Genomic DNA, 70,130 nt, shown 5'->3' with positions numbered 1-70,130 from the left:
TTGAATTAATGTCTGAACTAATTTGAATTAATGTCTGAACTATTTATTTGGTGAGGGTCTCAAAGATGGTGAATTTGTTAGAGTGAGGACCGTCCATTTGAATGGAAAGCCTCGTGTACTTACTCTGAAACAGGACCTTCACTACTGGCTGACCTGGGAGCTTAGCTTTGAACCAGAAACTGCTATGACTTAGGAGAATAATAAAAGCATTGTAATCAACTAAGGCAATGAGAGGTTCATGCCTTTGTTTGGTAAGCTCAAACCTACATTATGTAGGCTTATGTTTGCCTGCAGGATTTTCCTTTTGTATATAATCTATTCCTATATTATTTTGGTAGAAAAAGAAATGATTTTTTTTGCCTTTCTAGTGGTCGTTTCACTACTCTGCATTAAGAATTTGTGTTAGCTATCAAGTTAACAGCTCCACAAATTTAGTACGTTGTTGTTTATTATCACTGCTATCAGCTTGATTGCATAATTACTGTAATGCCTATCGATAGTTTGGTCAGTTTTGTATTTTACTGTAGTGTTAGCACGGGCACACTTTTCATTTTAGAAGTAAGAAAATTTTATTTTTATTGCCTCTGTCAGTCAAATCACTTCCCTTTGCTATCTATATTTGCAATCTGGGTTTGGACAGTGTGGTGGCCTTTTGATCTTTGAACTTTGCCTCTTTAGCTATTGTGGTTGTCGTTGCAGACGGGTGAGATAGTTTGGTGGTACTCCAGACTAATTTAGCTTTTGCTTCAATGTGTTTTTGACTAAATGTAAGGTCCAGTTGGCCAGCTCACTTTAATAGCTGTGTTTGGATGTTAACAAATAGGAACACTCCAAATTACTTGTAACATGCATTAATAGTGCCTTTGCATTAACTTATCTTTTTGGTTCCATGATGCTTTTGATCAAAACAAAGGACACATTCTGCTCCTTAAAATGTTGCTCAATTGTTATTTCTCGGCCATAATAAATTATTCCTACCGCTTCAAAACATTTCACATGATCCGAGTGCCTAAAATTTCATCACTATGTGTCTAGACAATTAGATATTGTTTTAACAATTAATATGTGCACTTATGCGGTGAAGTTAGTAAAGAATTGTCCTAACAATATGCAATTTCCCCTCATTTTATGAATTATAACTTATATCTAGCACAGGTTGGTTTCTAAGTCCTGTCTTCTTGCGTAGGTGGGTTCCTGACTTCTTGCGTAGGTGGCTAGAGCTCGGCTAGGGCGGTGATGGTCTGGGGGCAATCAAAGCGCAGTGCCATGGAGAAACAGAAGCTGCTGCATGCTCGAGTCTAACAGCTCGTAAGTTCTTTTTTTCTTTTATTGACAGGTGCAAGTACAACCTGTTCGCTCTTTGGTGGCACCAATCGTCCATGAGCTCGACAGAAAGTCTGGTAGCTGCAAAGCTCAAGAGTTGAGAAGTTTGGAGTGGAGCGAAATAAAGTTGTGCATGAACATGCATGTTTTGCCAATATGTCATGATAAAGACTGAGTATTATTTTCAGTTCTGTGTCAAGAGTTTTGTTTTGTAATGATATTGTTGAATCCGTGATAATAAAGTTCTCTTTGGCAAAGAGGTGGGTGTTCCCATAGTAATATTGGATCCAGATCTTTTGAAACTAAGTATTGTGCAGGTAGATCATTTTTTGTTGTTTGATTTGCATTACCAAATGTTACCGTAGCGTTAGCACGGGCATTATACTATTATTTAAAATTTTCTAATCTTTCTTTATCTTATAGTAAATGAGTTGTTGCCTTTAACATGTTTCCTCGATCACTCGCTGGCTGTAATAGAAAAACAAACATGACGCTCAGTCAAGCATATACTTGTTACACAAAGTGCCATAGGCCCATAGCTAAAGCGAGAACATGTAGAATCCTGAGAATTACACCCCGTGCGTGCGCCTCTCCAGGATGGATCCTGCTCAAGTGCTCATAGGGCGCGTTTGGTTCCTTGTATCTGCCCTGGCCTGGCTCTCAGGATACAGTTTCCATTGTTTGGATGCCTGCATGGGGTTCTGGGCCTAGCCTTAGGCGTGCAACGCGCTCCTCCGAGCCTGGCTGCCGGGAAACGAAAATGGATTCCGTTTCTTGGCGGCCTGGCTCTCGCGGGACGAGAGCGAGCGTTCAGCGGCCAGAAAAATTGGCTCTCCAGATGCAGGCGAGAGATGCGGGCACGCATAGGAAGCTAGGGTTACCGCCACCCCTTTCGCGCTATCCTTCCGTGTTATAATCCTCACTGCCACCTCCCCTCTCCCCATTCTCTCCCTCGCACTCACCCTTTGCCTCTCCGCTCTGAGCTCTCTCGCTTCCTTGTCTTCCTCTTCCTGCTCATCCAAATCCTACTGGTGCTAGCAGGTGATGCATCCTCCCTTCCTCTTGCTTCAGATCCACTGTGTTTGAGGCTTGATTCAATCTATGTTGACCTTTCTCTTCGCCCTCTCTTCATTTTTCGCAGGTTTGAGGTTCGATTCATCGGGGTTTCATGGCAAAGAGAGTAGGTAACCTATAATCCCTCACAGATCTGGTGTTGCTTCCTTTCCCCATCAGTTTTGTTGGGTTCCTAATGTATTTGAGCATTTGTAGGGTTCGATTTGTGCTGGTGACTTCGTTGGAGATAAAAAGGCAAGTTTTCCCCCTAAGGTTTTGATCTGTGATTGGATCTGCCTACTTGTCATACTAATTTCTTTCCCTCATATGCAGATGAAAGGTCCTTGTGTGGTTTTGGTAATTGAGTGACAACCTATGTGGACTAATTGTATTTATATGAGATACATAGGTAATTAGTCCACAGGTACATGTGTGTGAGCAACATATGTCATAAAGGTGAAAATGGCTTGGAGATGTTGCAAAGCTCACACATGTGAAGATGAAGGAGCTCATTGCACATGAGACATGACATTGAGTCATATGATCAAGGTGGAGAAGATCAAGACAAGACTTGGCTTGATGGATCGGTTGCAAGCGTGAAGGCAAGTCGGAGGCTTTGGAGCGATGGACCGCGTGGCGGTGAAGCTTGAGCAAGACTTGGCGCCGATGGACGAAGGCAACGGTGAAAAGCAAGTGACGTCAAGATCGATGAACCAATATGATCATGTGATGATATGAAGTGGATCATATCATTGTTGATCATGTTGGTGCATGTGTTGCATCAACATTGGAGGAGATGGAATGGAATACGTAAGGCAAAGGTATAACCTAGGGCATTTTATTTCACCGGTCATAGGTGTGTAGAGAAGGTGATGATCGAGTTTAGGATAGATGGCCGTACTATCAAGAGGGGCAAGCTTGTTTGCATACCGGTCATCTAGTACCACTCGAGTGATCTAACTTTGCATCATCGCTAGGATCGAGTGGCATGGCAAGTTGAGTGGCTAACACCCTTGAAAATGTTTGTGAAAATATGCTAACACATGTGCACAAGGTGATACACTTGGTGGTTGGCACATTTGAGCAAGGGTAAAGAAGATAGAGTTGAAAACAAGTTAGTCGCGCTGGTTACTGAGTGACTGGACGCGTCCGGTATGGTGACCGGACACGTCTGGTATTTGGCGACGTACTCAGCGATCGGACGCGTCCGGTCGCCACCCGTGCGTCTGGTGTGAATCAGCAAATCGGTATTCGGTGGAACAGTTGATCGGACGTTGGCAGCGTCCGGTCCAGTGTGACCAGATGTGTCCGGTCATCCGCTGGTGCTTACTGTACTCGACCGGATGCTGAGGCTCAGCGTCCGGTCAGCTTCTAACAGACATGTCCGGTCGACCCTAGAGGCTTACTGGACTCAATCGGACACAGCGGCTGAGCGTCCGGTCATTTTAGTACTGTGCATCCGGTTGTCTTATCAGAGAGCCGTTGGAGGCAACGGTTGGACACGTGGCGGTTAGGGTAGCTACCGAACACGTCCGGTATAGCGACCGGACACGTCTGGTATTCGTGATCGGTGCGTCCGGTGCTGTGTCCGATCGACCCAAAAAACGCCCAGTGAAGGGGTAACGGCTAGTTTAGCCCTTGGGGCTATAAATAGAAGTGGCCTTTGGCCATGGCTGGTGCTGAGCACCTTGGGGGACTTTGTGTCCATGCTTGAGAGTGCTTAGGAGCCCTCCATCTCACACATACTTGATAGTGATCATCCGATTGTGTGAGTGAGCGATTCTAGTGTGATTGTATCATGAGGTTGCATCGAGTGGCACTAGGTGACCGAGTTGCAATCCGGTGGTGCTTGTTACTCTTGGAGGTTGCCACCTCCTAGACGGCTTGGTGGTGGTCTCTGTCGAAGCCCGCAAGAAGTTTGTGCGGCGCTTCGGAGAAGAGCTTGTGAGGGGCATTGTGCTTGCCCCGCGGGAGTCGCGAAGAGCAACTTTAGTAAAGCATGTCATTGAGCTACCCTCACCTTCGGGGTAGGTTCTTGCGGTGCCCGACGTGCGGGCTTGGCGGGTGATGCCAATTAGCCGCCGAACCACCAAGTGAGCGGTCGACACAACGGGGATTAGCGTGGTGGCAAACACGTGAACCTCGGGAGAAAAATCATCATGTCAACCTTGTTCTTCCCGTTGGTTTGCATCCCCGTTACACAAGCTTGCTATTATTTTCATATACATTAAGCTTGTGTTGTTGCTCTTGTAATTAGTTAGCTTGTGTAGCTTACTAGTTACCTTCTTGCTTGTGTAGCATAGAAGTAGCTCCCTTGTATGGCTAATTTGGTTTGTGTAACCTTGTTAGTCACATTGCTTAGTTTGTGTAGCTAAGTAATTGCACTCTCTAATTTGGCATTGGTTGCCTTGTTATTGAGCATTGCTAGTGAGCTTAGTTGGCTTTGTGTTTTTGCTTACTAGCATGTGTAGGAGCTCCCTTGTTGCTTAAAGTACTAGTGGCATAGGTTTGTGTGACCTTGCTCCTAGAATTGGTTAGGTGAGCTCTAGCTAGCCCGGCACCTTTGTTGCTTGATTAGTATCTTTGGAAGGTGCTAGAGAACATAGATAGAGAGGTGTAGTCTTGGCTAGACCGATCGTCTTAATTCCGCACTTGTTTCGGTTAGCCGACATGATTAATTTTAGAAAAGACTATTCACCCCCCCTCTAGTCCACCATCATGACCCTTTCAAGTGGTATCAGAGACTGGTCTCTCATTTGTGGTCTTTACCGACCCGAGAGGATGGTGAACTTTGGGCTAGAAGTTGTTTGTGACACACACATTTTTGATGGCACACATTATGAACGGTGGAAACGTCATATGCTTGATCACTTCCGTGATTTGGGTCCCAAGGCATGGTGGATCATTGTTGTTGGTTTTTCTCGTAATGCTTTGGATGAGGACAACCTAACCCAAGCACAAGAGGATTGCTTACAACTTGATCATCGTGCTCTTTATTATTTAACGTGTGCCTTGCATGATGATGTTTTTAGATGTGTGTGGGACTTGGAGAATGCTCATGATATGTGGATGGCACTTCAAGCCTTTTACGGTGACTCCTCCACATGGGATGATGGTAAATTCAAGGAGGATGAACCAAAGAAGGAGGCGCATGAGTGTGTTGAGCATAACCATAATTTGGTGATTGTGGAAGATTGCTCCACCTCATGGTTAAGTGATGATGATGATGATTGATCAACTACAAGTTCACTTGACAAGGTTGATGATGATGCCACAAGTGTTGCAAGTGATGATGCTACCCATTGCACACTTGATGGTAATGATGGTTTATGCTCAAGCCATGATGAAGACGCTACTACATGCTCTCCAACCACACCACATTGTCTCATGTCACAAGGTGACACTAAGGTATCAAATGATAATGTGGTTGATCATATTGATTCATACGATGAGCTTGTTAGTAGACTTGCTAGCATGACCATGTCTTTAGAAAATGAGAAAGCTAAAACATTGAAATTAGAAAATGAAAACTCATTTCTAAAGAACTCTTGTGAAGAACATAAAAACTTACTTGATGCTTATAAATCTTCACATGATGAGCTTAAATTGAATCATGAGACACTACTTGCATCTCATGATGAATTATTAGAACAACATGCTTCTCTCATTAAAATGTTTACCAAGAAACTTAAAAATAATGAGAGTTCATCACATAGGTCAATTGATCAATCACATTTTATTGCTCACCCTTGTGATGTAGGCAAAAAACATTTATCCACCTCTTGTGATGATTTATTAGATATGCCATGCTCTTCACATATAGATGCTTGTTCTACTTCTATATCTTGTGAGACTAACATTTTAAAGGAGAACAATGAGCTAAATGGGCAAGTGAAGAATTTGAGCAACAAGTTAGAGAGGTGCTACAACTCTCATGTCACCTTTGAGCATATGTTGAAGACTCAAAGAAACTTTGGTGACAAGAGTGGAGTCGGCTTCAAGACTAGCAAAGTCAATCATCAAGAAAGCCACAATGACACAAGTGGCATTAGCTTCAACAAGAGCAAGATCAAGGGCAAAAGATGGGGCAAGAGAAGATATGAAAGAGAGATGAAGAAGCAAGAACAAGAGAAGCTCTCTCATTTCATGTGCTTCAAGTGCCATGGAGTGGGACATCTTGCAAATGGTTGCCCCAATGAAGAAAAGCTCAAGTTGAAGAAAGAAGAAGAGAGGCTAAGGCATGTGAAGTGCTTCAAGTGACGCACTTGGGGTCATCTTACCTCAATGTTCCCAACCAAGCAATTGGTGAAGCAACAAGTGAAGCCTCAACCAAAGCCACAAGTTGAGCAAGAGAAGACACCCCAAGAGCAAATCAAGATCAACCATGAAGATGGTGGTGATTTGATGATAAAGAAGAAGAAAACAAGAAGGGGTGGAAAGGCAAGGCATCCATTGCAAACTCAAGATGCCAAGATGATGAGCAAGAATGAAGATGAGAAGAAAGATTATGCTCACATCAAGTGCTTCAAGTGTGGAAATATGGGACATTTTGCCTCTAAGTGTCCTACCAAGCTTGAGAAGAAGGCTCAAGCAATCCATGAGAGGCAAGGTAATGAGAAGCACCACATGAGCCAAGAAGAGAAGGCTCAAGCAAAGAGAAAGTGCTACTCATGCCGGGAAAGGGGACACATGGCATATTCATGTCCCCTGGGTGACATTTCTAAGCCTATTTCAATTGTTGATAATAATGTGCTTAGAAAGGATGACAATGGTACCTCATTGGTTGCAATTGCAAAATATCCCGCTATTCATACTAAGGCTATGCCTAAGTATGTCGCTCCTAACTTGAGAGGACCCAAAGTTGTTTGGGTACCATCAAAAAGTGGATGATTGTTTATAGGTACCATCGGCATTGGAGACTTGATTTAATTGATCTCACATTGTTCATCATATGTTGAATCAAGTTATGAAGCTTAGTGCACATCATTATCCCAAAGCCATGACAAATTGAGTGAAGTCCAAGTGTGCTACAACATACAAGTGTCAATTTCAAGTTATTGGTAATTCATTGGATATATTTGATGACTTGCAAATAATTGAGTTGAAGCTTGCTAGTTGGATGATCATGAGCTAACCAAGGTATATCTCTTGTTGATCATTTCATTTGGGTGCATATGAGTTGATTGAATTGGATAAATATACAATGTTGCTTGCTATGAGATGATTGAATGGATAATTGATTAGTAGTCAAGTTTGAATTGATTTGTGTTGGATAAATTCATGAGATGACTTTTAGTAAGTGGTTTGAATGGATTTATGTCTTGTGAAAGTATTCAAATGAGTTAGTTTCAAGTTTGATTCATATTTGATGAAGTATAGCTCAATTGTTGAAATCTGTCCTATATTGAAAATCTGAGTGAGCTGTGATCTTAGCCATGTTTGAGTAATGAAAACTTATTGGATTGGCATGAAAATTGGTGTACATGCTCTAGACTTATGGTATAAGATGCTGTAAAATTTTCATAAGAATTGGATAAGAAATGCTTCAGTTTTGGAGTGGATCTTGTCAGCTATAGTGCAGCAGTTTTCAGCATATAGCAGTGGTGGAAGAATTGAAATATGGCAGCAATATAGAAGTCAAATGAAGCTCAAATTTTTACAGCTGCTAGATAACTTAGTATTGCACACCTCTACCAAATTTAGTGGTATTTTGATTTGTACTTTGGGAGATATACTTATTTCTTTGAAGGGTACAAAATCTGTCAGAAAAGTGACAAATGTTGGATTGATCAAGAGTCACTTTGATTGAAAGGTCCTCAAGTTGGAAACATGTTTATAAGTGTTTGAGGTACCTAAGTTTGGTTTTGAGATGATCTATAAGCATGACAAGCAAAGAGTACAAGGCCATTTGATTGTGGAGTGTACTTTGTACACCTTTAGTACTCAAGATGAAGATCAAGATCAAACTCAAGTTGAAGATGAAATTTAAGTTCTAGATATGAATGGAAATCATTTGGTAGAAAGAAAAGGACTTAAACAAGAAGAAAGAAAAGGACTTAAAGAAGGAATCAAGGTTACTCATCAAGTTAAGTCCATCACTTGGATCAATCAATCAAGTCATTTCAAGTGAGTATCAAGAATGATTCTTGGAGAGAGGTCACTTCTACCTAGTGTAGGGGCTTGCCGCCTATGTGTAGGTGAACCAAGTGTGGTACTTGGAAGGCTAACATGGAAGTGGTGATCTGTGGAACATTTGAGATGCTTAGTTGAAGCAATCAAAAGAGTTGATTAAGAAAAACAAGCAACACCCAAAAGAGAGCTAGTCATAATATTTCAAGTGATATTCTTATGTTGATGCTCTCATGCAAGCAAAGATCAAAAGATAATGCAAGCCAACCAAAACAAGAAAGTGCACCTGATCATAAGTGGTATTCATTTCATATGGGTGAAGAATAAAATTCAACATGGTATCTATTGGTCTTCACCAAGCTTATAATTGGACTTCACATTGCTATTGGAATAATGAATTGGAATCTATGTGACGATCCTCTACTCCAACATAGCAAAGGTATCATTGTAATGTGCATGGTCATTTCATCCCTTACTAGTATACGGTTAGTGCATATAGTACATGCTTTATAGGATCATGCATAACAAATGAAATGTTTAAATTCATAGCCTACCACTATTGTTTGAATGATTACTTGATCTAGTGGTTAGTATATGAATTTGTTCATGAGCTAGTGATCCCAAGTACTTGATCTAATTTGGATTGCTAACAAGTGACAAGTACAACATTGGCAAGATAACCCTTGCAAGAGGTGTGAAGAAGCTTGTCATTGGTTCAAACTGGACTTGAAAGCTTAGGGAAATCAATTTAGTTCAAGTCAATCATAGAAGCTCATGATAGTGATAAGAGTACAAGCACAAGACAACAATGCAAATGGATATCTAGTTTGTTTGTTTCAAATGGTATCTAGACTCAAGTATTTTATCAAGAATCTACAAATAATGTCTAGATCAACTCACAAGTGATATCCTATAAGTGGTACTCATGAAGATAGCAAATGTTCAAGAAATGGTCTTTATTGATAAATCAAACAAGTGGTTCCATACTAGAAGATTTTTTCAAATGGTATTCACTTCATACAAGTGGTATCGTATCTACATATAGTATCAATCATGCAAGACGATGGTTCCACAAGTGATCCTCAACTTTAAGTGATCATCAAATGAAGAATGCATCCATCAACTACAAGAGCTCAAGTGTATCAAATGGATGACCCATGCTATCACATAGGGGGAGGTGTCCCACAAATTGATATCAAGATCAAAGATCCTATGTGTGGTATCTCAAGAAGCCCTACACAAGATACAAGGGGTATAAGTTACAAGTGGTATATACAAGTGGTGTCATTCCAACAAACAAGAGATGTCCATAAAAAATGCAAGATTCAAGCCTCAACCATCTACCCCAAACGTATACCTTTGCATCAATAAGAAGCTCACATTTTATGGAAATTAATGACAAAGGGGGAGAGATTGTACAAAGATATGAAAGCTTTGAGATTGAGATTATACAAGGGGGAGAGATAAGATATAAAAGCTCAAAGAAGAAGTAGAGGTTAGACATGGACATGGACAAAGAGGGAGCAACATTGAAGAAAAGAGATGGATCAAAGTTCTTGGACAAGAGAAGCACACAAGTAGGGGGAGCAAGCTCATGAACTTTGATTGATTGCATTTGATATGTGCATATTCATGTGCTTGCTTGCATTGCATAAGCTTTCAAATTCAATATGCATGCTTGTGTGGTGTATGCTAGTTGTAGAACTTGAATGATGATTTGATAACTAGCATGCATAGGATGATAGCTAGACACTTGGTATGTTTTTCAAGTAATGCTAGTACCTTGCTTTTAATGTTGATCTCACAAAGGTATCTAGTGTTTTTATTTCCAAGTGATATCTAGCTAACCATGGTGCTAAGGATGAACTTAAAGGTGCAACTCCGATTGGTACACGCTTCAAAGGTTTATTCTATACACCTTAGCATCATTTTGTAGTAATTACTCTCCCACAATTTTAATCTATGCATATGTGCGACCTTCAAATCAAACACTGTAGCACATATGCAGGGGGAGCTAATACTACCATTTCGGGTTTGTGGTACTTGTCCAAAATCATTTTCACATGGTAAAATTGCTTGGGCAAGCAACATGAATCCAAAAGAGCTTAATTTCCATATCTTTGTAGAGTTGTCATCAATTACCAAAAAGGGGGAGATTGAAAGGTCCTTGTGTGGTTTTGGTAATTGAGTGACAACCTAGGTGGACTAATTATGTTTATGTGAGATACACAAGTAATTAGTCCATAGGTACATGTGTGTGAGCAACATATGTCATGAAGGTGAAAATGGCTTGGAGATGTTGCAAAGCTCACACATGAAGATGAAGGAGCTCATTGCACATGAGACATGACATTGAGTCATGTGATCAAGGTGGAGAAGATCAAGACAAGACTTGGCTTGATGGATCGGTTGCAAGCGTGAAGGGCAAGTCGGAGGCTTTGGAGCGATGGACCGCGTGGTGGTGAAGCTTGAGCAAGACTTGGCGCCGATGGACAAAGGCAATGGTGAAAACCAAGTGATGTCAAGATCGATAAACCAATATGATCACGTGATGATATGAAGTGGATCATATCATTGTTGATAATGTTGGTGCATGTGTTGCATCAACATTGGAGGAGATGGAATGGAATGCGTAAGGCAAAGGTATAACCTAGGGCATTTCATTTCACCGGTCATAGGTGTGTAGAGAAGGTGATGACCGGGTTTAGGATAGATGACAGTACTATCAAGAGGGGCAAACTTGTTTGCATATCGGTCATCTAGTGCCACTCACGTGATCTAACTTTGCATCATCGCTAGGATCGAGTGGCGTGGCAAGTTGAGTGGCTAACACCCTTGAAAATGTTTGTGAAAATATGTGTCGGTGTTTTGGGTCCGGCGAGTCCTCAACCGACTAGTGAAAGTGTACTACATGCCCCTAATCCTGGATGGTGATGCAAAGAGACACAAGGTTTATACTGGTTCAGGCAATAGGTGCCCTATGTCCAGTCTAAGAGAGCGATCTTGTATTCCTTGCACCGAGGTGCCTGTAGTAGGGGTTTACAAGCTGAGCGAGAGAGGGAGCTAGTCCCAGGTCTCCGCGTAGAGTGGCATGGGTTGCTTGAGATGTTGATCTCTTGCAGTGAGGAAGCGTGTGTGTTACAGAGTGTTGTGCGTTGCTTCCACGTGTGAGTCTCTTCCCCCCTAGAAGCGGCCCTGGTTACTCCCTTTTATAGTCGAAGGGAGGCACAGGGGTGGTACATGTATTTGCTACGTGGCATTTTGTGAGCGGAGGCGGTATGTCTGAGCCCTACAGCTTGTTGCTGTGGTGGCATGGTCGGTGGAGCGGCCTTGTCCTCGGTGCACTGAAGCGACGCGCTGGTCACACCTGATCCTGTGGTGGCATGCGTGCCTTCTTCTATTGGAGGCGTGCTGGTCACTGTATGTTTGACTAGTGTGGAGAGCCGAGGCTGGGTAGATGCGATGGCATGGGTGTGCTAACTCCACGGATATAGGAGCTTGGCCCTGTACACGATGTGGGAGCTCCTACGGCTTGACACAGGGCATGGCGCGTACTGTGGATGACGTGTCGGTCCTAGAGTGCTGATAACATGGAGAGCCGAGGCCCAGTCGGTGCAGAGGCTGAACCATTGTGGGGGGGCTTGGCGAGTGCGAGTCCCAAGGCTACAGGAGCCTAGAAGCGGATAGCCGAGGCTCGAAGGGAGCAGTTAGTCTTGTACACTGATTCCGAGGCTATAGGGACCCGGACTTGACTTTCCACGCCATGCTGTCCTTGGAGCAGGGGTTAGGCAGCACAGCGCAGCATGGGTGTCAGCTGTGGGCACAGTGCTGAGCACAGCGGCTGATAACCCCTGCCCCGTCCTATCCCGGATGGCATAGCGTTGATGTGACTCCCGTCTCGTTGGCCACTCTGCTGTATTGTGCCGCCGTTCGGCTGACGTCGTGGGAGTGGTTGGACGCGTTGGTTGGACATGACGTCCTGTCAGAGAAGTCGGTCAAGGCGGCGGTGATGGGGTTGATGTCGAGCCAGCCTCGAGCGAGTCGGTAACTGAGTGCTCGTCCGAGGCCTCGTGACACGGGGCCTCGGGCGAATCAGAGAATCGGTACCTCATCCGAGGCCTTGTGGCGCGGGGCCTTGGGTGAGGCGGAGAATCGGTACCTCATCCGAGGCCTTGTGGCGCGGGACCTCGGGCGAGGCGGAGAATCGGTACCTCGTTCGAGGCCTTGTGGCGTGGGGCCTCGGGCGAGGTGGAGAATTGGTACCTCCTCTGAGGCCTCGTGGTTTCATTCTGGGCCGAGCCCGCTTCGGGTGAGCCAGGATATTGTTCGAGGTGGGCCGGGTGGTCCAGCCGGGCCTCGGATAAGGTGGGGTTTCGTGGGTGGTTGTCTCTTGGCTTTGATATTTAAAAGGTCTAAGTGATTTTTTGGTTCTTGTTTAGGGGACCCCTTTTTATGGTACCCGACAGTAGCCCCCGAGCCTCGGGGAGAGTGTGAGCGCTCTGCCTGAGGTTTTGATGAGACTTGGCTCGCAGCAGCTCCTGGCGGGATGATGTTTCATACTTGAGGCTTCGGTGGGTGCGCACAAGCGCACTCGCTGGGTGTAGCCCCGAGGCCCTAGAGGAGTGGATTTATTCCTCTAGGGGCTTTTCTCATATTGAGTGAGGGGTTTTATCACATTTGTCGAGCCCCCGAGTGCAAGTTCGGGTCGCTGGGCCTCGGCTTGGTTGCAGGAAGAGCCCCCGAGCCTCTACTCAGAGCAAGTGGGCGATCAGGAGTTTCCCCTATCTTTTTTGTGTGGCCCTCACGCATCCTTTTCGTTTGGAAGGAGGGGTGTTTATCGTGTTTTGCCGAGCCCCCGAGTGCGTGTTCAGTTCGTTGGGCCTCGGCTTGGTTGTAGGAAGAGCCCCCGAGCCTCTGCTCAGAGCAAGAGGGCGATCAGGAGTTTTCCTGTCTTTTTTGTGTGGCCCTTGTGCATCCTTTTTGTTTGGAAGGAAGGGTGGAGTATGCTAGGCTACCCTCGATGGGCGAGCAGTGACACCTCCGGTGAGCTGCTACCGGGTAAGTCTAAGTGGAGGCCCGTGCCCCATTCGATAGGGGTCATCTAGCAGTCTAGAGACGCACTCCAAAAGTACTAGAGGGCTTCTCTAGTGGGTCCTAGGGCCATTCTATTGGCCCCGGGGGCTCGGTGCCTCCCTACGGTGGGATCCCATTCAGAGACCTCCCTGCTGGTCTTGGACACGACTTAGGGCATCCCAAGCAATTACTTGCTTGGGCCTCGGCCATGTACGGGCTCGCCCATAGTCATCCCTGACTTTGTTTGTCTTGGGGCGGCTGTCGAGACCCTCAGGGGCCCAGCCTTTGAACCCCTGGACCGTAACAGGCTCGGTGCCCAGTTCCTTAGTCTGAAAGGAATCGGGGGATATTCCCTTCCCATCGGTTGAGGACGGCGGGTGCGCCTTTTGAGACAGTTCCTCGAGGAGACAGAACGGCGCCTACCGTTGTTGTGGTTGAATGCGACGCAACGTCTACGGATGGGATGTTACTGTGTGCGCGTGGTTAATAAGAAGAAGGTGGACGCGTGGGTGGTTTGGTCAGATCCGGATTAACTGCGCTAGATCTGAGGGAAACTTCTCCAGTTTCGTTGTCCATCCGTTTTGCCCTCTTTTCTCCCTCATAAATATGTGACAAGCCGTGCCCCACCCCTCCTTACCTTTTCTACCTGCGTCTGCCCTTTCTGCCCTCGAGCGGTTGTTAAGAATAGAGGAAGAGAGTGCCAGAGAGAAGAAGGGAGAAGGGGAGGAAAGGAGAGAGAGAGAGAGGGATAGCGAGAGCACGCCTTACCGCCGTAGCCACATTCTCCACCGCACTCATGGCCGGCGGCGCTATTGTCCTCCAGGCGGATCCTTGGGGTTCGTCTGACATGTCCACGGTGACGCTGTAGTCGCTCGTCGACGATGGTCTCCTCCGCCCGGTCACCGACCCCAATAGACCAGAGTGGATTGCTCTGGGGAACGAGCCAGAGCCGAGGCCATGTGATGGCTACATCGTGAGCTTCGTGGCCTTCCACGAGCGTGGCCTCGGCTTGCCGGTGGACCGGTTCATGCGGGCGCTCCTGCATTATTACGGCGTGGAGCTCCACAACTTCAACCCCAACTCCATCGCACAGGCGGCCATCTTCATCGCCGTCTACGAGGGGTACCTAGGCATTGCCCCCCACTAGGAGCTGTGGCTCCACTTCTTCTAGGCGGTGCTCAACACCAAGCCGGTGGGCACGACAGGCATGCGGAAGGCATTGAGGGCCGGCGGCTGCACTCTCCAAGTGCGCTAAGACAGGTAGCCCTTCTACATCCCAGCCTAGCTCACGTCGTCCAACTACCACTGGTACAACAGCTGGTTCTACCTCTGCAATGATGACGATGGGCTTCCCCCTATACCGGGCAGGTTGTGGAGAGCCAGTCGGGGAGGTGGAGGTACGGTGTCCCATTGGCTGATCAGCCCAAGCTGTAGCCACTCCTAAAGGTGCTGGAGAGGCTGTGCAGCCGCGGCCTTATGGCGGCCGTGGTTGTGGTGGCCTTCCACCGCCGGAGGGTGCTGCCGCTGATGGCTCGGTGACAACACCTGTTCGAGATGACATCGGGTGAGCCGATCGACGGCATCCGGTTGTTCGCCGTCGCCCTTTCCGATAAGGAGATTCTACGTCGAGTGAGAGAGACGGTGGAGGGGTGGCAGAGGAGCAGTGATCTGACCCCATTCCCAATGTGCCTATTGTGGGGGTACATCTCTCTGGTGAGTCACGCGTCGCTGCGGCCCCCGAGGCCTCCTTGCTCCTTACGTTTTCAATTTGTTCCCTTATTTGTGTTTGCCGTTCCTGCAGGGGATGAGGGATGTGTGAGCCTCCCCGCCACCCTTTCTCGAGGACACAGAGCGACGAGCGGAGAACATGGCACACGCCGAGGTGTACAAGGAGTAGAAGGACGCCAAGGAGGCAAGGCGTAAGAGGAAGAGCCTCAAGCGCGATGAGCTAGAGAAACGTCGCCGGCAACAGAGGCACGACGGTCTCCCGGAGGAGCCGTCTCCATCATCGTCATCGATGGATTCTTCGAGCGATGATGACAAGAGCGAGGCAGTGCAGGGTCCCCTAGACCATCTCCCTAACGTTAGATAGACGGCACCCAGGGCGTCGGTGAGTGGCCTGGCATCTCCAGGAGGAGGAGGAGAGGGTGCCTCGGGGCTGGCGATCGCCCGCCTCAGGGCCGAGGCCGACACGCCCAAGGCACGGGCGTCGGGGAAGCGCGCCATCAGCCCAATGGGCTCAACGGTGGAGGTGGAGCGGGCGACGGCGGGGGCAACCCAACTGACGGAGGTGGAGCAGGCGACAGCGGGGGCGACTCAACTGGTGGACACGGGGGCCGTGCCACTACCGCCGCCACCGCCATTGCTGAGGGTGAGGGACGCGGTGCGGAAGCTATTGTGTCCCCATTCAAGGTAAGTGTTTTGTCAGTGGAGTTTGCAACATCTCCCACTCGTTCTTTGGTCGTATGCTGACCTCGTGAGTGTTTTGTGTTCAGCCAGAACCATCAGGCGAAAGCGCCTGCCTTGGCGCCACGTAAGGCACTCAAGGTGAGCACCAGCTCCACCGCCTGATGGGTGGTGGACGCACAGGCCGCCCTACGGCATGGCGCGGCGTCGGCCAAGGCCGACCTGAAGGAGCCGGTCGCCCAAGGAGAGGCTACCGAGGCAGCCACGAAGCAAGTGGGGGAGGAGGCGCCTATGCTCCGTGAGGCCAGGGCCCTTGAGTCAGGTGAAGCCGAGGCGCCTTCAATCGCTGAGGCCACCGAGGGCGAGGTCAAGGCCCCTAGGACCTCTGAGGCCAAGGTGGCGGAGGCTAGGGCTTCTAGGGCTTCTAAAGCCGAGGTGGCGAACGCCGAGGCTCCTAGGACCACCGAGGCCGAGGTGGCAAAGGCTGGAGCTCCTAGGACCACCGAGGCCGAGGTGGTGGACGCTGGCTTGGCTACGGCGGAGGCCGGCTTGGGTGCGGCGAAGCCGGCGGCCCAGGATGCAGAGATGGAGGCAGGGCAAGCTTTGGTACCGCCCCTGGTCCAAGACCCGCCGCCATCGCAGGAGAACACCTGGGAGGTGGAGGTTCATTCAATCTCCTCCGATGATACTTCCTAGGGGAAGGAGGTGGCGGACGCTGAGGCGGCCAGCACCGTGGAGCAGCCAGCTCTGACTTCTGGCGAGTGGAGCTCGGTCCTCGTCCGGGTGCAACCTGAGCCCCACGGGTGGGATAGCCCGCGCGTCTTGTGGTGGAGCCAGGATGACCCTGAGGGGGAGCCTCTGTTCACCCTTGAGGATGTGGACATGGGGGGCACTAGGGCTCCTTCGAGCAATTCTGCCGGCTAGCAGAGCGGTCACTACGGATAGCGCTGTCTGTCGTGGCTGACAACCTACCCAGTGTTGCCTAGGTATGCGCTTTCTTTTCTTGTGCTATGTAATCTTTTTCCCGAGTTTTCTCGTAGTGCTTGACGTTTGTTCTGCCTATCTAGGAGCTCGAGGCCCGGTCCCTCAAGAAGTCGATGTTCCTCCGGCGGGAGAGGGATGTCTAGGACCAGCTCCGGCAGCAGAAGGACTTGCTCGCCAATGCTAATGAGCTTCTATCGGCACAGAGCGCGGAGGTGGAGGACATCCGCCTTCGCTGTGCTGACATGAAGGCCAAGGCGGCCACGGCTCGGGAGCAGGCCACCCCTTTGGCAGCGTGGATCTAGGAGCTAGAGGAGGAGCTGACCCGGGTGGCCGGCGAGTGGGACTCCTCCATGTCCCGGGCCAAACAAGAGGTGGCCTCTACCAAGGCCATCGCCAAGCAGCTAGAGGTAGAATAGGGCGCGCACCTGCTGACGAAAGGTGCCCTAGCAGAGGCTGTCAAGGTGGCCGAGGCCTCCTGGGTCGAGGCCTTAGCCTAGAAGGAAAAGGCCGAGGGTGAGTCCTGATGAGCCACGCCCCTTGTTTTATTTGTTTTTCTTGTGCTCGACCCCTAACTCCCTGATGTGGCACAGAGCTAGAGAGGGAGGCTTCCAGGGTGGCCGAGGCTTCTTGGGTCGAGGTCCAAAACTAGAGGGAGAAAGCCGAGGGTGAGTCTCATAGGCTTGCTCCCCTGTTTGGCTTGTTTTCTTTCGTGCTTAACCCCAGCCCGCTTGTCTTGGCGCAGGGTTGAATAAGGAGGTCTCCCATGTAGCTGAGGCCTCCGTCATAGTGCAGGCGGTGCTCGAGGCCGAGATCCAAGAGCGTAAGCAGCGCGCCGCCCATACCGCCTGTGAGGCCCTGGAGGTCAGGGGGGTCGAGTCGGGCAGCTCCCTCGGGAGCCGCTTGATCGCGTTGAGTGGCCGAGTCAACGAGTGGCTCCGAGGGGCGCTACATATGGGCATCAAGCGCACCCTAGCCGTCGTCTCCTCGCACTATGCCGGCATTGACCTTGAGGCCGTCAGCGATGGTTACGTCATGGCTAAGGATGACGAGAAGGCCGAGGAGGAGGTCATGAAGCTGGTGGAGGTGGCTAAGGCCCCTAGCACGGTAGTGGCTAGGTTGTTCGAAGAGGAGGTGGTTCCTCCTACACCTACCGCCGACGCTGGCGACCCTGAGTTTTGACCTGGGCCAAAGGGGCCATGTAAATAGATTAGGACTTACATCATTGTACTATGACGCTTGTGGCCGTCGAGGCCTTTTAAAGTACTTGTGTATATGCTTTTTAATCGTTTTTATTGTGTTTCCGAGCCTCTGCCCTCTATCTCGTCTTTGAACATATCTCTTGCAAAAAACTTCCTCGGAGCCTAAGCTGCCCTTCGGGCAAAAGGTGGTGAGGGAGTTGCCATAGCCTAGAGGCATAGGCCGTCTCACAGCTCAGCTAGCCTTTTGGCCCTGAGACAGACTTTCGGTCCTTAGGTTTTTTACAATCGATTTGTCAGAGTACGCGAGAGAGTTTAGCGTAGAAATTTTTTCGAAAAACAACTAAAAACGATGTCTGGGACTTAGGGGGGGTCCCCCTTCTAGCCCTCGAGGGAGGCTCAGTTCTATAGAGGCAGAGCCGAGTCTTGTTCGAGCCCCGCGGTGGGCACCTCTGTAGAGGTAGAGCTGAGTCTCCCTTATAGCGTTATCGTAATGCCGATCCCTCATCGATGGGCTCGGGGGGTTTCTCAAAAAATTAGAACAACTGAAGAACGCTTCTTTATTGTATTTCGAGAAACAATGTATACAATTCTTGGGAATTTAAGGGTAGAAGCGACGTAGCTGTTCTATGTTCCAAGCGTTGGTGAGGATTTCACCCTTCTCGTTGGCTAGCATGTAGGTCCCGGGCTTTATCACTTGGGCGATGATGTACGGCCCTTCCCATGGCGGGGTCAGCTTGTGGTGGCCCTTATTGCTCTGTCTCAGTCTCAGCACCAGGTCGCCCACTTTTAGGTCTTGGCTTCGAACACACTGGTCTTGATAGCGTCGTAGGGCTTGCTGGTACTTGGCCGAGTGTAGCGGCACAACGTCTCGGGCTTCCTCTAGTTGGTCGAGGGCGTCCTCACGAGCAGTGCGGTTGCTTTGCTCGTTGTAGGTCTGTAGCCTCGGGGAACCGTACTCTAAGTCTGTGGGGAGGATGGCCTCGGCTCCATAGACCAGGAAGAACGGTGTGAACCCTGTGGCTCGGCTCGGAGTGTTCCTCAGGCTCCAGATGACCGACGGTAGTTCGGCGAGCCATTTCTTGCTAAATTTCTTCAACCGGTTGTATATTCTTGGCTTGAGACCCTATAGGATCATGCCGTTGGCACGTTCTACTTGGCCATTTGTCCTAGGGTGTCCTACAGCCAACCAGGCCACATGGATGTGGTGGTCATCGTAGAACGTCAAGAACTTGTGGCCAGTGAATTGTGTCCCATTGTTAGTGATGATGGTGTTTGGAACCCTAAACCTATGGATGATATCAGTGAAGAACAGCACCGCTTGCTCGAATTTGATTCGAGTGATCGAACGAGCCTTGATCCACTTGGAGAACTTGTCAATAGCTACCAGCAAATGGGTATAGCCCCCGGGGGCCTTCTGTAGAGTCCCAACCATGTCCAGCCCCCACACGATGAATGGCCATGTAATGGGGATGGTTTGGAGGGCTTAGGCCAGGAGGTGCGTCTGCCGCGCATAGTACTAGCATCCCTCGTAGGAGCGTACCAGCTTGGTGGCATCAGCAACCGCCATTGGCCAGTAGAACCCTTGGCGGAAGGCGTTTCTGACGAGCATCCGAGGCGCTGCATGGTGCTCGTAGGCTCCCGCGTGTAAGTCCCAAAGTAAGGCTTGGCCTGCCTCGGTGGTGATGCACCATTGGAGGACGCCAGATGGGCTTCGCCTATACAACTCGCCATTGCTGAGGACATAAGTTTTGGCTCATCACGCAAGCCATCGGGCTTCGGTCCTGTCTGTAGGAAGCTCTCCTCGAATGAGGCAATCAAGGAACAGAACTCGCCAGTCCATGCCCTGGTCGGCCTCGGGAGGCTTCGCATTGATTTCCATGGCCTCGGGCTCGGCCACAGGGGTCTCGGTGATAGAGGGGGCCTTGGGCCCTACGGTGGGCTCGACTAGTGGGCCCTCTTCTACCACCAAGGCATAGTTGATGGAAGGCTTGTGGAGGTCTCTAGCGAAGATGTTCGGGGGGACCAGGGCCTGTGCCGATGTCATCTTTGCCAGTTCGTCCGCGGCCTCATTGAATTTTCACGCAATGTGGTTGAGTTCGAGGCCGTCGAACTTGTCTTCTAGGCAACGTACCAACTTGCAGTACACCTCCATTTTGGGGTCATGGCAGTTCAACTCCTTCATCACTTGATCGACGATGAGCTACGAATCGCCCCGTATGTCGAGACGCCATACTCCAAGTTCGATGGCGATCTGCAAGCCATTGACGAGGGCTTCGTACTCGGCTATGTTGTTGGAGGCGGCGAAGTGGAGCCAGATCATGTAGCGCATGTGCACTCCGAGGGGTGAGATGAAGAGCAGACCCACGCCTGCCCCGGTCTTCATCAGGGACCCGTCGAAGTACATGGTCTAGCATTTCGCCTGGATTTGAGCTGGTGGCAGTTGGGTGTCGGTCCACTTAGCCACAAAATCGGCCAAGACATGGGATTTAATTGCTTTCTGAGGCGCAAAAGATAGGGCTTCCCCCATGAGTTCGATGACCCACTTGGCTATTCTACCCGAGGCCTCTCGGTTCTGGATTATCTCTCCTAGAGGGAAAGATGACACCACGGTCACCGGGTGGGACTCGAAGTAGTGATGCAGCTTGCGTCGAGCCAAGACTATGGCGTAGATTAGCTTCTGGATGTGGGGGTAGCGTGTCTTAGTCTTGGAGAGCACCTCGCTGATGAAGTAAATAGGTCGTTGGACGGGTAGAGCATGCCCCTCTTCCTGCCTCTCGACCACTATGGCCGCGCTGACCACTTGGGTCATTACGGCAATGTAGAGTAAGAGGGCCTCGCCCTTAGTCAACGGCACCAGGACGGGAGGATTGGTGAGTAGTGCCTTGAGCTTAGTGAGGGCTTCTTCGGCCTCGGGGGTCCAAGAAAAGCGTTCGGATTTTCTCAAGAGACGGTACAGAGGCAAGCCTTTTTCGCCAAGGCACGAGATGAAGCAGCTCAGGGCCGCAAGGCATCCCATAACCCTCTGCACTCCCTTGAGGTCTCAGATTGGTCCCATGTTGGTCACGGCCGAGACCTTCTCTGGGTTGGCCTCGATGCCGCGCTCCGAGACTATGAATCCCAAGAGCATGCCTCAGGGGACCCCGAAGACACACTTCTCGGGGTTGAGCTTGATGCCCTTCTCTTTGAGGCATTTGAAGGCTATCTCCATGTCATCGATGAGATCACTGGCCTTCCTGGACTTGACCATGATGTCGTCCACATAGGCCTCAATGGTTTGTCTGATGTGCTCGCCAAAGACCTGGGTCATGCACCGCTGGTATGTGGTCCCTATGTTTCTGAGGCCGAATGGCATAGTCACAAAGCAGTACATGCCGAAAGGCGTGATAAAAGAAGTCATGAGCTGGTCGGATTCTTTCATCTTGATTTGATGGTAACCGGAATATGCATCAAGGAAAGATAGGGTTTCGCATCCCGAAGTGGAGTCAATGATTTGGTCGATTTGAGGTAATGCGAATGGGACTTTTGGACATGCTTTATTCAAACCGGTGTAGTCTACACATATCCTCCACTTCCCATTTTTCTTCTTAACTAATACGGCATTAGCTAACCACTTTGGATGGGACACTTCCTTAATGAATCCGGCCACCAAAAGCCTCTGCACCTCCTCACCAATGGCCATGCACTTTTCCTCGTCGAATCGGCGCAGGCGCTGCTTCACTGGTCTGGAGCTGGCCCGGATGTCCAAGGCGTGCTCGGCGACCTCCCTCGGTATGCCCGACATGCCCGAGGGACTCCACGCAAATACATCGGCATTCACGTGGAGAAAGTCGAAGAGCACGGCTTCCTATTTGCTGTCGAGGGTAGCACTGATCCTCAGCGCCCGGTCATTGGAGCAGGTGGGGTCGACCGGGATGAGCTTGACGGCCTCTGTGGGCTTGAAAGTCCTGGCACGACGCTTGGAGTCGGGCGCCTCGCTACCAAGTCAGTCAAGGTTGATGATGAGGATCTCAGCCTCCATGAGAGCCTTGGCGTACTCGATGCATTCGACATCACAGTCGTATGCATGCTCGTACGTGGACTCGATAGTGATGATGCCATTGGGGCCCGACATCTTGAGCTTGAGGTAGGTGTAGTTGGGGATCGCCATGAACTTGACATAGCATGGGCACCGCAGGATGGCACGATAAGTCCCCTAGAACCCAACCACCTCAAAGGTGAGGACCTCCTTGTGGTAGTTGGAGGGAGTGTCGAAGCAGACGGGCAAGTCGATGCGCCCGAGGGGTCACGTGCGTTTTCCTGGCATGATGCCGTGGATGGGCGTGGCATTGCCTCAGAGCCGTGACTGGCCGAGCTCTAGGAGCTCTAGGGTGTTGGCGTAGAGGATGTTTAGGCCGCTGCCTCCGTCCATCAACACCTTGGTGAGCCGGGTGTTGCTAATGATCGGGTCGACGATGAGTGGGTACTACCTGGGGTTTGGGACATAATCGGGGTGGTCATCCCAATCGAAGGTGATCGCCTCCCGAGACCAGTCGAGGTACCGGGGAGTGGCCACCTCAACTGAGAAGACCTCCTGGCGCTCCTTCTTTTGCTGATGCGCCATGAGGCACGCTGAAGGCCCGCCAAAGATCATGAAGGTGTTGTGCACCTCGGGGAACCCATCATCCTTGTCGTTGTCCCTATCGCCGACGCCCTTCTTCTTGGCATCATCATTGGGGAGCCCGAGCTTGGTGTAGTAACGCCGGAGTACGGTGCACTCTTCGAGGGTGTGCTTCACTGGGCCCTGGTGGTAAGGGCAGGGCTTCTTAAGCATGTCGTCGAAGAGCCCGGGGCCTCTGGCGGGGCTTCAGGGATTCTTGCGATCTGCGGCCGTGACTAGATCGGCCTTGAGGACCTCTTGCTTCCCCTGGCGACCCTTTTTCTTTTTCTTGGGGTGGTGGGGGGCCGAGGCCTCGGGGGCCTCATCCCTCCGCTTCCCCTTGGCGTCGTTGTCGGGGAAGATGGCCTCGACAGCCTCTTTGCCTGAGGCGAAGTTGGTGGCGATGTCGAGGAGCATGGCCGTCGTGGCCGGTACGTTCTGGCCTAACTCTCGGACTAGGTCTCGGCAGGAGGTGCCAGAGAGGAATGCCTGAACAATTTCTAAGTCGCCGACGCTGGGCAACTTGGTGCATTGCTTAGAGAAGCGTCGGATGAAGTCTCGGAGAGACTTGTCCGGCCTCTAGCGACAACTCTTGAGGTCCCAGGAGTTCCTAGGGCCCACGTATGTGCCCTAGAAATTCTCGATGAAGACCTTTACCAAGTCGCGCTAGTTGTTGATCTGCAAGGGAGGGAGGTGTTCAAGCCAGGCTCACGCTGAATCTGATAGGAACAAGGGGAGGTTGCGGATGATGAGCAGGTCATCATCCAGGCCGCCTAGCTGACAAGCCAGGTGGTAATCAGCCAGCCACAGCTCGGGGTTGGTCTCGCCGCTGTACTTTGAGAGGTTGGCCGGTTGCCAAAACCGGGTTGGGAAGTGGGCGCCGTGGATGGCCTTGCTGAAGACTCAATGGCCAGGTGGCCCAGGAGAAGGACTGTGGTCCTCCCCACTATCATAGCGACCGCCTCGGTATGGGTGGTAGCCTTAGGTGGGCCCATCATTGTCGTGGCACCGTCGCCTGCTGACCACATCGTGGTCGCCTTGCGCCTCGTGTTGGTCGCTGAGGCGGTCGTGCACCGAGGGGGCCTTGTTGGCTTTTAGTGCCTGAGTAGGCTCGGGATGAACCGAGGCCTCTCTATCCTACTAAGACGGTGCCATGGGTAGTTCCGAAGCACCCCTGTGCTGTCGAGAGGCAGAACTTTTGGCCTGCTGTACCACGGCGGTCTCGAGGAGGTCTCGGAGCTCACCGTGGACCCGTCGCCCCTCCGAGGTAGAGGGCTCGGGCATTGTCTGAAGTAGCATCGCTGCTGCTACAACGTTCTGGCTAGCGCGATTGAAGATAGGGGGTTGCTCGCCCCCTTCGTCGTTGTTGATGCGGTGGTTGACGTCGTGAGCCCACCGTCGGGCTGCTCCGCCATCACCGCGACCCCACTGCTTTTGCTCGAGAGTGTCTCGGAGCTACTGCAGAAGGAGTCGGTCTTGTTCGACCTTGGCCTGAAGCTCATAGAGGTGCTCCAGGTCTAGGTGTCGAAGTTCCTCGGGGGTAGGGTTCTCGTTCTACGCTGTCGGGGGCTCGACGCATGGAGGTGTGGCGTCTCCTGCACCCTCGCAGGGCAGGGAGCGATTGCCTGCCCCTTCGTCCTCATCGCTCGCTCTCGGCATCCCGAGCTCGATGTTGAAGCACTCACGAGTGGGATCGTAAGTGTCTTCGTCATCGGAGTCAGAGCAGTCGAAGCAGTAGTCGCTCGCGGCCATGAAGCGGCGCATGGCTTTAGGGTCACGAAGCCCGGAGAAGTCCGCTTCGGCCCATGCCTCGTCCTCCTCCGAGGAGTCAGCGTGGGTGTGGGTCGAGGTTGTGGCGATGAGGTCGAGGTCAAAACGTTGATGGCATCCTGGGGGCTCTACGTGAGCGGAAGCATAGGTGGAAGCGTAGGCGGCGGCATTTCCCAACCCAAAGGGGTACGGGGATGGTGTCGTCGCCGGGCTCCGCTCCGTCGGAGTCGACTCCTCAGGAGGTGGTGGGGTAGAGTTTGATGACGGGGCGTTGCTGCGCACCACCAGCATCTTTCCCTTGCCCAGGCTTAAGCTAGACAGGTCCCCAGCTAGGGACTCTATACCAACAGCCGGGTATGGGATACTGGCGGAGCGCGGTGCGTCGCCCTGAGCTCACACGGTGTCGGGGTGGTCCTGCCCATGTCATGCCTAGCGAGCACGACAAGAGCGGCGGCCCAGGCGCCGCCTACGCCTGGGCTGCTGGTGCGTGATGTCATCGTCGGTCGATGGCGCTCTGGGTGGGAGGAGTACCATATCGTACTCATATCCTAGAGACATGAACTCTAGGCTCCCGAACCAGATCATCGTGCTAAGACACAGTGGTCACAGAAGGTTGAAAGGTCCTAATATGGCTAGAGGGGGGGTGAATAGCCTATTTAAAAATCTACAAATCCACTAGAGCAATTTGATTAGTATGACAAATAGCGTAATGCAAACTTGCTCTAGCTCTATAAGGGTTGCAAGCCACCTATCCAACAATTCTAGTTGCAATGATTACTTAGGCACACAAATTTGCTATGTAACTACTTACTAAGAGCTCTCAAACTAGCTATTCTAAAGAGCTCAACTAGATGAATGTAAATAATAAAGCAAGCTCTCAATTCTAATTACACTAAAGAGCTTGTATCAACTAGTTTGCAAGAATGTAAATAAGTGAGTAGGGTGATTATACTGCCATGTAGGAGATGAACCAATCACAAGATGAATATATAGCCAATCACCGGGAGAATGCCAAAGACAAGAGACAATCGATTTTCTCCCGAGGTTCGCGTGGTTGCCAACACGCTATGTCCCTATTGTGTTGACCAACACTTGGTGGTTCGGCGGCTAAGAGGTGTTTCACAAACCTCATCCACACAATTGGACACCGCAAGAACCGACCCACAAGTGAGGTAATTCAATGACACGAGCAATTTATTAGAGTTACCTTTCGGCGCTCCGCCGGGGAAGGTACAACTCCCCTCACAATCACCGAAGGCGGCCACGAACAATCACCAACTCGTGCCGATCCTCCACCGCTGCTCCAACCGTCTAGGTGGTGGCAACCACCAAGAGAAACAAGTGAAATCCGCAGCGCAACACGAATACCAAGTGCCTCTAGATGCAATCACTCAAGCAATGCACTTGGATTCTCTCCCAATCTCACAATGATGATGGATCAATGATGGAGATGAGTGGGAGGGCTTTGGCTAAGCTCACAAGGTTGTTATGTCAATGAAAATGTGCAAGAGTTGTCCCTTGAGCCGGCCATGGGGCTATAAATAGAGCCCCCATCAAATAGAGCCGTTATACCCCTTCACTGGGCAAAACGCGCTCTGACCGGACGCTCCGGTCACACTGACCGGACGCTGGCCCTCAGCGTCCGGTCGCCCGATGGACGCCACGCGTCGCTGGCTTCAAATGTTGTTCGTCAGATTTCAACGGCTACGAAGCTGACCGGATGCTCCGGTAAAACTGACCGGACGCTGAAGCCCCAGCGTCCGGTCGTTTCCAGTAAGCTCCCCGAGGCATATTTTTTCGACCAGATGCGTCCGGTCCACCTTGACCGTACGCAGCCAGCGTCCGGTGCTCAACCCTAGCCACTGTGCCGTCTGACAGCTCGACCGGACACAGCCTTTCAGCATCTGGTCGCTGAGTGACCCAGCGTCCGGTCAGTAGACCGACGCCAGCATCATTTCGACCAACTCCATTTCAACTCTAACATCTTCACCCTTGCTCAAATGTGCCGTCCACCAAGAATTTTGCATCCGGCACAATAGAAAATAGGCATTTCATTTTCCCAAAAGCGGACCCAAACCCATCTCAACCCTACAAACACCTTGTGCACATGTGTTAGCATATTTTCACAAATATTATCAAGGGTGTTAGCACTCCACTAGATCCTAAATGCATATACAATGAGTTAGAGCATCTAGTGGCACTTTGATAACCGCATTCTGATACGAGTTTCACTCCTCTTAATAGTATGGCTATCTATCCTAAATGTGATCACACTCACTAAGTGTCTTGATCACTAAAACAAAATGGCTCCTACATTTTATACCTTTGCCTTAAGCCTTTTGTTTTTCTCTTTTTTCTTTTCCAAGTTTGAGCATTTGACCATCACCATGCCATCACCATTGTCATGATCTTCGCCATTGCTTCATCACTTAGAGTAGTGCTACCTATCTCATAATCATCTTGATAAACTAGGTTAGCACTTAGGGTTTCATCAATTAACCAAAACCAAACTAGAGCTTTCAGAGGTCTGCCATCCGAAACTTGTTGGGATGACTAAGCTAACATGCAGTAGTACCCCTACCTGGCACGCCAACCGTCGGTGTTTTGGGTCCGGTGAGTCCTCAACCGACTAGTGAAAGTGTACTATGTGCCCCTAATCTCAGATGGTGATGCAAAGAGACACAAGGTTTATACTAGTTCAGGCAATAGGTGCCCTACGTCCAGTCTGAGAGAGCGATCTTGTATTCCTTGCACCGAGGTGCTTGTAGTAGGGGTTTACAAGCTGAGCGAGAGAGAGAGCTAGTCCCAGGTCTCTGCGTAGAGTGGCGTGGGTTGCTTGAGATGTTGATCTCTTGTAGTGAGGAAGCATGTGTGTTACAGAGTGTTGTGCGTTGCTTGCACATGTGAGTCTCTTCCCCCTAGAAGCGGCCCTGGTTACTCCCTTTTATAGTCGAAGGGAGACACAGGGGTGGTACATGTATTTGCTACGTGACATTTTGTGAGCAGAGGCGGTATGCCCAAGCCCTGCAGCTCGTCGTTGTGGTGGCATGGTCGGTGGAGCGGCCTTGTCCTCGATGCACTAGAGTGACGCGCCGGTCACGCCTGATCCTATGCGACATGGGAGCTCCTATGGTGGCATGCGCGCCTTCTTCTGTTAGAGGCGTGCTGGTCACTATATGTTTGACCGACGTGGAGAGCCAAGGTTGGGTAGATGCGATGGCGTGGGTGTGCTGACTCTGTGGATACAGGAGCTTGGCCATGTACACAACATGGGAGCTCCTGCGGCTTGACATAAGGCATGGCGCGTACTGTGGACGACGTGCCGGTCCCAGAGTGCTGACAACATGGAGAGCCGAGGCCCGGTCGGTGCAGAGGCTGAACCATGTGGGGGGCTTGGTAGGCGCGAGTCCCGAGGCTATAGGAGCCCAGAAGCGAATAGCCAAGGCTTGGAGGGAGAAGTTGGTCTTGTACGCTGATTCCGAGGCTACAGGGACCCGGACTTGACTTTCCACGCCACGCTGTCCTTGGAGCAGGGGTTAGGCAGCACAGCGCAGCATGGGTGTCAGCCATGGGCACAGTGCCGAGCACAACGGCCAATAACCCCTGCCACGTCCTGTCCCGGATGGCATAGCGTTGATGTGACTCCCGTCTCATCGGCCACTCCGCTGTATCGTGCTGCCGTTCGACTGACGTCGCGGGAGTGATTGGACGCGTTGGTTGGACATGACGTCCTGTCAGAGAAGTCGATCAAGGCAGCGGTGATGGGGTTGATGTCGAGCTGGCCTCGAGCGAGTCGGTAACTGAGTGCTCGTCCGAGGCCTCGTGACGCGGGGCCTCGGGCAAATCGGAGAATCGGTACCTCGTCCGAGGCCTTGTGGCGTGGGGTCTTGGGTGAGGCGGAGAATCGGTACCTCATTCGAGGCCTTGTGGCGTGGGGCCTCGGGCGAGGCGGAGAATCGGTACCTCGTCCGAGGCCTTGTGGCGCGGGGCCTTGGGCGAGGCGGAGAACCAGTACCTCGTCCGAGGCCTCATGGTTTCATTCTAGGCCAAGCCCGCTTTGGGTGAGCCTAGATATTGTTCGAGGTGGGCCGGGTGGTCTAGTCGGGCCTTAGATAAGGTGGGGTTTCGCCGGTGGTTGTCTCTTGGCTTCGATATTTACAAGGTCTAAGCGATTTTTTCGGTTCTTGTTTAGGGGACCCCTTTTTATGGTACCCGACAATATGCTAACACATGTGCACAAGGTGATACACTTGGTGGTTGGCACATTTGAGCATGGGTGAAGAAGATAGAGTTGAAAATGAGTTAGTCGCGCTGGTTACAGAGTAACCGGATGCGTCCGGTATGGTGACCGGACACATCCGGTATTTGGCGACGTACTCAGCGATTGGACGCGTCCGGTCGCCAAACCGGACGCGTCCGGTGTGAATCAGCAAATCGGTGTTCGGTGGAACAGTTGATCGGACGCTGGCAGCATCCAGTCCGGTGTGACCGGACGCGTCTGGTCGTCCACGGGTGCTTACTGTACTCGACCGGACGCTAAGGCTCAGCGTCTGATCAGCTTCTAATAGACACGTTCGGTCGGCCCTGGAGGCTTACTAGACTCAACCGGACATAGCGGCTAAGCATCTGGTCATTTTGGTACTGTGCGTCTGGTCATCTTGTCAGAGAGCCATTGGAGGCAACGGTTGGACACGTCCGGTATTCGCGATCGGTGAGTCCAGTGCAGCGTCCGGTGATGCGTCCGGTCGACCCGAAAACGCCCAGTGAAGGGGTAACGACTAGATTAGCCCTTGGGGCTATAAATAGAAGTGGCCTTCGGCCATGGCTGGTGCTGAGCACCTTGGGGGACTTTGTGTCCATGCTTGAGAGTGCTTAGGAGCCCTCCATCTCACACATACTTGATAGTGATCATCCGATTGTGTCAGTGAGCGATTCTAGTGCGATTGCATCGTGAGGTTGCATCGAGTGGCACTAGGTGATTGAGTTGCAAGCCGATGGTGCTTGTTACTCTTGGAGGTTGCCACCTCCTAGATGGCTTGGTGGTGGTCTCCGTCAAAGCCCGCAAGAAGTTTGTGCGGTGCTCCGGAGAAGAGCTTGTGAGGGGCATTGTGCTCGCCCCACGGGAGTCGCGAAGAACAACTTTAGTAAAGCGTGTCATTGAGCTATCCTCACCTTCGGGGTAGGTTCTTGCGGTGCCCGATGTGTGGGCTTGGCGGGTGATGCCAATTAGCCACTGAACCACCAAGTGAGAGGTCGACACAATGGGGACTAGCATGTTGGCAAACACGTGAACCTCGGGAGAAAAATCATCGTGTCAACCTTGTTCTTCCCGTTGGTTTGCATCCCTGTTACACAAGCTTGCTATTATTTTCATATACATTAAGCTTGTGTTGTTGCTCTTGTAATTAGTTAGCTTGTGTAGCTTACTAGTTACCTTCTTGCTTGTGTAGCATAGAAGTAGCTCCCTCGTGCTTCAGGGCCAGGTGATGGGGACAGAGGAGGCAAGCACCCGGCTGCACGAGCAGGTGGCCCGATAGGCAGAGGATCTCTCCACCCTTGAGAACTTCCACGTCGGTACATACCTTTTCTGTTTTTCGTTGTGTTGGTTTCTTCCTTCAGCCTATTTATGAGCTTGTTGCCCTTCTTTCAGAGCTAGGCAGAAAGGTGAGGTTGTTGGAGCAGAACCTGGAGATGGTCAAGGCAACTTTTAGCCGGAATGTAGAGGAGCTAGCCAAGTCCTGTATAGAGCGACGTGCGCTTGAGGGGGAACTTGACCAGATCCACAATGTTGCCCAGCTGGTCATCTTGGAGATCTTCAGGTCAGCACCAAGTACTAGCGTGCCCGCTGTCTAGCTGGCGGAGGTCCTAGATGCAGTCCAGGACCTTATCACAAGTGGCCTGTTCTATGAAGCATCAGGGGTGTTGACATTGGTGGCGATGCATCACTCAAACCTGGACTTCACCACTATATGCAGTGGGTATGCTGAAGGCTTGAGCACGAAAGACATCCAATCGATTGGGGAGGGCTTGCTGCCACACGCAAGATCGGTGGCAGAGCAAGTCTCTGCCCAGTGGGTGATGGACGTCTGCCGTGAAGACATGGCCAGAAGCATGCGTGGGGAGGACGCTACCCAACCTGCGGATGGCATAGAGCCTAGGTCAGAGGTGGACATCGCCCCAGCTTCAACCGAGCCAAACATCGTGCTGTCGAGGAGTGAGCAGCCCGCGCCTTCGCCGGTCGCACTAACAGTAGATGCCGCCGATCTGGCCCAATAGCTTGTAAAGTATTAAGCAGTTTAGTAAGCGTAAAAAGTTTAAATTCGTGGGGGAGCCCCCATGCAAATGTTACTGTGTACTTAATGACTATAGTTGGTTTCATTTTTTGTGATGGAGTCACCCCATTTGGGAAAGCTTGTTCCCCTTTTGTTCCTTAGTTTTTTCCTTAGCATAATTTTGTTTTTTATTCTTTCTTTCTTGTACCTACCCATTTGTCCCATAGGCTGCAACCTTGGGTGCCCGGGGTGTGGCCCGTGAGGCTCGGCTGCTCGTAACCATAGGAAAAGGCGGGGTGCGATCGGTCAGAATGTTTTAAAGCAAAGCTACGTAAGGCAAACTAAAGGAACAAACTACCCTTTTGGTCGGGTAGGAAGGAATTTCACCATATGATAGTAAACAAAACAGAGAGGTACTAGTGTACCCTAGTGGAGTCTCCGAGCGCCCCGGGCCAAAAAGTGTTTGGGTCGGGGTGCTTTTATAGGAGCATATGCTAAGTAAATAATGGTAAGACTGAAACTTAGGCGAAGAAAAATGACATAGCTATTCCAAGCATTCGGAGAGAATGCCGTCATTGTTGTCCTGTAGTCGATAGGCATCCGGTCGGATCACTTCAACCTTCAGTCGTCCGGATCCTTGCTTGCTATGCCCCCTTTCTTGGTCGCTGCTTCTTCACCTTTCTCTTCCTTTGGCCTGCCAGCCTACCGTAGAAGGAGCTTGAGGAGCTGGCAGTCCTTGTAGAGGTGTTTGACAGGGTAGTCGTGGTTGGTGCATGGGCTCTCCATGAGCTCGTGGAAGTGGCCCAGAGGGTTCTGCTAGGGTTGCGTGGTGTCCAACGCGGAGTTGGCCGGTCGGCGGCGATCCTTTCTGTTCTTTTCCCCTCTACGTGGAGGGGCCCTCGTACTAATCCTAGCGCTTGGCCTTTTCTTTGCCCCGGCCTCCGTTGGAGCGTGGCAGGAGCGATGCTCACTGGAGGTTTTGGACAAAGGTCCGTGGTCCTGAGCCATCAGGGTTGGGACTCCGGTCGCTGCTGCGTGTGTCTCGGTTTGGCCTGAGCCTCGCGTAGACAGGCGGTCGGTATGGAGCGGTCGTCAAGTCAAAACGAGGTGCCAATGCGGCCTCCTATGTCACGCTTGGTGGTCGTCGTGGTGATTGGGTGGAGCGACCCATCTGCTGCGTCCCCATTCTCCTAGTGGGGAGTGAGGTCGTGAGTTGGCGCCGCGATACGGAGCTCTCCGCTTGTTGCACGGTGGCGGTCTCCACTAGTGCCCGGAGGTTTTGGTGGATTGCCTGTTCATGAGGGTCGTTCGGCTCGGACAGGCCGCGCAGAAGCATTGTCGCGGCGATGATGTTCTGACTGGCCCAAGCGAACTATGGGGGATCGGTCCCCCTATCCATGGTGTTGCGCTGGATCTGACGGGCGTGACCCCGAGCGTCGCTCGCCGGTCTATGCGCACGGGGCATAGTGTGGTGCACCGAGTGCGCTGGCACAGTCGGTGGCTGATGCAGCCACTGTTGTCGTAGTGCCTTGCTGTGCTCCCGTGTGAGCTCAGGGGTCTCCACATGAGAGTCCGGTGAGGTGTGAGTCTGTGAGGACTCTGCTTCCACCGATGGGTGTCCCGGAGCGTCCATCATGGCGCACTCCCGGGATGGATGATGGCTAGGCGCCATGTCGCCGATGCTGGAGCCGTCACTCTCGCCATCATCATCCATGAGGTTGAGGAAACAGGTGGGAGCATAACTCACCATTCCCACGAATTCGGATGTGAGAGGGGACGACGCTAGCATCCTTCGGAGCCCCCAGGCGTATGCGTCTGCGGAAGAGGCGAGGCCATAGGAGAACCGGTCGTATGGTCGTCGCGTCAGGGACAACAGGGTTCCTCCGGGTAATTGGCGAAAGATAGATAATAGTAAGTAAATAACAACATATACATCACTCACAGCGGGGTTTGAGCAGAGAGTTTGCTCGGAATGAAGCGCAGATGCCGCGTAGTCGAAGTCGTGCGTTTCGGAGTCGATGGAGGGCGCCCCTTCGATGGGTGTAGGGACATGAGCCTCCTCGCAGAGGTGTAGTACGCCGAGTCGGTCAGCGACAAAGTCCAGGCTTCCAAAGAGGAAGGCCTTTGATAACTCGAAGACGGGTGGAACCCGCATCCCAACCGGTGGGGGAGCGGGAAACTCAAGCGAGCCGAGGCGAATCGTATTGCCTGATGTGGGGGATATACCCCCGGGTACCACAAGATGGTACATGGGCCACACCATCCGAGGTGGCCCGGCCCGTGAGATCAAGGCGTACATGGCAAGATTACAAGTCATACTAGATATCGTAATAGTACCAAATAGGATACTTTACTTGTAACCCTCCTCCTCCAGAGTATATAAGGAGAGGCAGGGGTCCCCCTCAGGGACAGATCATACAGTATACATCTCAATACAATACACCAAAGACACAGGACGTAGGGTATTACGTCGATCAGATGGCCTAAACCTGTCTAAATCGCTGTCTCTGCGCCTTGTGTCACCATCTGGTTCCTGATCACACGCATCCTACCGATAATCTACCACCACGGGCACCCCCCTCGGTGGACTGCCGACCATATTTCATCGACAGTGGCGCGCCAGGTAGGGGACCCCTTTAGGGGATCGTGCGCGCTGATCCATGGCGAACCAGATGGGATCTCAAAATCAACATCAACATCATCTGCGATGACCTGACGCTACGGCGCAACTTGTTGTGGATTCGTGGCAGCAAGTTTTGATACGTGAAGTCAAGCAACGGATCCTGTTCGGCGCACATGGCTCCACGGCACGGATCTTGGCGGCTGCACGCGGCGGCCAGCAAGGACTTGACGTCCCACGGCGACATCCTCCAGCAACGAGGAATAACGCCACCATGGGACCCCATGGATCTAGGATTGGCACAGTGCCCGCCGGCTCTCCAGCGTCGAATCAATCTCCGAATCAATTTCGTGCACGTGCTGAGGATTCGTGTATGTGCTGGCTGGGTACTAGCGCATCGGCGCCGTGTACGATTGTGCACCTACGTACTACAGCAAGCTAGCAAGAGGAAGGCATGCATGATTTACGCAAGCAACGTGTCCGATGTACACCGCCATGCAAGTTACCAAGACTTGCCTGTACACATGCATCCACGTATGGGGAAGGAAGGCTGCGCGTGTTAATGAAGCAGATCGACGACATGTCTTCGTACGCGGACTGACACCGCCAATCTCCAACCACCTCGACCACCAGACCACGTCGCAATGATGATCGCCGCGAAGAACGGCGCTACGACAACTGCGAGCACAGTCATGACGACAGGTCGAAAAGCTCGAGGACTGGACAACTTCATCGCCAACGACACGTCAAGCCATCTCTCGAACATCGCAACACGCCGACTACTCCCACCGGTCGTCAATAAAGCTAAGTATTATTTTTAATTGAAAATTTCTTCGATCATCGTACACCTCCGCCGACCACCCTAAGGGTGCGCCCCGCGTCGAATTTTCTCCATACATACAATCCAAAACATTATTAAGTTTTTACAACGGTTCGCCGATACGTTTTCCTTCCTGCTTGAGAATCCCAGAGCCGGCACTGTCTCCGGCTCCACCCCACGCGTGCATGAGGGTCCGCCCTCTGCGCTACGGGTAGTCGGCAGTCGCTCCCTGGTAACACTGGCACTCTACGCGCGGCAGCGTTCCGTACCTCGCGCTACGAGATGTTGGTCAGCCCAGGGCTGGCGCATTCTTCAGGACAGGTTAATACATCGTGCTACACCTCTACATAACAAAAGGGCTAAAACAGCTAATGTTATTTTTCGAATATTACACCAAGTATAATTCATCACCAACCGAACACCAAGTGTTTACTTCACCTCCTATAGAGAGGTCAATATATTTCGTACATCATCATGTACTACCGCTCTCCGTGTTTATTTTTTAGGAACACAGTTCGGTCAACGAGCTCATGCTTCAGGGTTCGCCAAGGCCACTACGGTGCTCGAGGACTCTGGCCAGACCACGCTCGTGCTTGAGGACTCTGGCCAGACCATGCCCGTGCTCGGGGACTTGCCAGACCACTCCGTGCTCGGGATTCTACAACAATAGCAAAAGCAACAGTCTGTCATGTAGATCACCACGTCGGATTCCCAAGACGGCGCCCTGTCTCCACGAGACGACCAGATCCGATCTAAAGCCCAAGTATCAAAATCAGAGCACAAGTCGGACTACAACGCCGCCTCCATCTCCAACACGGCATTGACACTGGAATTTCCAAATCAAGGTTTCGTCGATCAAGACTTTCCTCTGATTACGAGCAAACTAGAAGCGTGTACAGGCCTTGCAAGTTATTTAATCAAGGGGCAACTAGCGTATACGTGTGCATACATACACGACATGCTATACGCTTGAAACGCGCCCAAACACCAGGATGACAAGCAAGCAGAAAAGGAGTCTGTGTAATCTACAGAGCCATGACAGGCAAGACCGATTGCCAAAAGTCATGCGAAGCTAATTAAAGTAATTAAGGTACGAAGGGCATCTACATGAAAGCCAACTCCAGATTGCTAACACTTGCATGCGCGCATGCACGTACGCATCGTCTCCACGAGCATGCAAGGGCCAACTCCGCGTATACACGTACGCCAAACAAAGGAGGTTTCGGACTGCATCTCGCCTCGAACATCGTCGTGACAACCGCGACCGCCGCCATAACGACAGGTCGGAAAGCTCGAGGACCGGACGACTTCATCACCGCCGACCAGATCTCTATCCAAAGATAAGTACACTTCTAATATTTATATTCAATATAATTTTCATTACGACGTTTCTCCACAACGTCCTTGTCATAATTATTCTTCAAATAACGTTTGTCCATGTATACAATCTTAAATATAACATACATCTATACTTAATGCAAATCCTCGACCAGTCATGTTGACGCTCGATGCCTACAGAGACGGCCCTGTCTCCGGCTCCTCCCTACACGTGCATGAGCGTCTGCCCTCTGCGTTATGGGTGGTCGGCAGCGGCTCCTTAGCGACGCTTTGTTCTTCCTACACGTGCACGGGCTCCGCGCCCCGCGTTATGGTTCACGGGCTAGCTAGGGCTGGAGACTCAGCTACATACTAACTGGTCGGGTGGTTTATATTAAGTATAAACACAAACTTCATATTAACACTGATGTTCACAAAGCACCAACTGCTTTATCACATCATGCTCATTTGCAAATGACTGCTGGTCGTATTTTCTTCACCGCTGATTTTTTCTCCATAATTTATTATTTTGTACATCATGTACTACCATTCTACATATTTATCTACAGGAATTTCGAGCTATGCTCGGGGACTACGTCGCTCGCCTCTCGACCTACGCTCGGGGACTGTCTCGACCGCTCTCCGACCACGGCTCGGGGACTTCGTCGCTCGCTCCTTGATCTACGCTCGGGGACTGCCTCGATCACTCTCCGACCACGGCTCGGGGACTTCGTCGCTCGCTCCTCGACCTATGCTCGGGGACTGCCTCGATCACTCTCTGACCACGGCTCGGGGACTTCGTCGCTCGCTCCTCGACCTGTGCTCAGGGACTGCCTCGACCACTCTCCGACCACAGCTCAGGGACTTCGTCGCTCGCTCCTCGACCTATGCTCGGGGACTGCATCGATCACTCTCCGACCACGGCTCGGGGACTTCGTCGCTAGCTCCTCGACTTGTGCTCGGGGACTGCCTGCCTCGATCACTCTCCGACCACGGCTCGGGGACTTCGTCGCTCGCTCCTCGACCTGTGCTCGGGGACTGCCCCGACCATTCTCCGACCACGGCTCGGGGACTTTGCGTCTCGCTCCTCGACCGTAGCTCGGGGACCGCCTCGACCACTCTCCGACCATGGCTCGGGGACTTTGCGTCTCGACTACATGTGACTGGCAACTCGCATACAGTTGGGATATTTTTCTCACTTAGACCTTGCTACAAGGCTCATACCTCGCCTTCCAGCAAGCTCGGGGACTACATCGGTACGATGCACCTGTCGGTGCATCTCGTATCGCCTGTACGACGATTGGGTTCTCAATTTAACTAGGAATTCTTTTTAGACCCTGGCACCACGTGCCTAAGTCACCTACTACCAGGCTCGGGGACTAAGTGGGCACACTTCACCTTGCGGTAAATGTGCTTGTTTTTTGACCACTACGCCTCTGATGATCAAAGATGCTACGCTTCAAGACGAACTTACATTTCTTTTCAGAAATACAAGTGGGCACACTTCCTGGGACGGAAATCTTTTTCTTTCTTCTTAAGAGCACCATACATTCTTCGGACAACCTACTTCTCCAGCGACAATGGTGGTCGGAAATGTCAAGAACTCAAGCCTCACTGTTTGGAGAAGGTTAAAATGGCGTGTCGCATCAGAATACATGGCGCTCGGGGACTAGCTGTGGGGGATATACCCCCGGGTACCACAAGATGGTACATGGGCCGCACCATCCGAGGTGGCCCGGCCCGTGAGATCAAGGCGTACATGGCAAGATTACAAGTCATACTAGATATCGTAATAGTACCAAATAGGATACTTTACTTGTAACCCTCCTCCTCCAGAGTATATAAGGAGAGGCAGGGGTCCCCCTCAGGGACAGATCATACAGTATACATCTCAATACAATACACCAAAGACACAGGACGTAGGGTATTACGTCGATCAGACGGCCTGAACCTGTCTAAATCGCTGTCTCTGCGCCTTGTGTCACCATCTGGTTCCTGATCACACGCATCCTACCGATAATCTACCACCACGGGCACCCCCCTCGGTGGACTGCCGACCATATTTCGTCGACACCTGAGCTCGCCACGGCGAGGGTGGCGGAAAAGTGGGCCATCCGATGACCAGAAAGTGTTGAACGTACAACGTCTTCCCCACGGACGGCGCCAACTGTCGGTGCAGAAAGTGACCAACACGTAAATATTTATAGTTTTGCCGTATGTTGTGATCGGAGGTGGCCTAACACTCAATGACACAGGGTTTATACTGGTTCAGGCAACGTGCTCTACGTCCAGTTTGAGTCGGTCGGTGACTTTATTCCTAAGCCCAGGTGCTCGAAGTCTGCAGTGGGGTTACAAACGAGAAGGAGAAAGATGGGTTGTACAAGAGGTCCGGTCGGCTCCGGTCGGAAGGGTCGAGAGCGACAGGAGCTCCGCTATGGGCTAAGTGTTCAAGCGTGTGCTTGAGGTCTGAACCTAGCGGTTTTGTGGTTGTGAGCTAGTGAACTTTATCGATCTAATGAATATAAAGGGACTAAGCTTGAATCAACTTGGTCTATTGGGAGAGAGCGCATCCTCTTTTATAGATGAAGGGGATGGCCTTACAAGTGAGAGGAAGAGAGTACGAATGCTTCTAAGCCTGGTTGCCCATGCCGACGGGTACAGGATGATGGTAGGCACCCACAACACTGTTGGATGCCAGATGCACATGGGAGGTTCCGTCGTCCTTATTTGGGTATGGCAGATGTCGGTATCTGCATATACTGTTGATGCCCAGAGGCATGTGAGGAGTTTCACCATGTGCACTTGGTACGGTAAATCCTGGCACCCACAACACTGTTGATGCCCAGAGGCATGTGGGGGAAACCTTACCGTATAGGAGTTTAATGGCGCCCACAATACTGTAGGGGAAATGTAGGCGCCTACAACACTGTTTGTGTTATGACGGTTGCAGAGTATTGTTCCGTGCAGGGTATGGTCCCTGGTACCGTGGTTTGACTTGTGCGCCTTGCCTTCCTTTTCTCCACATGTCTCATGGTCTCTATCAAGCGGACGTCCCCGGTCGGTTGATCCCAGTTGGCTCTTGATCGTGTCAGTCGGAGAAGAGCGGTGAGCAGGGGCTGGGTGTATCCTCGGTTGGAGAGTGCGGGGTCGGAGTCGAAAGCGGTGCTTTTGGCCAGGCCTTCCGGTCGAAGAGGCCGTCCGGAGGCGGGCTGGCGACCGGATCGAGCGCTCCGGTCAGAGAGGTGGGTCGGAGTCGAAAAACGGACGTTGTTCCTCCTCGGCTTGACCTTCCGGTCGGAGATTGGATCACTCCTCCGGCCTATCGCTCAGGTATTTGGACCGGTCCATGAGTCGCGTGCTGTCTGCTTGGGCTGAGCTTTTACAGGGAAACCGGTCCGCGAAGGACCCCAAGTTTATAAACCCAACAATTATTATCTTAGTTTTATTGTACAAGTTAATCTAATTATTAGTTGTAATATTGAGCCCGTAAGGCTGTTGTATGCGGAGATGTGATATGAATGGCTGTGTTGGGCTGTGGCTACGATAACCTCACAGAATTCAATCTTAAGGTATTCAAACAACTACATATTCTTCTCTGCTTGTTAGTTCTAGCTCGTACATGCAATGTGATTTGCTCATCCTGTCTGCATTCATCCGGATAACCAAACAATAACCACCTGCACGTATTGAGCCTGTCCCAGCTCAGCCTAGATACTAGATGCGAGCCAGGCTACCTAGGAAAGTGAACCAAACGCGCCCATAGAGACTACTTGTTCTTGTCAAGCCACTCGAGGATCCGTTTCTGTGACTCCGTGCGCCCTCTTCTTTGTTCTCTCTGGCGGGGCCCTCGATGCGCCCGAAGTAGTCCTTGTAGTTCCTCTTGTAGTAGTCATCCAGCCTCTGGAACATGAGCATATACATGATCAGTGCCATACTCCTTCAATGTATATCCTTTCACGCTTCTGTTGGTAAAATCAACTCCTGAATTATTACTGAGTGCATATTCTGAACCTCGAGTTGTTTTATAATTCGAACGGACTGCACAGGCACACGAAACTCCATCCCTTGCATTGCATGAGAATTTAAATTTAGCGGAATGTAAAGTTAATAGATAGTCTACTGTAGCTCTAGCTTCGTCTGTCTGCTATTAGCGTCACTTCATTTTGTATCCTGAGATATTCGGCATGTTCGCTGGTTGGTTTCTGGGTTGATAAACCCAATTAATACTGGTTTGTTATGAGAGAAAAACACTATTGACAGCTGAAATCAACAAACGATCTAAGCTGATTTACTTCAGAGTTCAGAACCAATGAACTATGCAGCGTTCTTCGCTTGGAAACATAAAACAGTAGAGGCCTAAATTACTAGATAGAGCAAGCCTAACTTCCCAAGATCATCATTTGAACCATTTTACTTGGACATTCATGTTCCTAGACTATGTCTCATTCGGTTTACCCTATATTTAGCTTGTTCGGCTTTTTTTTTAGTCGGAATAGTATTTTTCTTTCACAACAATTCAGCCGGAACAGTATTTTTCAGTCAGTTTCAGCCAAAATTCTACCAGGCCAACGAGGTCTAAAAGTTGATTCTGAAATTTCTGGTTTCGTTCGCTTAATAAATATGTAATCAGCCTCTCTCAAAAGTATCCTTGTCTGTGGGATGGTTCACTTCACCCATTTATTTTCCCTCAATCGATCGGCAATGATAGGATACTATCAAACTACGAGAAAAGAGGCCACTTACCTCCTTGTCGTTCTTCTCTTTGTTCTCCTCTGATTTCTTCAGATACTCTGTGCGCACTCGAACGCACTAACTGCATTAGTTTATATGCAAAGACATAGTGGATAGCAAGATGAACCGTGATATCAATTCCTCAGGCCCAGAAAAAGTCTGATCAAATTCGCGCTCACCTTGCAGTAGAGCCTTGAATCACTGCCGCCTGGTACGGCTGCAGTGGAAGTCTGCAGCGTCAGAAGGCACCTCCTGCTAACTCCATTCCTATGAGCCGAGGTGACGGCTCGATGGAGATGCTTCGCGGATGACCGATGAAACGATGATGAAGCTACTGGCCTCGTGATTGGATCCATCTGTTTCGCTTGGGGATGATGAGCCAATTGGATGGTGCTGCTGGACGCTAGTAGATTGCTAGCTAGCTGCTGCTGCCTTGATATGTGGAAGTCCTGGGAGGAACCAAGGCCACAGGTTCTTCTGGATGCTGACAGAGACAGACGGACAGACAGTCGGACAGACCGTCTTCAGCGCTTGATGGACATCTGCTGAAACTGTTTGCACTTTAAATAATTATTATTACTATTAAATTTATTTATGGGAAAATCCTATTCCGAATCGACCTACACCCGCGACATCGATGTCGATTCAGACTAGGCGGCTGCGGCTGTCTATGGCCTGTTTAGCTGCGCTCCAAAACGTTAAATTTTTCAAGTTTTTCTGTCACATCGAATCTTTGAACGCATGCATGAAGCATTAAATATAAATAAAAAATAAAACTAATTACACAGTTTAGACGAAATCCACGAGACGAATCTTTTAAGCATAATTAGACTATGATTGGACACTAATTACCAAATAACAACGAAAACACTATAATAACATTTTGCCAAAAATTTTGGCATCCAAACTAGCCCTATGTACCCGCTGCCGCCGCCGCGCTTCTCCGTAGCGAGCTCCCCGCAACCAGAACCGCCGGACGGGAAGAGCTCCTCCTCATCCGCTAATTTGATCCGTTAATATTCCAATGGTAAGCCAAATTTTGCTTCCATACTTTTCCCTAATTCATTCATGAGCCTTGACATCGGTTTGTTTCCAGTTGTGCATCCATAATTACTTAGGCTAGTTGCACATCTAGTTTATAGACAGTTAACTGTTTTCCAAGTGCAAAAGACAAAGGCTGGAGATTAGACTTCTGGGTGATGATCCAGTTAAATTCTTGTGCAACACCACAATTTTCTTTGATTTGTCGTCTAGATTGTGGAGAAACTCTTGTTGCTTGGATGCATTCAGTGGGGTCAACTGCAGAATACGGACCGAAGTTTTGCTTTTTCTTTTTAGAGAGGATTTGGTAGTCATACTAGATGTGTTGCTTTTAGCTGTTGCATAGGCAGTATTTTCTGTTTCTTTCCCCACCTCTTCGTTACAGTTCTATCACTGTAGGATTTATATTGTTTTGCATACACTTCTATCTAAGTACAGTTATTAAGGCCATTTGTTGTAATCAGATTTATCTTAAATTCTTAATAGAAGGAGCCTTTCTAAGCAATGGTGAGAATTGGCGCTGTCAACTTAGATGACTGACAAGATAAGCACAAAGCCGAGCTTTGATGGCGTACCGTGTGAGACCCAGCTCACGAGCCGAATTTGCGGTCGGCCTGGGGCTACTGTAGCTGTAGCGATGAATTGGGCTAGGCTGAATCCGGGCACTGTAGCTGCAGAAAATACTGTGCAACGAGTTCGCCGAACCAGCTTAAATAGCTAGGTCAAGGACGCGTAGTACCCTTCGGTTAACCGTTTTATGCGAAGCGAGGACGAAAGCGTAAGCAGGTTGCTACGTAGGTGGGACCCACCTCTTGGTAGAGTGGGCCTGTGCCGGACCTGGGGTGTTACAAACGGTATTTAAAGCCAACTCTCCAGCAACTCTCCAGCTCGGACAGGCTGCGCATGGCTCTGCAAGAGCATGACACTTGGGCCGGGGAGCTGGGAATACGGACGTGTGCCAAGAGAGTCGATCCTGAGTATTTGTCCCGTACGGATAAACTGGTTAGATAGCTCGACGAGAACGTCGAACCCTAGGGGGGTGATTGTAAACATCACCGCCTAAATGGACCGAATTGAATAGAGCTGGGCCGCGTACTGCAGAGGGTACTGTAGTCACGAGTACTGTAGCGACAGGTTAGCCCGGGCCACAATCGGGGTTACTGTACTTGGATACTATACACGTGGGCTATTGTAGCATCACGGGAGCACTGTTCACCCCGAGGTTTAGTACCATACTAAGAACTGAGGTACGGCCAGACCGGCTTAAATTGCCAGGCCAAGGATGCGTACCTTCAGTTAATCGTTTTGTGCGAAGCGAGGACAAAAGATTAAGCGGGGTGCTATGTAGGTGGGGTCTACCCAGCTAACTTGGGTCAATCAAGGCAAGCAAATATCGTATGCCTAAGGCTAGGTGCTGGGCAACTCCTCAGCGCTGGCTACTCACACTAGATATGATTTCGTTCCGAGCTGCCCTTTGGAATCCATTCAATCTGGACAAGGTTGAACTACCATCCTTGGAAAATAACTTGCCCCAAAACTGCAAGTGTTTGCTCTCATGTGAACCAGTTTCTCCCGGCTGTGTGGTTTTAGTCGTTGATGCTGATGAACCTGTAATCTGGTTTTGCTACGTTGGAGGGAAGAAATAGACCAGACATGAGTATAACATCATTGTTGAAAAACCATGGCTACCTTTATTTCTGTCTTCGAAAAGGCGATGTGAAGAAGAGCATCGACGTCGCTGTTCTCGTGAAGAAGTGTCATCAGAATTTATATTGGATGGCAACTGCAATGGGAAAAGAACAAGAATATCTAGTGATGCTGGCCATGGCATGATGGCTGCTGATCCTTCTGAAAGGATCCAAATACGAAGTATAGTTGCTGTCGAGAGGAAGTTCTATTTTGATATGTCCCCATCGAAATTTGGAGTTCTTGAGTTCCATCCAGGGCCAACATTTACCACACTAGAATTTGAGCGCTTGCCCATTGCAGAGTACTGTTGGGAATCCTCGTCCCCTCACCTGGTTGAATCGCGTGGAAGGCTCTTTCTAGCTGTTCGGGCTCGAGGTCATCATCTTTACAAGATGGATTTCTCGAGACTTGCATGGTCCACGGTGGATGGTCTGTATGACCAGGTATTCTTCTTGGGTAGACTACATTTCACAGCATCATATTCTGCTTGGGAGCTTGGCTTGAAGCAAGGGAACATATATTTCCTAGCGCATGGTGAGGATGGTGTGGTTCAACTGACGAATGCTTTCTTCCCTGGAGACAAATATATGCACGGCTCCACTTACTGTCCTAGGACCATCGATCATTTGCCGGTTTCATTGCTGGGTATACACAATGTGCTCACTAAAGCTTGTGGTTTTGCCATCGGAAGTAGTTAGAAGTTTCTGGCACTCTTAACTTAGCAAACATCCTGCTTTTCTAGGTTTGCCCATCTTAGATCCTATATAGTGCTGTTACCATTTGGTTGAGTTACCAAGAGAAGCAGAACAACATGTTGGTGTTCGATATGTATATAATATATATGCTATTGAAACTTGTTTTTGTTTGTAAAGCACTATGGCTGCATTGGCTTACATGTCTGCTCAAACTTCACAACTATACCGTCCGGTAAACTAAAACAATGCACGATATTAATCCAAGAGAAAAGCTCTCCTGTTAATTGTGATCCACTGTCAGTTTGCTGTATCCAAGAGAAAAGTTCTCTTGTTAATTGTGATCCCCTTGAGTAACGTACAAGATAAAAGTTTGTGTTAGTGTCTCAGTGAATATGTGATGGATTCATGTTTTCATCCATCAAGATATACACTACATAAAACTTACAGGTGGCACGAGTTAATTCAGTAATTCGGATCAACCCCCTCTCTCATTCCTTTGATAAGCCTAAGCCCCCTTTATGTATTGTAAGATTAAATTCAAGTCACATTCCAACCAGCAAGTCACTAAAAAAACATACATTATCCAAAACCAAGGACAGTGGGTGCTAACTCTAACAATGGCTCCAATGCGCTTGGAGCAAACTTTCGAGCAAACAAGAAGCACAACGTTGAATTCTGTTCATTGTACAGACAGGTCTGTCCGTCTCGAACTTCCCTCAAGAATTCCTACGTGATGTCACCTCTGCCAAACCTTGCTGGATGTGCAGCAATTCTAGACCAGTCTACCCAAGTAACACTCCTGTTAGCCAGGCTCTGTTAAGTTTCAATCGAGAGCATTGTTTGGATATAGTGCTCATCAGAATAACAACTAGGCCTGCAGAACTCCTTGAATTTGGGGTAATAGACCGTGTCCTTCACAATTTCAATGGCAAGTTCCCTGTTTACTTCAAACCACTGCGATCCTTTGCGCCATTGGTCAAGTTCAACCTCAGGGGTCATATTCCAGTTGTATCTTCCTCGTCCATATGGTCCAGGATCATCAATAGCCATGACAAAGCTTTGGCTCGAGTTCAGGAAGTATTGGTACGTTGTGTTGAAATCAAATATAGGAATGCATGACTCAGACACAAGCACAAACCATTCGTTGGATATATCCAGCAAAGCGTTGGCAAGTAGACGTCTTTCAGCATCACACATGGTCATCTGACCCCATTCTGCAACCTGTGACCAGTACAAAAATCAAACAGATGTCAGGGTATCTGAATACCAATAGGAAGACAGAGATGACTCTTCTATATGATCAAATAATAGTACGCACAATTTCAATTTAGGCATATGAAGTAGGTTGTCCCAAAAACTCAAATAATATACAGTCAGAGCTCACAGTAAGTAGTATAATTAAAAGCAGTAATAACTATGAGACTAGCGAGAAACATCTATAGACAGAGGCTACTCAAAATCACAACCTTTCCAAGGCTACTCAAATTATAATTGTATATAGTTTGTGATTCAGTATGTGTATCAGTGTATGTTGTCATCTTTGATTAGTTTCAGCTTCAAAACACGTTTCGACTCTTTGGGCTTTTGAAAGTTACAAAACTATATGCTCAGAAGGAAATGTGAAATGGATATGTCCTAAAAGTAAGTATAGCAAGATGAGATGCAGTGATGTGAATTAGGTTGAAATCACGTATCTGTCAAAGGTAAGTAATGTTACTAACGCCTACAGATATAAACCACACAATATTTGCCCTGTGGAAATCTGGGAACAGATTCATAAAGAACTGGGTCAAGAACTTCAGTTGTCAAGGAAATTTGTGGAAACTAGATCAACGTCCACCAATAATAATCTAACCAAGGCACCAAGCAACCATTTTTTATGATAACCCCTGGCACGCTGCAGTATACAAATGGAGCTCTAGAAAGGGGAAAGGGCACAGAGGGAGGTACTGAAAGATGCTACCTCCAACTAACCTTATTTGCAGTAGCCTGTTGCTAGAAGCGGTGGCACCACAGATCAAAGTCTAGGGCTACAGCACAAAGAATGGCAGGAGCATCTACTTTTTACTCTCAAAACCTTCTGTTGGTCTGGGCTGCCAAGATGCACCAGATGATCAAGATCAGGATATCTGGCCGGAGTTCCAACGGCATGGTCTAAGCTTTCTAGATGATGCACCTAGGTGAGCCGTGAGCCCAAACACATCTGCCAACTAGGCACCTGAAGAAGAGATGCTGTGAGGCCTTGGCAACAGAGATACACAGGCAGGCTGCAGGATCGACACTTTTATAGTGGAAGAGGTTTTCGTTCTTTTTTTTTTATAGTGGAAGAGGTTGTCTCTTGTCACAAATATAGAAAACATCGAAGGCTGTGAACAAAACTAAGCTGCAAAATCCTGATCCCCAAACAGTATTCATCAATGGTAAGCCCACAAGGATGAATTACATCTCTCCATGGGAATGAACCTGGGTGCATTACTTTCAGCTTCCGCACTAAGTACCACCAATTCAGTACAATGATGCATTATTTTTTCAGAAACAAGATTACTCAAGTTCATAGAAAGCACATTAAGTAGTTTCAGTACATCACCGCGATACAGTGATACTACTACTCCTGCACAAATGCTAATTTGGAATCCATCGAAAAGTACAGTTAAGCTCGATGTACAATCATGGCACCAAAATTGGATGTGGGGTTTGTTTCTGCTGTTAATCCATCCAGATCAAGCTAGAGAGAGGTGGCTAACCTTACTGGGGATTTGGCGTCGATAGAAGACGGATTCGGAGGTGAAGTTGGCCCGGTATGACGGCAGCGCGTGGACGTAGATGGAGTACAGGCCCTCGTTCCCCCGAAAGAAGCGCTCCCAGAGTGGCGCCAGCGGCAGCGGGCCGCGCGTGAGGAACATGAAGGCCACCTTGGGCACGCGGCGGAACGGGTACCGCCGCACCCCCGGGGCGAACGACGCGCGCCAGAGCAGCTCCTCGTCCGTCATCGAGTGCTCCAGCCCCTCCGCCGCCGCCGCTGCGACGGCGGCGTCGGCGGCGGGGGAGACCCCCAGCCACGGCCGGAACAGCGTGGCCGCCGCCACCTCGTGCCCGTGCCGCGCCATGAGCATGCCGGCCGCGGACAGCCCCAAGCCGAGCAGCAGAAACACCTTGAGCATCCCTCACGGGAACACCCTGAGCTGGTGCTGCCCCTGCCTCGCCTCCTTCACGTCGTTCTCCATGGAGTCCGCACCTGCAGCGCGGCGGCTCGGAGCTAGGATTTGTTTAAGCACCGTGGAATGGCAATGGCATGTCGTCGGCGCGGCGCCGGAATGCCGGATCAGGGCTTCAGTGGGGCGCACGCGCAGCGCATCGTGGGTGGCCCCGCTGCTTGCCGGCCGGCTTTTGTCCATCAACGGAGATGGTCCGGTTACATTACATGGACTCGGTCTATGAAAGCCATGAAGGGACGGTGTGCATGGACCGGCTTCGTTGAGCTCTGCTGTGGGAGCGGCGGCAAAGGTTTCAGGTTAGGTGAAGTAGACAGCAGTCATTAGTCAAGAAGAGATGAGACCTCTGTGGCTCTGACCTCAGAGGGTCAGACTGAGAGACTAGTAGATGATTGCTGGCTTAACTATTTCAGGTTGCGCAAAGTAGACAGCAGTCAAGCATATTTGATTATTTGTTCTATTTAGAGAAGATCCATGGGACCATGACATGAATAATTCACATGTTGTGGCCTTTGGGCCAATGGTTTTATATAATGAGCCCTTTTTCTTCGAGAGATTTATTCCTTTTTTCTATTCCCTCCGTTTGTTTTACATGCTGTATTAGTTTTGTCCTAAATCAAATATTTGTATCTTTGGCCATCGATTTTTAAAAAAAATTATAGATCCATGACACAAGATCTATATTTTTAGATTCACTATGATATTACGTTCATAATATATAATTTATATGTTGTAAAATTATAAGGATTTTTTTTTTTTGAAATTGATGGTCAAAGATAATGATGTTTGACTTATGACAAAGTTAATGTAAAAACAAACGGAGAGAGTACTAATTAGTAATCTTTAAAATTATTACAATCTCAGAGCTCATGGATAATACAAGAACATGATTATTTAGCCACATGATACAAGAACATGGATAATCTACCTCTTATATATCTGATTTAACCATCCGGTTGTTATATGGAGACCCCCAGGAACATTGAACTTTGTTTTCTATCGTATTGTTATTGTCCTGGTACGGTATATCAGATTACTCAAATTATGAAATTATTTTTCATCTAAAATCAAACGAAATTCAATGTGATTACTCCCAAACTATGTGAATTTTCTTATCAATTGGTGGTCAAATTTATAGAAGTATGACTATTACATATCCTATAGTGATTTATATTCTGGGCCAGATAGAGTTTTTTCAATGAATACCATAGTTTTTATGAACGAAATTCAATGAATACCATAGTTGATAGTATTACACAAAGGCCTTTCATTGTTTCATGTATATAAATAGCGGGCAGCAAACTTGATTGGTACAACTGTACCTGATTAGTCCAGCATGTTGAAAAGGTAACGACATAGTTAGAGAAGGATGGTTTAACAACCTTAACAACTGCCAACTGTGCACACCCAACATTCTGATCACATACATATTCACATGTTCATCAACATCAATTGCCCATTTCCTAAGATGTGCAAACAAAAGTAGTGAAATAGCCAGGCGTCATCAAACCATGTAATCTCTGCTTGTCTCGTATACATCCATTTCCATTGTAGCAACACTTGTTGCAACAAACAGTGATGGGAAACAAAAAGCAAGAGATCAGCGACATATAGTCCAGGCCCAAGGCGGAATCCACAGAGCGGCACCGAAGGAGTCTTCCAAGCCATAACTGTGGGAACATCAATTTTCTGAAGATTTGAACCATAAGCTTCCCATGAACCAAGAAAATGCCGGGCCATATGATTCGTTGTAGCTTCACCATACAAACTACTAAAACAATACAAGTCCGTGTAAAATACATGCTGTAATACAGTATATATACCGTGTAAAATGATCACGTGGAGTGGAGGTGGGCAGCAATGGTCATGGCTGCGTCAGTTCGTCCACCGAAATATCTCCACATATGCAATGATCCACAGTGACCTAATAAAGAAACTACAGGAGCAGGATGAACTGATCAAAACAAAACGACATTTAACCAAAACCAAGCACAGTGGGTGCTAACTCTAACAATGGCTGCAATGCACTCGGAGCAAACTTCCGAGCAAACAAGTAGCATAACGTCGTGTTCTGACCATTGTATAGACAGGTCTTCCCCTCTCGAACCCCCTTCAAGAACTCCTCCGTGATGTCACCCCTGCCAAACGTGGCTGGATGCGCCGAGTTTGGACCCCCTCTCGACCAATCCACCCAGGTGGCGGTCCTGTTGGCCAGTTTATGCGGAGCTTCGATCTTGAGCATCGTCTGGATGTAGTGCTCATCGGCATAGCATCCAGGCCTGCAGAACTGCTTGAATTTTGGGTAATACACCGTGTCCTCGACGATCGCGACGGCGAGGTCTCTGTCAGCTTCGAACCACTGCCAGCCTTTGCGCCATTGTTCGAGCTCGACCTCAGGCGCCATGTTCAGGTTGTACCGGCCTCTCCCGTCTCTTCCAGGATCATCGATCGACATGACGAAGCTATGGCTTGAATTCTGGAAATACTCGTAGGTCGTGTTGAAATCAAATAGAGGAATGCATGACTCGGACACTAGCACAAACCACTCGTTGGATATGTCCAGTAGAGCGTTGGCAAGCAGACGTCTCTCAGCATCACACATAGTCATCTGGCCCCATTGCACAGCCTGTAATCAGCACAGATTTCAAACTAATATGCCATCAGCAGGTTATGGGTACCTCAATACATGAGAGAAGCTACAGAGATGACTTCTCCAGTTCATCAAATAACACCACCCACAGCAATATATATGTAACATCAAAGTAATGCAATTTTTTAGATAAAGGTTACCCCATAAACATTGTAATATCAAAAGTACTACAATAACAGTCAGTGAATAAATATGAAACATCTATAGACAGAACTTTTAACAGAGTTATTAGTCTAGATATGTTCTTCCAGGTCTTAACCCCTGCGCCACAGGAATGGTTGATTTTCTCGAAAATCAAAACAGCAACCATCTCTGGGACTGACTTGCATTACTTACGTCTTGTTTATATTTGTATAAGTACTAGCCTAGTAATGTAGCATCACAATGATGAGTACTTTAATTTATAAACTTTCCTAATTGGAATTTGGAAATACTCCTTTGAATCCATCTTTAAAAGTGACAGAACAAATAGGTATTCAGCACCGACTTGACAGATCACGTGCGAAGCAGTAGTTGAGTACAGCTAGATTGGAGTTTGTTTTCGTAAAGGTGACAGACCAAATAGGCATTCCTGGCGCTAGATTGGAGTTTGTTTTCGTGAGCCAGAGGCCAGATGGCGAAGAGAGGGGATCGGAGGCGACGAGCTAACCTTACTAGGGATTTGGCGACGGTAGAAGACGGAGTCGGCGGTGAAGTTGGCGCGGTATAGAGGCATCGTGTGGACGTAGATGGAGTAGCGGCCCTCGTTCCCCCGGAAGAAGCGCTCCCAGAGCGGCGCCAGCGGCAGCGGGCCGTGCGTGAGGAACATGAACGCCACCTTGGGCACGCGCCGGAACGGGTACCCGCTCCGACCACGCATCCGCGGCGCGTACGACGCGAGCCAGAGCAGCTCCTCGTCCGTCATCGCGTGCTGCGCGCGAGCCGGGGGGCGGGTCCACCGCTCCAGCCCCTCCTCCAGCTCCGGCTCCGCAGCCGCCGCCCCGAGGCACGGCCGGAACAGCGCGGGCGCGGCCGCCGCCACCTCCCCCGCGTGCCGCGCCAGGAACACGCCGAACGCGGACAGCCCCACCACCACGCCGAGCAGCATGAGCCCCAGGAACAGCTTGAGCATCCCCGCCGGGAACACCCGGCGCTGCTCCTGCGCCGCGGGCAGGATGGCGGCCTGCTTCGCCTCCTCCACGGATTCCACCCGCATCGCCATCGCCATCGCGGTTGTTCCCGGCTAGGATTTTCTTTCGACGCCGTGGAAGGAATGGAATTCGTTCCCCGTATTTGGGCGCGACCGTCGCACTGTCTCCGCACGACGCGGATCAGGGGCGCACCGCATCGTGTGTGGCACTGGCACGCGCTCCAGTTCTGGACCTTCTCGGGGTCGGGGCCGGGGTCGCGGCGGCGCGCGCGGTTGGGCTGGCGCGAACTCCGATGCGGCCATGCGGGTGGTGGTGGGATTTGTGTGGGTGGCGCCTCGAGAGTTGGTATGAGGCTTGCCTTGCGTGCATGCTCAGATGCTCTTCTCGTCAACGGGGGCGGTGACTCGTGACTCGTGAGGCAGGTGTTATGTTGGGCGAGGCTTCGGGCCGTACGCCTGCGTGTGGACCGGCCTCGTTGAGTTTGACCTCGCTCCAATTCAAACAAGAATATGAATGGATAGACCATATTCATGCAAAATTTGAGGATGAACAGAAATTTCTACAAGGAGAAAATGATATATAATTGGGTCGGGTGCATTGTTTACCTCGATTTGCAACCCGAATCAACTGGATCCTGATTTTTCTCTTTTTTTTTGTTTCTCCTTGCAGAAATTTTTATTCATCCTAAAATTTTGCATGAAGATGGATTTTCATCATCTATCCATTTATATTTTTGGTTGAATTTTTCAAGCATCTTTTGATGATCTTTTTTTTTTGAATGGGAGCACAGGATATGGGTTCTCGAAACATACCTTGCAACAGAGCCTTTCTTCATTCGCCACCGCCAGGTATGACTGAACATCTAAAGAGAAGGCACCTCCTGCTAATTCATTCCTCCGATTGTCTCTCGTTAACTGATGGGAGTGTGGACCTTCTTATTGGATTCCTGCTAATTCATTCCTCTGATTCTTTCCCGCTAACTGATGGAAGGATTAAGAAGCAATGGACCTTCTGATTGGACTAACAGTTTCTCTTGGGGCTAAGCCATTGGACACAGTGTACAGAAGTCCTAACGAAAGAAGGATTCAATAGTTTCTCTTGGGGCTAAAGCAACTGGACACTTTTTGGTGTACAGAAGTCCTCAGAGAGTAACGAAGGCCACATTTTTCCAGTGCCACATTTTTCCAGTGCAGCTTCCATTCTGGAGTACGGGGGTGTTTGCTACTAAATTTTAGCAGCTACTAAACAGTTTAGTCACTTTTAGTAACTCCAGAGTTACTAGAGAGGACTAAAGCCCTTTTAGTAGCTTTTAGTCATAGCGTTTGGTTAAAAAATTACTAAAGTGACTAAAAGCTACTAAATTTAGTAGCTACTAGGCGAACCAAACAGGCCCGTACGTCGTTTCTTTCACAACCAGGAAAGAAAGAATGGCTGGTACTTTTCGTTTGATGTGGCCTGTTAAAAGTTTTATCTTAATAGAAATTTACAGTATATTATCTTCGAATAAACCAAGAAAATAAAGGGTAGTCATAATGATCCTAGAGAAAAATCCCTCCTCATCCAGGGTCAGTTTACTGTACAAAACAATACAGGTTTGTGTATAATGCACAAGCGGAGGGGGCACTGTGTACGTTTCCATCCATCAATCTGAGCCCATGCCTCCAAGCGTGTAATCCTACAATGATCTAATATCAAAATTACTGACGGCACCTCTTCAAGCACACATAGTCATCAACCATAACCGAGCACAGTAGGCGCTAGCTCTAACAAAGGCTCCAATGCACTTGGAGCAAACTTCCGCGCAAACAAGAAGCACATCGTTGAGTTCTGGTTATTGTATAGACATGTCCATCCCTTTTGGACCCTCCTCAGGAATTCCTCTGTGATATCACCCCTACCAAACGTGGCTGGATGAGCACCACCTCTTGACCAATCCACCCAAGTAACACTTCTGTTAGCCAGGCTGTTTGGAGCTTCAATCGTCAGCATTGTAGGGAAATAGTGCTCATCAACATAACAATGGGGCCTGCAGAACTCCTTGAATTTTGGATAGTAGACCGTGTCCTTCACAATTTCAATGGCAAGCTCTCTGTGTACTTCGAACCACTGTGAACCTTTGCGCCATTGGTCAAGTTCAACCTCAGGGGTCATATTCCAGTTGTATCTTCCCCGTCCATATGGTCCAGGATCATCAAACGCCATGAGAAAGCTTCGGTTCGAGTTCTGGAAGTATCTGTATGTTGTGTTGAAATCAAATATAGGAATGCATGACTCAGACACAAGCACAAACCATTCGTTGGATATATCCAGCAAAGCGTTGGCAAGTAGGCGTCTCTCAGCATCACACATGGTCATCTGACCCCATTCTGCGACCTGTAAGAAGAACACAAATCAAACCAATACTTTCAGGGTATCTCAAAACCAGGAAGCAGAAGAAATTATTAATTGGCCAATGGATCAAATGATATAACACATGATTATTCTGTATAAGTTGGTTAATATGGTTTACATCTACCATCACCGTACAAGAATAGGAACCTGTCAATAACTGTGAAGCCCACAAGAGACACCTATAAACTATAGGCAGTGGTTTTTACACAGTTAGGTACATGTGCCACTTAGTCTGGAAAAACTCCAGAACATGGCTGAATGTCCCAGCAATGGCCAATCTTCCCAAAAACCAAAACCACAAAACCTTCCCAATGATAGTAGTCAATGAATGAGTACCCATTTTTACTCTGGTTAAGTTTGACTTCAGATACAAATGTATTGTGATGAAAGAAAAATGAGCAATCCAATCTATAAACTCTTTTGACTTTTATTAAGTTGTAGATCCATATTAAGCTGAAAAAGATTGATTTTGATACTAGGTCCGGATCCGGACATATGATTGGCAGTGCATTGAATCCTATTCGCATCATGTATCAATGGAGGGTACTAGCAATGATACTTACAGAGACATAGCACAAAATTCAACCTCGTGTAAAATCAATAACAGATTCAACAAAGGCAAGGTTGGGACCCGTGATACCCTTCGGTTAGCAAAAAATCTGTTCAAATTTGATCTGACTGTTTTCAGTTTGACTTCAATCACGAACACACAACATTTGCACTGTCCAGGAGCATGGTAAACACAAAAAGATTAAGCTGAATCCCCCCCACGGGATTCCTCAATGCATAATTCACAGCTTCCTACTTGCAGTAAGTAGGCCCATATAATAAGACTCTCGTTATGAATGTTACTTGTGAAATTCATTAAAGTGCAGGAAAGTAGGTTCATACTTCGCAGTAACCAACTTGTCAGATACTCAGATTTCGAGCAAAAAATCGTTCGTGCAGCTCAAGTTACAAACATGGCTGCTGTTGGCTATTGCAGCAGTGTGCTGGTCGATTTGGAAAATGAGAAACAGGATATGCTTTGATGGGAAAAAGCTCAATAATCCCCTGGAGATTGTAAGTCACACATGTGCTTTAAATGAAATTCTGGGCAGGTCTACAAAAGGAAGTGGACAAGGAGGCGTTGATCAAAGGCGTGGACACCATGTTCAAGATTGCTGCGCAACTTCTGTCCAAGAAACGCCGAGCTGCTAATCAGTCCAACATGCTGCCAGATGCAACCAGGGAGGATGATGCAGATCAAGAGCCAGAACGTTGATGAAGCATGTGGCGATGCCAGCCGCAATGTTTGATGTGAATTACTGTCACTGTTATCAAGTCCCTGGATTGTATTTTGTTGTGGGAGTTTAAGTCTCCGTATCTGTCGTTACTCTGTTGTCTTTTTGCTTTCCTGAACCTATCTTAAATACTCTGTTGTATTTCCGTTATCAGTAATGGAAATGGGGAGATCCCTGGTTCGAAAAAGTTACAAACATGGCACTGAAGGGCATTTGTTTTTGCTGTCAATCCATCTAGATCAGCATAAGTGAGCAGAGCTACCAACCACGACCTGCCGAAGTGAAGCAAAGCAAGAGGGAGGTGAGCTAACCTTACTGGGAATTTGGCGCCGGTAGAAGACGGATTCAGAGGTGAAGTTGGCATGGTAGGATGGCAATGCGTGCACGTAGATGGAGTAGCGCCCCTCGTGCCCACGGAAGAATCGCTCCCAGAGCGGCGCGAGCGGCAACGGGCCTCGCGTGAGAAACATGAAGGCCACCTTGGGCACGCGGCGGAACGGGTACCCGCGCACCCGCGGCGCGAACGACGCGCGCCAGAGCAGCTCCTCGTCCGTCATCGCGTGCTCTACGCGCGCTGGGGGCCGCGTCCACCGCTCCAGCCCCTCGGGCTCCTCCTCCGCGGAGGAGCCACCCAGGCACGGCCGGAACAGTGCGGGTGCGACCGCAGCCACCGCGTGCCGCGCCATGTACATGCCGAAGGCGGACAGCCCCACGCCCAGCAGCAGGAACCCCAGGAACACCTTGAGCATCCCCGTGGGCAGTACCCTCCCCTGCCCCGCCGCCTGCCGCGCCTCCTTCACGTCCTCCATGGACGCCACACGGGCCTGCATCGCGGCGCCCGCGATTCGCGACTACAATCTCGCGTCAGTGGAATCTACCAGATTTGAGCTCAAGTCTGGCATATCTCCACGAGGCCGGATCGAGCGCGCCAAATCGAGGGGCGGCACGTACCAGATCTGGTCCGGGTGTGGCGGCCCGGCGGTGGTTGGATGGTGCGAGCTGGGTAGCGGGCGGCGGTGCTGGTGTTGGTGGGGTTGGAGTGGGGGTCGCCTCGGGGTCGGGACCTCAGGGGACGTGTAGCGTCACGGGTGTGCTCACCACAGAGGAGATGCAATCGGATGGACCGATAAGCCTGGTTTATAAAAAAGCAAAGAAGGGGGCGAAGGCTCCGTTCCCGTGCCCTCAAATCCGGCTCGATTCGTTTCTTTTTTCATTTAAAACAGTGTTTTTTTCTTCTAAATTCCTCCAACGTTCCTGAAACCATCCAAATTTCTCCAAAATTCCTCCCAGCGAACAGGCCTCGTCGGTATAGCCAATGAGGCGGAATGTATGGACCGGATCCATGGAAGTTTTGTGAAAGAGGGTATGTACTCTATACTAGTACTCTACCGAAGAGCCGACAGAAATGAGCCTTTTTCCTATGTATCATTAAAAAAGATGGCCTTTTCCTACAGGCCACTAAAAAGTTCGGACTTACCTAGGTGCCATGACACTTTATTTCTTTGCCCCCTAAGCCATTCCGTGCACGTTCTGTTTGGTTTTGACAGTTTCAAAGCCCTGACAGGTGGGACCGGACAGGAAATTTGTCCATCTTACCCTTCTATGAGGGAGAGGCCGTGTTGACCGAACTTGACCGCCATCGTATTCTCACTCTCGCTTCTCTCTCGTTCTCTTCCCCAAACCCTAGCTGAGGCGGGCGGGCGGACGCGGAACCCTAGCGGCGGCGGCGGATGCGGAACCCTAGCGGCGGCGACGGGTTGAGAAGAAGATCAATCCCCCGTGCTTCTGGTGTCGAATGGGGTAGTCCTGCTTGGAGTTCACCGTGGATCCAGAGGATTGGCCGCGTATGGCGGTGAGGTGAAGAAGGGTGCGGGCGAGCGACCAAACTTGCGAGCTGCCGGGTGAGTGTTATTCCCCCTAGATTGCATGCTCCTTGGTATGTATGGATCGATTAGGTCGGGTAGTTGTGAATGTATGGATCGATTAGGTCGGGTAGTGAAGAATGTGGATCGATTGTGGTGTTGTTCCCCGTTGTTTGCATTCTCCTTGATTGCATGCTCCTTGTTGTTCATCTGTAGGATGGACGCAGACAATAGCTTCAACCTAGAAATGCGGATTGTTACTCCCAATTCGCGTGCTCGGTGGTTTTCTTTGAACAAAGTTGTGGATGCTGAGCTTACTAACTTCGAAGATCTGGTTCGTGATGTTGTTGACAAGTATCCACCCGATTTCGGTGAGGTAGCTCGACTGTTTTATTTCTGCAATCAGAGTAAGGTCAACGTTGAAGTAAGGAGTGACCAAGATATGCGTGAAATGTTTGCTAAAAGTAATGAATCAAAGTGCTGTTTTTTGACTGTTGCCTATAATAGGCCAACTAGTGAGCCTCAGATTCCTGATTGGGATTTTAGTCCCCCTGCCATCTCTGTTGAAGCCCCATTCACTCCTTCAGTCCACTGTCCTACCAGAGCAGAAGCAAGCAATGCCTCCCAGAGTGCCACCCAGAGTGAATGTGCTGAACCTGAATATCTGGCTAACCCAAACCCATCCAATGAGCATGTGGGTGTTGATGAGGAAGGGTTGTACATTGACCTTGGCCCCCAACATCCCCCACCTACCAAACCTCACAGTCAAGTTTGCAGTAAGCAAAGGCAGCCTGAAAGTTGTGATGGTTCAGACAGTGATGACTCTGACGATGAATCCTTGTCTGATGATGATAGTGAAGTAGAGGACTTAGATGATATTATTAAAGATAAAGAACCTGAACAAATGCCTGATGCTGATTATGACAAGAAGGACCCTCCTATGGCTATAGGCACTGTTTATTCAGACATTCCTTCCTTTAATCTGGCTTTAGCTACACATTCTGTGAAACATGAGTACCATTATAACATTGAGGCAAGTGACATAGGAAGGTATAGGGCAACCTGCACTGCCCAGAATGATGGCTGCCCATGGAGAATCCATGCATCAACTCTGAAGGATGGTGTAACTGTTAAGGTACTGTGTATGTACTTTTTGTAAATGCTGATAGTAATTTGGTTTTGTTATTACTTATTGCAAATGCATGCAGTAACTGTGGAATGTATATTTGTTTTGCAGATAAAGAGGAACCCATTTTCCCATCAGTGCCAGAGCGCCAGAAGGCAAGGAGTCTGTGTAGGAGTGACTCAGTTCTGGGTCTATCATCAAGTGGTTGATTGGCTCAAGGAAGATGGGACTATGGGTGCCACTGAACTACAAAGGAGATTGAAGGATGAGCACAAGATTGTGGTGCCCTACAAAAGAGTATACAAAGGTAGACTACTTGCCATGGATAAGATTTATGGCCCATGGGACAAAAGTTTTGACAATCTTTTTAGATTTAAGGCCCAGATAGAGGAAACCAGTCCTGGTTCATGGGTTGTGATTGATCACCACACCATCAATAACAAGATAAGGTTTAATAGGCTCTTTTTTGCACTTAAACCTTGTGTTGATGGTTTCCTTAGAGGTTGTAGACCATATCTTGCAGTAGATAGCACATTTTTAACTGGGAGGTTTAGGGGCCAGTTGTGCATTTCCTGTGCAGTTGATGGGCACAACTGGATATACCCAGTAGCAGTAGGTGTCATAGATTCTGAAACCAATGAAAATTGGGTATGGTTCATGGGGAGGTTGAAGGAAGCAATAGGCAGTCCACCTGGGCTTACTTTCTCCACAGATTGTGGCCAGGCAGTGATGAATGGAGTTAGTGAAGTGTTTCCAGAAGCTGAACATAGGGAGTGTATGTATCATCTAGTACAAAATTTCAAGAAGAGGTATAGTGGTAAAGTTTTTGATGAGCACTTGTGGGCTTCTGCATATTCTTGGAGTCCATATATGTTTGATAAGCATTATCAGGCAATGGTTGCTGCCAAAGCAGAAGCTATGAAGTACCTTCAAGACACTCACAAGAAGCTATGGACTAGGAGCCAGTTTGGCACTGCCTCAAAAGTTGATTATGTGACTAACAACTTGGCTGAGTCTTTCAATAATTGGATAAAGGGTGAGAAGCAGAAACATCTGGATGACTTGATGGACACCATCAGACAGAAGATATTGATCAAATGGAACCATAGGAAGAGGGTGGCCAGAAAGTTTGAAGGAAAGATTTTGCCCCATATTGTGCAGAAGCTAAAGGATGACAGTTACAATCTTGATATTGAAGTGATCACAAGCTCTCCTGAAGGTGTTGCAGAAATTTGTGCTAAGGGGGGTCTGGGTTTAGGTTTGTGGTGGACTTAAGAAATAGGACATGTTCCTGTAGAGTCTGGCAGGGGTCAGGAATACCCTGCAAGCATGCTATTGCCTACATCACCTCAATTCCAGGTGCAAGACTAGAAGATCATGTAGATGATTTCTTCTCTGTCCAGAAGTTCAAGGATGCCTATGCAGGCTCTATCCCATGCATTCCTGACAAGTCCATGTGGCCCAAAGCAACACATGGCTTCTTCATGCACCCTCCATGTCTCAAGTCCACTGGTGGTAGGAGGAAGAACAGGATGAAGTCAGCTGTTGAGGGAGGCAGTAAGAAGAAGTCAAAGAAGCATGAGTGTCCTATATGCCATGAGTTAGGCCACCACTGGTACACCTGCAAGAATGGGAACCCAGAAGACATTACTGCAATGGAGGCTGAAAGGTAAACATGTACTTTATTTTCATTTGTCCTATAAAGTAAATACATGTACTAACTGTAAACTTGTCCTTTGCAGGGGTACCCCAAAGAAAAGGCAGAAGAAAGTAGCAAGTTACAATACAGAGACTAGCCTTATTGTGAAAACTCTTGCATCAGGCATGATTTTCCCACACAATGAGGCAGTGGCCAATGCTACACACCAGAAGAGGAAGAGGAAATCATCTTCTTCATCAAAGGGTCTAGCTACCAGTACATCAGCTACCAAGAAAAGTAAGGGCCCAACTACCAGTACATCAACATGTCATACAAATTCCCAGACTAGTAGGTAAGCATGATCCAATTCTGCATTTGCACTTTTTGATGAAACTGTGTGCTTGACCTTTCCTGGTACTTGACTATAACAGGTCTGGAACTAGTTCCAATGACTATACTGTTCCCCTCCAGTCTGTGTATCTTGCCCCATTTCGTGAAGAGACTGTGCAGACAGAACCAATGGAGGTTGTTTTGCCCCAGCCTTCACCAAGGAAGAAGATAGGGTTGAAGAAGAAGCTTACACCAAAAAAGCTTTCAATTGTGCCAGCCTGCCCAGCCAGCCTAGCCAGCCCAGCCAGCCCAGCTTCTAATACCAGGAGCAAAAAGAAGGTAGGGTTTAAATGAAAACCACCTGTGTTTAGTTGTTATTTTGGTGATTTGGCTGCAAAAACTACTGCTGCTTTGCTATCACTTTATTTTGGCATGAGTGTGATGTAAGATGAAACTGTGATGTGAGATGAAACTGTGATGTGAGATGAATGACTATGAGATGAAACTCTATTGGTTAGATGAAACTTTGTGAGATGTTATTTTTTTTTAGATGTCAGAATTACTATGTTATCATAAATTAGATCATAACTCTGATAAAAACCATTCATTCATGCATCACTAGTCTTCATTCAAACACACACATACACAGTCTACATACATAGGGCCTTACTTTTTCATGATAGCATACAAAGCAAGAAAGATGCACACAAACACCAGCTTTTCAATCCACCTAAGCTGCTGAAGAACCCTATCTTCCACTACTGTATTGCCTACAATTCTAGCCGACTGGGAATCTTCCTGGACGATGGCCAGAGGAGCTGCTGTAGAGATAGGAGCTGGTGCTGCCACTGCCTGCAGAGGAATGGCCTGTAATGGAGCAGGTGCTTTAGGTGGGTGCACAAGAGTGTCCTCCATTTCGTCCTCCCATTGATAAAACTGGCACCCTCCGGCCTATAAACAACAGCATCAACAGATTAGCACCAAACAGGGAATAAAGAACAACCTATGAATGAATGAGCAAGGAAGAAAAATGAACTGCAAAGTACGGGCACTTGTGGAAAGCACGATTGTGGTTGTTCGTAGTCATCGATATGAATCGATTAGCTAGCACACTACAGTGGGGCACATGACCCGCCTGGGCCTCCTCCCATAGCTGCTTGACGCTTGAGACATGGCACTGGCAGCAAGGTAGCAGAAGAGACAAAAAGGAGAAGAATGAGTGGGAAGGGAGGGCTGAGGGCCTATTTATAGCACCAAGCGGGGTCTCTTTGGCGCCAAGTCCAGTGCCTTTGGCGCCAAAAAACTTGCCCACGTCAGCCGTCTTGGCGCTCAAACGCTTGGTCAGGGAGTGGCACACAGGGCAAACGACAATTTCACTCATCCTTCCTAGACTGAGGGCACTTTGGTCTTTTCTCCTCGTCGTTATACACCGTTACCAGCGAAAATGGACGGAATGGCTTGGGGGGCAAAGAAATAAAGTGTCATGGCACCTAGGTAAGTCTGAACTTTTTAGTGGCCTGTAGGAAAAGGCCATCTTTTTTAATGGTACACAGGGAAAAGGCTCGACAGAAATGCCTTCGTTGAATCCCGCGGCCGTGGCGAGCCGTGAGCGGTTCCCGTGGAGGTGTATAGACGCTGGTGCTGGATCCGCTGGTACAGCCAGCGGTTGAGCTAGAAATTTGTAGGAGCTCGTAAAGTTCTTATTACGTGAAAATACTCGCTCTTGTTCCAAAATAAATTTGCTTCCTAGAAGATCAAAATTTTAAAGTTTGATCAAATTTATATAAAGATATACTAGTATTTATGATGGATAATAAGCACAATTACATTGAGCATAGAGTATACTTTTATAATAAACTTATTTGAAGATATAAATGTTGATACTATTTTTTATATTTTTATTCAAATTTAAAAGAGTTCAGCCTATTCGCTTGTTGGTTTCAGCTAGGGCTTATCAGCCATGGTACAGTATTTTCCTCTCACAATAAACTAGCACCAGCCGGGTTTATCAGCCCAGAAACCAACCAGCGAACAGGTTGTTTGATTTCTCAAAAAGTGAAATGTACATTTATTTTGGGACAGAGGAGTATTTACCTATTTTTTTGCTTTTCCATTAAATGAAAGAATAAAATGTACAAGGAACAAAAATAGAGAAAATTACAAGGCTACTAGGCCCAAAACAGAAAGAGCACACACTAGTTACATATAGCTATCTCTCCATGAACTAATGGTCTCTTGCCTGGCTGGTTTGGTATAAGCCCTTTAATGCGTTTTGGTGAATTGAATGACAACACCGTTAAAGGTCTAGCAAGTTTGCTAAGTGTTGAACAGAAAATTAAGTTTATTGCATACACTTGTGAGTTGTGGAATGAGAAGTGTATATAGGTTCAACAAGAAGGCAAACTTGATGATATTCCACATAATGTTCAAATCAATGCCGAAATTGTGTATTGTTGTGTTGGAAGATCATGTAAACAATATAGTTCAAGAAAAGGACACCAATGCAAATGGAGTTGATAAAATAGCTTCTATGTTGTGGGATATCATAGTATTATGAGAAAACAAGTATATTTGGCGAATGGCAAAAGAGACATGAGTTGATGATTTTGAATTGGTCTCAATAATGACTTGCTTTGCATGAATAAGAACAGTTTGATAGTGAATTAGCTTTGATCAAGGATTGAAGAATGAGTCAAGAATGCATAAGTGAAGAAATACCAAGCAAAGGTTAAATGGTAAAGTACACAACTCATATTGGATATAAGTCGATCTCTATGTTGGTTTGCTTGTATGGATAAAGATTTAGAAAATCACTTTGCATTGATTTTATCAAGCTAGAAGTATGAAGATAAATATTGAAGTGAGTGCTACGAGTGTCAAGCCAAAATGAAGAGGACATAAGGAATCGTGAATTGGCTTTACCATATTGATGTTGATTCATATATCTCAATGTATGTGAATCCACTTGAAGCTTGAGTGATCTCAACATTCATATTTAAAAAGATATCCAAGTAAGGATCATAATATTGAAGAAATAGTTTTTCAATGAATGATTAATATGATGTGACTTGAGTATGGCTTGATAGGGTGAAGATAGCAAGGAAAGGGCTTCGAGGGACTAAGCGAATGTGAAGGCAAGCAATGGCTTGAGGACCGAGGTACCATGGCTAAGGTGAAGAAGAGAGTACTTGCATTGAGTCGAGGAACTAATCAAAATATGATGAGTCATGTTATATTGATGATCAAATCATTAGTAGAAATGACTTGAAGCCATGAGGTGAACTCTATATATGAAAATGGTTCAAGTCACATGCTCAAGGTATGTTTGCTCGAAGAGATGAGACAGATGATTGCAACCCCTTATGAAGCGATTTGAGAAGAAATGGCATATGAAGACATTGAAAACTCAAGTGCTTGAAATGGTTATATTCTCTGGATCTTGAGACCTGTGCTGTTTTTCAGAGCTGCGGCAGTGTCGCGAATTTTCGCAGCAGTGCTGCATCACGGCAGTGCCACGGGTCAGAGCGGCAGTGCCGCACCTGTATAGGTCATAATGGCTAATTTTTTACCTACAACGGCTAGCTTTGGGATCAGGTCTATATATACCCATCCCACACCTCCTGGTGAGGCGGCTGGCTCCCATTTCACTCCCAACTCATTCCAAGCCATTTGTGAGCTCTCTCTAACCCCTCTCTTTATGAGAGTGGGTGATTAGTGTGTGATTAAGTGTTAGAGAGCATATTAGAGCAAGCCAAACCTTGAGCACTTATCAGACTTCGTCGATCTTCGTTGCGCATTTGTTACTCCTGGAGGTGAAGCCTCCTAGACGGCTAGGCGTCGCCTGGCGAGCTCCCGTGCTTGTGGTGAGCCGCGGGAAAGTTTGTTAATCACCCCATTGATCTAGTGGAAACCCCTCATCTCAAGAGTTTACTCTCTTGACTTGAGAACGAGGATAATGGTTGTAAAGCTAATGACGGTTATTAACATCAATTATAAACCATCAATATAACCTGCATTTATATTTAATTCCACCACTAAACATAGAAAATAAGGGTTTAAACTAATGAATTTCATGAGCTTTGGTGAATATGTGAATGCAGGAGGATTTATCCAAAAAACAGTCCCTGGGACCACTGTCATACTCTCCAAACAAGCAAACCGACATTAGAAAAGAGATTCGGCTCGCGAAACCTACGAAAAACAACTCAAGATGGAGTCTAGAAGCTTCCATCGGAGGGTGGGGCCATGAAGGATGACAACGCCAGGTATGTCCAAATAAACATCATGCAACATTGAATCACATCCATCCAAACTTGATTTTGCCTTGCAAAATTCAAGTGTGGGGGATGGACTTCTCTGAAAAATCTTATGTCATGTTGCTAATTCATCTAGGTTGTCTCTACCTTTAAGTCATGCTCGATAACAATCATTCTCTTTCATCTCCAATTGAATAAATCTCTATTATGCTTTTATGCTACCTTTTCCTGCCATAGTAAATTTTGGTTTGAAAGTACTGCACATACTTCCATAGGCGTTTAAATTAAACATGGTGCTTAGGTTAAATAGTCGCCCTTAGTCAAATTAGACATGGAGTCTAGTTTGGTTATTTTGTTGGACTAACTGTCAACGAAATCTAGTCGGCAGTCTACCGAGGGGTATACCCACGGTAATGGAGGTGCATGTGATACAAACTAGATGGTAACAGAGACACAAGACACAAGATTTACATAGGTTCAGGCCATCAATGTGATGTAAAACCCTACGTCCTGTGCTCTGTTATTTTGTATCGATTGTGTATCAGATTCGATATATCTCGTCTAGGGGACCTCTGCCTCTCCTTATATACTCTGAAGGGGGTAGGGTTATAAAGAAAATATCATATTTGGTATTATACAATAAATCACATCTTCATGTAGTCTTGCGGTGCACGCCTTGATCTTGTGGGATGGGCCACCTTTGGGGGGCACGGCCCATGTCTTGTCTTGTGGGTACCGGGGGCCATACCCCCACAGCTAGTCCTCGAACGCCTTGTATCCTTTGAGCAACGCTGTCTTGAACAAGTCTGAGCAGTTTGACATGAAGCCGATCAGTTTAACCGATGATCCGAGCGGTGGAATTGAAGAGTGGGCTTTCATTACTATTTCTCCTCTCTAGAGCTCATCAAGTGCACATGATCCATCTCATTGATCACCTAGGATCTTGTCAACAAAGAATGGTAACTCCTAGTTTATAATTTGCAAATTTCATGAATTTTACCTTTTGCTCTTTGTGTGAGTTGCTTTAGGTAAAGAAAGAACTAGAAACCTAATATGGATCTTGGATGATCATAAGAGCCCTAATTCACCACGAGTCATCAAGTGAGAACTATGGCCATCCATATCATTGAAGTCTCACCTATGATGGTCATGTCAATGAAAATTTGAGTGGTGATCTATCTACCTTGGTAATGGTATGTTTTCTTTGACACAATTTCAATTATTGCAAGATTATTATGCCTTGACCAAGATATAGGATGAACTCCTCTTGATACTTAAACCGATTCAAGTGCATTTCACAAGTAATTCGAGTACTTGGTGCATATATTAAGGGGGAGCCCGTTCTATGTTTTGTGTCTTTGAGACTAACCTTTTCTTCTAATGAATTTGTGTAGTCTCTTGGTGAGAATAAGTTTCTCATGGGTATGCTACATTGACTCAACCCAAATTGGTAAAGTTATCTCTAATATTCATTTGGATTGTATTTTTATCTGTTAAGTAGCTATTCTCCATAATATAGTTTAAATTCCCTTGTCTGAACTTAATTGACCAAAAGTGCACATGCGCTTGCCTTCCACATATATATGTATGCACTGTCAAAAAGGGGAATTTAGTCTATGTTATGAGGTCTTGCAATTAGTGATCTACATATCTTCCACATCCAAAATGTTTACTAGTTGTGAGACAATAGCTTGTGCAATTTAATGCTATCTCTTGTCTTTGTGAGCATTCCTTAGATGAAATCATGAGATACAAGAATCCATTCTAATTGGCATCAACTTGTGAAGACTCGTTCAATTGATGTAAAAATTGTGAAGATCATATTTCAATTGGTATTGGTGGATAATCTTTCATGTGGCATATCAAGAAATATATCTTCAATTGATATCTCAAAATGACAACAAGAGCTAGCAATGGACTTTCAATTGAAATCAAGCACAAGTTTGTGATATCTCCTATGATCAAGAGAGATGGGCACAAATAAAGTCTTTTTTACATTGTGCCAAGCCCATCAAAGCACTAAATTCAAAATTTCATGATCACGGTGGAGATTATGAGGCTTAGAACAAAGGTATATCGCACCATGAACTCTTGTACTACATTTGTGCATCTAGGCCCTTATATGCTAGTGTGTGCATATGTATGCAATATTTTGAGTCACACCATAAGTTTGTTTTTGTGGTGACGATTATAGAATTCTTTAGATATTTGGTTGATATCTCTTGTGGTGATGGCATGAGTTTGTCTCTTGTTAAAAGTGTCATCTAAGTGAGGTATGAGCCAAATATTCTAACTTCTCAAGAATCTTGACTTAAATTGTTGCATACTTTGTTTGGTAGAAAACTCAGGAGAGAAATCCTACATACTAAGCTTTTACCTATCTCTTGTCCTCACTTGTCTACCATCATTTCTTCCTCTTGGTGGAGAGATCCTTTTTGGAGATTAATGCCAAAGGGGGAGAAATATTGGGAGAGAATGTAAGGGAGGAGAGATTTCAATTTTTATGGTGTGGTGTGTGCAAGGATAGTTTAAATTGATGCTCTTGATAAGGACCATATATGCTAGTGTGTGATGTTCATGCCTTGAATGGTGTATTGTTTATTTTCTCTGACGGCCACTATGGGCAGTGCCGCGTGCATTCATGGAAGTACCGCACATGATAGCTTTAGAAATTTTATGAGTGCATGAACTGCCATGAGCATCACGTTTATCATGATGACACCTCACAACCCACGGATGCTAAGATATAGGAGAATTCCCACACTTCATCTTGAATATGTGCATTGGCATTTGAGGCCAAAATTTGAAATTCCATACTATGCACACATTTAGGGGGAGCTCACTATATCATAGGATTTAAAATCTTATTATTTAACAATCTCTTGTAAGCTTTAATTGTGTTGTCATCAATCACCAAAAAGGGGGAGATTATAAGTGTATCTAGCCCTTTAGTGCATTTTGGTGAATTGAATGACAACACCGTTAAAGGTCTGACAAGTTTGCTAAGTGTTGAACAGAAAATTAAGTTTATTGCATACACTTGTGGGTTGTGAAATGAGAAGTGTATATAGGCTCAATAAGAAGGCAAACTTCATAATATTCCACAAATGTTCAAATCAATACCGAAATTGTGTATTGTTGTGTTGGAAGATCATGGAAAAAATATAGTTCAAGAAAAGGACAACAATGCAAATGGAGTTGATGAAATGACTTCTATGTTATGGGATATCATAGTATCATGAGAAAGCAAGCATATTTGGCGAATGCCAAAAGAGACATGAGTTGATGATTTTGGATTGGTCTCAATAATGGCTTGCTTTGCATGAACAAGAAGAGTTTGATAGTAGATTAGCTTTGATCAAGGATTAAAGAATGAGTCAAGAATGCATAAGTGAAGAAACACCAAGCAAAGGTTAAATGACAAAGTACACAACTCATATTGGATATAAGTTGGTCTCTATGTTGGTTTGCTTGTATGGATAAAGATTTGAAAAACCACTTTGCATTGATTTGATCAAGCTAGAAATATGAAGATAGATATTGAAGTGAGTGCTAGGAGTGTCAAGCCAAAATAAAGAGGACATAAGGAATCATGAATTATCTTGACTATATTGATGTTGATTCATATATCTCAATCTATGTGAATCCACTTGAAGCCTGATTGATCTCAACATTCATATCTAGAAGATATTCAAGCAAGGATCATAATATTGAAGAAATGGTTTTTCAATGAATGCTTAATATGATGTGACTTGAGTATAGCTCGATAGGGTGAAGATAGCAAGAAAAGGGCTTCAAGGGACTAAGCGAAGGTGAAGGGCAAGCAATGGCTTGAGGACCAAGGTACCATGGCTATGGTGAAGAAGAGAATACTTGCATTGAGTCGAGGAACTAATCGAGCTATAAGGAGTCATATTGTGTTGAGGATCAAATCATTAGTAGAAGTGACTTGAAGCCATGAGGTGAACTCATATATATGGAAATGGTTCAAATCACATGCTTAAGGTATGTTTACTCGAAGAGATGAGACAAAGATGATTGCAACCCCTTATGAAGTGATTTGAGAAGAAATGGCATATGAAGACATTGAAGACTCAAGTGATTGAAATGGTTATATTCTCTTGATCTTGATTATAGGTATGCCGTATTATCAAGGGGAATGCAATACGAATAATAGACAAGTCTCAAGTGCTCAAACTAACCGAACCCAAGTGCTAACATGAGAGAAACACATTATCATAATACCTGCACTTGTTGATCTTGGGGCTTTTTCTTGGCTAGGCTGGATAGGTCTCAATAATGGCTTGCTTTGTATGAACAAGAAGAGTTTGATAGTGGATTAGCTTTTATCAAGGATTGAAGAATGAGTCAAGAATGCATAAGTGAAGAAATACCAAGCAAAGGTTAAATGACAAAGTACACAACTCATATTGGATATAAGTCGGTCTCTATGTTGGTTTGCTTGTATGGATAAAGATTTAAAAAATCACTTTGCAATGATTTGATCAAGCTAGAAGTATGAAGATAGATATTGAAGTGAGTGCTAGGAGTGTCAAGCCAAAATAAAGAGGACATAAGGAATCGTGAATTATCTTGACCATATTGATGTTGATTCATATATCTCAATCTATGTGAATCCACTTGAAGCTTGATTGATCTCAAGATTCATATCTAGAAGGTATTCAAGCAAGGATCATAATATTGAAGAAATGGTTTTTCAATGAATGCTTAATATGATATGACTTGAGTATAGCACGATAGGGTGAAGATAGCAAGGAAAGGGCTTCGAGGGACTAAGCGAAGGTGAAGGACAAGCAATGGCTTAAGGACCAAGGTACCATGGCTAAGGTGAAGAAGAGAATACTTGCACTGAGTCGAGGAACTAATCGAGCTATGAGGAGTCATATTGTGTTGAGGATCAAATCATTAGTAGAAGTGACTTGAAGCCATGAGGTGAACTCATATATATGGAAATGGTTCAAATCACATGCTCAAGGTATGTTTGCTCGAAGAGATGAGACAAAGATGATTGCAACCCCTTATGAAGAGATTTGAGAAGAAATGGCATATGAAGACATTGAAGGATCAAGTGATTGAAATGGTTATATTCTCTTGATCTTGATTACAGGTATGCCATATTATCAAGGGGAATGCAATACGAATAATAGACAAGTCTCAAGTGCTCAAACTAACTGAACCCAAGTGCTAACATGAGAGAAACACATTATCATAATACCTACACTTGTTGATCTTGGGGCTTTTTCTTGGCCGGGCTGGATAGCCCTTGAAACAAGCTTTCCAGAAAGTCTAAGATCACTAGAAACAGAGTTCAAAGTAAAAAAGTTATGGCATTTTCTATGAGGTGACCTGTGCTATTTTTCAGAGTTGCGACAGTGCCGTGAATTTTCGCAGCAGTGCTGCACCGCGGTAGTGCCATGGGTCAGAGCGACAGTGCCACACCTGTACAGGTCATAACGGCTAATTTTTAAACTACAACAGCTAGCTTTGGGATTGGGTCTATATATACCCATCCCACGCCTCCTAGTGAGGAGGCTGGCTCCCATTTCACTCCCAACTCATTTCAAGCCATTTGTGAGCTCTCTCTAACCTCTCTTTGTGAGAGTGAGTGATTAGTGTGTGATTAAGTGTTAGAGAGCATATTAGAGCAAGCCAAACCTTGAGCACTTGTCGGACTTCGTCGATCTTCGTTGTGCATTTGTTACTCTTGGAGGTAAAGCCTCCTAGAGGGCTAGGCGTTGCTCGATGAGCTCCCGTGCTTGTGGTGAGCCGCGGGAAAGTTTGTTAATAACCCCATTGATCTAGTGAAAATCCCTCATCTCAAGAGTTTACTCTCTTAACTTAAGAACGAGGATAAGGGTTGCAAAGCCCAAGCTTTAGTGGCTTCCTAAAAAACATGGACATAGGCAAGCCTTGGTGACGAGCTGAACCATGGGATAAATCTTGTGTCTTGTTCCTTTATGTTTTGAATTGCATTATCTATGTTCCACTCGATCTACTTGGTTGTTCATGTTTGTGAGTGCAGGTACTTAGTGGACTTGCCACTGGACTTCTCCATGCATATCTCCAAGTTTGAGTTCTAGGCGCAACTTATGTTGAGCTATCTGCAAGGGCGCGGCAATGGTGCATTTTGAGTGAGGCAGTGCTACAGTGCAGCAGTGCTGCGCACTATACTAATCCGCTGCAAGTTTTATTTGTTGTTAATTTTTAGAAGCGCCTATTCACCCTCCTCTAGGCAACATCGTGGTCCTTTCATTTGGCTTTGATACACACTAAACCAAGCTATAAAGGAAATTTTTTGTGCACTTCATCGATGAGTATTGGGCTATTGGCCGACACCCAGGGTGCTTGGACTCCGCTATTGGTACTCTAAGGCTCTGTTTGGGAAGGTTTCTCCGACTCTTGTTTCATTCTATAGTAATCGGAGAAGCCAAAGCTGGAGGGGCCACAAATCATGGTTTCTCCTCACTACACG

The 70,130-nt window shown here is 47.9% G+C and overlaps 5 protein-coding genes and 1 pseudogene across 6 annotated transcripts; 2 read left to right on the top strand and 4 right to left on the bottom strand.

Moving 5' to 3' along the window:
* The first annotated feature begins 15,811 nt into the window (after positions 1-15,811).
* LOC136453240 (uncharacterized) lies at positions 15,812-18,147 on the top strand. Its single transcript, XM_066453830.1, has 4 exons — positions 15,812-15,990; positions 16,074-16,125; positions 16,168-16,647; positions 17,692-18,147. The coding sequence occupies exons 1-4, from the start codon at positions 15,812-15,814 to the stop codon at positions 18,145-18,147; spliced, it is 1,167 nt and encodes a 388-aa protein (XP_066309927.1).
* Positions 18,148-39,118: 20,971 nt separating this feature from the next.
* Positions 39,119-42,279, bottom strand: LOC136453231 (uncharacterized; annotated as a pseudogene).
* Positions 42,280-44,281: 2,002 nt separating this feature from the next.
* On the bottom strand, positions 44,282-47,073 carry LOC136475734 (glycosyltransferase BC10-like). 2 transcript variants are annotated; one of them, XM_066473324.1, is made up of 2 exons: positions 46,503-47,073; positions 44,282-44,979 (listed from the first exon to the last, which is right to left on the bottom strand). In XM_066473324.1, the coding sequence occupies exons 1-2, from the start codon at positions 46,917-46,919 to the stop codon at positions 44,575-44,577; spliced, it is 822 nt and encodes a 273-aa protein (XP_066329421.1). In that variant the 5' UTR covers positions 46,920-47,073; the 3' UTR covers positions 44,282-44,574. The 2 variants fall into 2 exon arrangements, with proteins under 2 accessions (XP_066329421.1, XP_066329428.1); XM_066473331.1 differs by having other exon boundaries at positions 44,853-44,979; positions 46,508-47,073.
* A 1,619-nt stretch (positions 47,074-48,692) lies between these two features.
* Positions 48,693-51,264, bottom strand: LOC136475724 (glycosyltransferase BC10-like). Its single transcript, XM_066473317.1, has 2 exons — positions 50,270-51,264; positions 48,693-49,596 (listed from the first exon to the last, which is right to left on the bottom strand). Exons 1-2 carry the CDS (start codon positions 50,825-50,827, stop codon positions 48,946-48,948), a joined length of 1,209 nt encoding a protein of 402 aa, XP_066329414.1. The 5' UTR covers positions 50,828-51,264; the 3' UTR covers positions 48,693-48,945.
* A 990-nt stretch (positions 51,265-52,254) lies between these two features.
* LOC136475712 (glycosyltransferase BC10-like) lies at positions 52,255-55,516 on the bottom strand. The gene is made up of 2 exons (XM_066473310.1): positions 54,736-55,516; positions 52,255-53,123 (listed from the first exon to the last, which is right to left on the bottom strand). The coding sequence occupies exons 1-2, from the start codon at positions 55,252-55,254 to the stop codon at positions 52,482-52,484; spliced, it is 1,161 nt and encodes a 386-aa protein (XP_066329407.1). The 5' UTR covers positions 55,255-55,516; the 3' UTR covers positions 52,255-52,481.
* Positions 55,517-56,270: 754 nt separating this feature from the next.
* LOC136453222 (uncharacterized) lies at positions 56,271-58,629 on the top strand. Its single transcript, XM_066453810.1, has 5 exons — positions 56,271-56,281; positions 56,503-56,640; positions 56,794-57,421; positions 57,524-58,539; positions 58,611-58,629. Exons 1-5 carry the CDS (start codon positions 56,271-56,273, stop codon positions 58,627-58,629), a joined length of 1,812 nt encoding a protein of 603 aa, XP_066309907.1.
* Positions 58,630-70,130: the final 11,501 nt, after the last annotated feature.

The sequence above is a fragment of the Miscanthus floridulus genome, chromosome 1 (genome assembly GCF_019320115.1).
Source record: "Miscanthus floridulus cultivar M001 chromosome 1, ASM1932011v1, whole genome shotgun sequence".
Taxonomy (NCBI): domain Eukaryota; kingdom Viridiplantae; phylum Streptophyta; class Magnoliopsida; order Poales; family Poaceae; genus Miscanthus; species Miscanthus floridulus.
This window is presented reverse-complemented; position numbering and strand designations above follow the sequence as displayed.

Excerpts from the sequence above, each read along its gene's own strand:
- LOC136453240 (XM_066453830.1), top strand. The coding sequence starts at position 15,812 with ATGGGCTCAACGGTGGAGGTGGAGCGGGCGACGGCGGGGGCAACCCAA. Across the intron at positions 15,991-16,073 it reads CTATTGTGTCCCCATTCAAG|CCAGAACCATCAGGCGAAAG; the intron begins GTAAGTGTTTTG and ends TTTTGTGTTCAG. Across the intron at positions 16,126-16,167 it reads CGCCACGTAAGGCACTCAAG|GCCGCCCTACGGCATGGCGC; the intron begins GTGAGCACCAGC and ends GTGGACGCACAG.
- LOC136475734 (XM_066473324.1), bottom strand. The coding sequence starts at position 46,919 with ATGCTCAAGGTGTTTCTGCTGCTCGGCTTGGGGCTGTCCGCGGCCGGC. Across the intron at positions 44,980-46,502 it reads GACGCCAAATCCCCAGTAAG|GTTGCAGAATGGGGTCAGAT; the intron begins GTTAGCCACCTC and ends TACTGGTCACAG.
- LOC136475724 (XM_066473317.1), bottom strand. The coding sequence starts at position 50,827 with ATGGCGATGGCGATGCGGGTGGAATCCGTGGAGGAGGCGAAGCAGGCC. Across the intron at positions 49,597-50,269 it reads GTCGCCAAATCCCTAGTAAG|GCTGTGCAATGGGGCCAGAT; the intron begins GTTAGCTCGTCG and ends TGCTGATTACAG.
- LOC136475712 (XM_066473310.1), bottom strand. The coding sequence starts at position 55,254 with ATGCAGGCCCGTGTGGCGTCCATGGAGGACGTGAAGGAGGCGCGGCAG. Across the intron at positions 53,124-54,735 it reads GGCGCCAAATTCCCAGTAAG|GTCGCAGAATGGGGTCAGAT; the intron begins GTTAGCTCACCT and ends TTCTTCTTACAG.
- LOC136453222 (XM_066453810.1), top strand. Across the intron at positions 56,641-56,793 it reads GTTCGTGATGTTGTTGACAA|GCCAACTAGTGAGCCTCAGA; the intron begins GTATCCACCCGA and ends TGCCTATAATAG. Across the intron at positions 57,422-57,523 it reads AGGATGGTGTAACTGTTAAG|ATAAAGAGGAACCCATTTTC; the intron begins GTACTGTGTATG and ends TTTGTTTTGCAG.